This window comes from Castanea sativa, chromosome 11, assembly GCF_040712315.1.
Source record: "Castanea sativa cultivar Marrone di Chiusa Pesio chromosome 11, ASM4071231v1".
Taxonomy (NCBI): Eukaryota; Viridiplantae; Streptophyta; class Magnoliopsida; order Fagales; family Fagaceae; genus Castanea; species Castanea sativa.
Genome location: NC_134023.1, coordinates 52,872,957 through 52,939,861, shown reverse-complemented (window position 1 = coordinate 52,939,861; position 66,905 = coordinate 52,872,957). Strand labels below are relative to the sequence as shown.

General features: G+C 35.9%; 2 protein-coding genes and 1 pseudogene across 2 annotated transcripts; 2 read left to right on the top strand and 1 right to left on the bottom strand.

Annotated features, from left to right (window-relative positions):
* The first annotated feature begins 10,816 nt into the window (after positions 1–10,816).
* LOC142615235 (UDP-glycosyltransferase 87A1-like) lies at positions 10,817–14,732 on the top strand. Its single transcript, XM_075787951.1, has 2 exons — positions 10,817–11,683; positions 13,703–14,732. The coding sequence occupies exons 1-2, from the start codon at positions 11,182–11,184 to the stop codon at positions 14,587–14,589; spliced, it is 1,389 nt and encodes a 462-aa protein (XP_075644066.1). The 5' UTR covers positions 10,817–11,181; the 3' UTR covers positions 14,590–14,732.
* Positions 14,733–32,902: 18,170 nt separating this feature from the next.
* LOC142614738 (melianol synthase CYP71BQ5-like) lies at positions 32,903–35,293 on the bottom strand. Its single transcript, XM_075787291.1, has 2 exons — positions 34,210–35,293; positions 32,903–33,629 (listed from the first exon to the last, which is right to left on the bottom strand). Exons 1-2 carry the CDS (start codon positions 35,119–35,121, stop codon positions 33,015–33,017), a joined length of 1,527 nt encoding a protein of 508 aa, XP_075643406.1. The 5' UTR covers positions 35,122–35,293; the 3' UTR covers positions 32,903–33,014.
* An 11,125-nt stretch (positions 35,294–46,418) lies between these two features.
* On the top strand, positions 46,419–57,950 carry LOC142617778 (UDP-glycosyltransferase 87A2-like; annotated as a pseudogene).
* The last annotated feature ends 8,955 nt before the right edge of the window (positions 57,951–66,905 follow it).

Sequence of the window (66,905 nt, the reverse complement as noted above, 5' to 3'; positions counted from 1 at the left end):
GACATGGACGTGGTAGAGGGAGAGGATCTGGAGGAAGAAATGGTCAAAACTCTCCCAATTATGAAGAGAGGGGTCAAAGTTCAAAATCCACAAGAGATCATGGAAGAGGAAGTTTCTCAAGACCATATAAAAGAAGGTATGATAAGTCTAATATCAAATGTTATAATTGTCAAAAGTATGGGCATTATGCTTCTGAATGTAAAAATGCCGCTAACACTATTGAGGAGAAAGCTAACTATGTTGAAGATAAGAATGAAGAAGTGGAGCCGACTTTGTTGTTGGCATACAAAGGAGAAGGCAAAGAAGAAAATGGTGCGTGGTATCTTGACTCTGGTGCTAGCAACCATATGTGTGGGAATAAAATGATGTTTATGGAGATTGATGAATCGGTGGTCGGGAATGTTACCTTTGGTGACTCGTCCAAAGTTTCAGTGAAGGGGATAGGTAAAATTCTTATCCGTTTAAAGAATGGAGATCATCAATTTATTTCTGATGTATATTATGTGCCAAGCATGAAAACTAATATTTTGAGCTTGGGACAACTTCTTGAGAAAAACTATGATATCCAGTTGAAAGATCGTAGTTGCTTAATAAGGGATCATCGAAATAATGTGATAGCTAATGTGCCTATGACAAGAAATAGAATGTTCTTGTTAAATATTCAAACTGATGCTATTAGATGTCTGAAGGCTTGTTTTAAAGATTCTTCTTGGCTTTGGCATCTAAGATTTGGGCATTTAAACTTTGGAGGACTACAGGCTGTTGACAAAGATGAAGATGGTGAGAGGATTGCCTTCCATTGAGCATCCTAATGCTTTTGTGAAGGATGTCTCCTTGGCAAGCAATCAAGGAAAAGCTTTCCAAAAGAAGCTAGTACAAGATCAACTAAGCCATTGCAACTTGTTCATACTGATGTGTGTGGACCTATCAAGCCATTATCACTTGGTAAAAGTAACTACTTTCTTCTCTTTATTGATGATTTTAGTAGAAAAACATGGGTTTATTTTTTGAAGCAGAAATCTGAAGCATTTGGTGCATTTAAGAAATTTAAGGCATTTGTAGAAAAGCAGAGTGGTCATGAAATTAAGGCCTTAAGATCTGATAGAGGAGGCGAATTCACATCAAATGAATTCAAAGAATTTTGTGAAGCAAATGGGATTCGCCGCCCTCTAACAGTTCCAAGGTCACCACAACAGAATGGTGTAGTAGAAAGAAAGAATCGTTCAATTCTTAATATGACCAGAAGCATGTTGAAGAGCAAGAAAATGCCTAAAGAATTTTGGGCTGAAGCTATAGATTGTGCAATCTATTTGTCCAATCGTTGCCCCACAAGAATTGTACAAGGAAAAACCCCACAACAAGCTTGGAGTAGGAAGAAGCCTACAGTTTTCCATCTTCGTGTGTTTGAGAGCATTTCATATGCATATGTACCAGATCAAGAGAGATCCAAGCTAGATGATAAAAGCAAGAAGTATGTGTTCATTGGCTATGATCCAAGCTCTAAGGGCTATAAGCTCTATAATCCGAGTACTGGAAAAGTCATTGTTAGTCGAGATGTGGAATTCGACGAAAAAGGCACATGGGATTGGAGTACCCAAGAAGAGGAGAAGTATGATTTCTTTCCTCTATCTGAAGAGGAAGATCAAGGGAATGAAGTTCGGGAAGAGCCTACCACTCTACCACCATCACCAAGGAACGGCATCATCTCCCATTCATGAAAGTCCATCATCATCATCTTTACTAGAAGGAAGTTCTAGTGAAAGACCAAGAAAAATGAGAAGTATCCAGGATCTTTATGATTCAAGAGAGATTACTGAATGATGTAACACTTTTTTGTCTGTTGCCAATTGTGAACCTACAGGATTTGAAGAAGCAGTGCGAGACAAAAAATGGAGAAATGCTATGGATGAAGAGATAAAGGCAATAAAGAAGAATGATACATGGGAGCTTGCAACTTTTCCAACTGGAAAGAAGACAATTGGTATAAAATGGTTGTACAAGTTGAAAAAGAATGCAAAAGGAGAGGTAGAGAGATACAAAGCAAGATTGGTGGTGAAAGGGTATAGTCAACAGCAAGGTGTTGATTATGATGAGGTATTTGCCCCAGTTGCTCGTTTGGAAACTATACGATTGCTAATTTCTTTAGCAGCTCAAAATCAATGGAGAATTTTCCAAATGAATGTAAAATCCGCATTTTTGAATGGCTACCTTGAGGAAGAACTTTATGTTGAGCAGCCTATAGGCTATGTTGTAAAGGGGCAGGAAGATAAAGTTTTGAAGTTAAAGAAAGCTCTATATGGCCTAAAACAGGCACCAAGAGCTTGGAATAGTAGAATTGACAAATACTTCCAGGTTAATGGGTTTTCTAAATGCTCACATGAACATGCGCTTTATTATAAGGTGCATACAAATGGAGATATCTTAATTGTTTGTCTGTATGTAGATGATTTGATTTTTACAGGCAACAATCCAAGTATGTTTGAAGACTTCAAGAAAGCAATGACTAAGGAGTTTGAAATGACAGATATTGGACTTATGGCCTATTATTTTGGCATTGAAGTGAAGCAAATGGAGGATGGGATTTTTATTTCCCAAGAAGGTTATGCAAAGGATATTCTCGAGAAGTTTGAGATGTTAAATTCCAATCCAGTTAGCACCCCTGTAAAATGTGGAGTGAAGTTGTCAAATCATGTTGATGAAGAGAAGGTTAATCCAACATTCTTCAAAAGTTTGATCGGAAGTCTGAGGTATCTAACATGCACAAGACCAGACATTCTTTTTAGCGTTGGACTAGTTAGTCGTTACATGGAAGCACCGAAGATGACTCATTTGAAGACTGCCAAGAGAATTCTTCGCTATTTAAAAGGTACACTGGATTATGGACTGTTGTATTCACCCTCTAAAGATTTTAAACTTGTTGGCTACAGTGATAGTGATTGGGCCGAAGATACGGATGATAGAAAGAGTACTACTGGTTTTGTATTCTATATGGGTAATACTGCATTTACATGGACGTCCAAAAAGCAGCCAATCGTGACGCTTTCCACTTGTGAAGCTGAGTACGTTGCTGCTACCTCCAGTGTTTGTCATGCAAAGTGGCTTAGAAGTTTATTGAAAGAGTTGCAAATGTTTCAAGAAGAAGCTACGAAGATATTTATGGACAATAGGTCTGCACTAGCATTTGCAAAGAACCCAGTCTTTCATGACCGAAGCAAGCACATCGACACAAGGTATCATTTTATTCGAGAATGTATTGCAAGAAAAGAAGTTCATCTTGAGTTCGTGAAGTCACATGATCAGGTTGCAGATATACTCACTAAACCACTCAAGTATGACACATTCAACAAGCTGCGAGCCTTACTTGGAGTAATCAAGAAAACAAGTTTAAGGGGGGATGTTAGAAGTTAAACTTGTTTGTAATTAATCCTTCATAAATAAGTGAGTTTCATAAGTTAATGTAGTGGGAAGTTTATTGAAGTTATGTGTGAGATTTATGAATGTAAGAGTTAGAAAATAAATGTAGTGAGAGTTAAAGGTTGGATGGTGTACTATATAAACCCATTCATCCGTCAAATTCTATGCAAGAGTTGAGAAATACAAAACCTTAAAGAGTTCTAACTCTTCCCTCTCCACTCTCTCTTTCTTTATTTAATTTGTGAGTGTGAGTCTTTTCTACACACTAAGTAGTGTGTGGATATTTGTGAGAGTAACTGAGGAATGGCCCATCAGTATTTTGTTTTATTTCCAACAGTACCAGTGCTTATTTCCCCTATATTTTGGGATCAAGTCCCAATCAGTAAACACATTGTGGAGGATTGGAAGATTGGATGGAAGGTTAAGAAAGATGTTGGAGTTGTTACAAGAGGTGAAATTTCAGAGCTTGTGAAAAGGTTTGTGGATAACAAAAGCGATGAGATGAACGCGATGAGGCAAAGAGCAAAAGAACTTCAGAAGTCAAGTCGACGAGCAATTGCAAAAGGTGGGTCATCTGATGCAAATCTTGATGCTTTTATTAGAAATATTTCAGAAGGCCACATTCATTAAGCATAGTTGTAATTTACGGTATTCATTGGTCAATTGATATGCAGAATTTGATTGTAATTTCATTAAGATCGTGTGGTTTTAGACACTTTATCCTTCGACAACTTCTTTTAAAATAAAATTGAAACTGTAACACAAGATGTACCAGATTATTCGCATGCAGTGAAATCAAAGCCTTGTAACTTTTACTAGTTTAATTATTTTGTTAGATGAGTTTGATTTGAATTTAAAAAGTGTGGTGATATGTGAAAATTGAATTTCAATTGTTGTGAAAAAACTAAAGTGCTATGATGTCATTTTTATGCTCTCTCTCTCTCATAGAGGTTCGTTTTGTTTTGTTTTTTTTTTTTTTTTTTGGTATTTATAAGTTATTCTTATAAAATTCCATTCTTGCTTTTAGTATAAAACTCACTGAGTCAACTTGTGCAGTGACAGCTGTTTGTCCAAAGTAGAAGTTGTATCATTTGCGTGGTGTTACTAAAGTTGTGGGTTTGAAGAGGGTGTTTCTTAGTTGCAATGGGAGACCAGTTAAGAAATTAGAAGGGGTGCAAACTAATTTTCATTCCTATATTCATTTTCTAGCCTTGCATTTTTTATGAACCTTCACAATCACCTCAGCAAAGGCTTCATGTTTCTTAGTGCCTATTTTCAAAGGGAGCCCTAAATAATTCACTTAATTAGGAACGCCTTGTTGAAGACCCATGACATGAGATAGACGAGTTCTATCTCGGGTTGTTGTATTTCTAGCTTTTTACTTAAAAACATGTTGGATTTATCACCACTTTTCCAGATCACCTCATATATCTGTCGAGACATTCTTTAAGACAAATAAGAGCATCCTCATGAAGGATCTCAAAAAATTTAGCATTTAGTATCTCAAAAACCTACTTTATTTATTTTAATAACTTGCTTTACAATATACTCAACATCAAAAGTTTTATATTTTTCACCACTTCATTAATTAAAAATAGTGAAAGAGAGAAGAAGAGATAGTGAGAGAAAGTCCAGTCATGAGAAGAAAAAAGGAATAGTGAGAGAAAGAAAAGATAATTTAATTAAAATAGTATTAAAATATTATTATATTTATTAGATTTGAGCTACAATGGACTGTCATAGATAGCGGTCCACTATAGCTCACATGCTAAAAATTTTAACACTAACACCTTTGTTGTAGTATACTTTTTTGGAATGAGACGCTAAAAAATAGCATTTTAGCTTTTGGGAGCTTTAATGGGAATGCTCTAGGGAGGTTATCTACAAATTGCAAATGAGAGAAATCACATGCCCACTTGCTGCAAGTACACCCCATCAGCTTGAACTCCTACACAGTCAACCTATTGTCTCTTTCGGCTCCACCACGCAGCATGGACCTCTACTCCCTAATTGTCTCCAACCACTCAATACTCATTCTATACAAACCTGTGGGAAGCTTTAGGCCGGTTTGCTCCATTATCATGTTAATCCTTTAATTCCTCTAGAACCGAAATCACGAAAATCTTCCTTGAAAACATCCTAGTTTTTTTTTTTTTTTTTGGAGTGAGGGTGTATGCGTGAAGAACTTCAAGCCCTCCATGCTAAACATACTTGGACTCTTGTCCCTCGTGATCCCACCATGTACATAATTGGGTGCAAATGGGTCCTCATAATCAAATTCAAAGTTTGTTAGGGTCATACAGGGCTGGCCCTAGACATTTTAGAACCTAAGGTGAGAACTAAAATAGGGCATTTTTTATACTTATGTATTAATTAAACTAATATTTATTTAATATTTTTATATTATACTATATTTCATTTAAAATCTATTGTTTTATTTTTCCAATTTTAGAACTAATATTTTTTCAATCTCGAGTCCTTTCATTACATAGTTGGCCAGTACGTTTAGACTCAAACAACTTGCAACAAAAAAAATACTTAGTCCATATCTTTGAATACACTACCCATTTTTTATCATGCTTCTCCCCATTTGATAATATTCGAGTGTTATGAATAGTAGAAAATGTCTAGTGTCATCACCTTTAGAAAAAAATTATATTATTGTCTCTAATTGGACCTCTTTCTACTAATAAATCTCTTAATTTTGTGTCAATATTTTTCCAATTACCTAGATTGTAAATATTTGAAGGAATATAATTCAACATGTCATTATTATTTTCATTTTCTTCTAGTTGAACATCATTATGGTGAACTTGTTCATTTGTGACATTTTCATCAATATTTTCATTTTATTCTAAATTCTTTTGAAGTTCATTATCAAGATTTGTTGTATTACAAAATTGAACATCATTGTTATCTTGCAATTGTATCATTTCATTATCTTCTAACTCTTTTGGGTGAATTTCTTACTCATTTGTGATATTTTCATCTAAATTTTGTGTTATATTTTGTTTATTACTAATAACAAATTTATCCATTGATCCTTTTTGGGACTCAATTAATTTTTCTTCTTTTTTTCTTTTTTTAAGTTTTTCATATCTAGATGCATATTTTCTAGTAGATATTTCTAATCAAACAATATATTTATAAATACTAAAATAAAAAATAACTTTCAAGTGTAGAACAAATGAGAAATAGAACCTGATTTATATAAAAAGTATTATTGTAGTTTCACTGAATAATAACAAGTTTTTAGCAATCTTAACCTGCATAAATAAATATTTATTCATTATATTACCAATAACTAAAATATATATATATATATATATAAACACAAAATTAAAATAAAAAAAATTAAGCATAGCCCAGCCCAGCCCAGCCAAGAAGATGCCAAGATGGTCACACAAGTCTTATTAATAAGACCCACCCACAAAAAAAACATAAAACAAATCCTATTACACCTATAACCAAAACCAAATTAAAAAAAAAAAAATTAAGCATAGCCCAACCCAGCCCAGCTAAGAAGATGCCAAGATGGCCACACAAGTCTTATTAATAAGACCCACCCACAAAAAAAACATAAAACAAATCCTATTACACCTATAACCAAAACCAAAAAAAAAAAAAAAAAAACCACAGGCTTAACAAAAAAAAAAAACTTGAAGGCCCAAACGTGAAACGTCCAACCATAACTCAATATATACAGCCTAGTCTTAACAAATCTAAACTAGAGAAAGCCAAGCCTTATAAGTTATATCACAAAAGTCAAAACCCATTCTACAGAATCAAAATGCATGAAGCAACAAAAAAATAAAAAGGCAGTCGGCTCGGCAGTCCTCACTCCTCAAAGTTTTCAGATTAGATGCGATCAAAGGATTTAGATCGGAGGAATCTTCAGCCAGGCAACCAGCAACAGTGGAGAGAAAGAATGAGAGGCAGAGAGCAAGAGTTGAGAGAAAAAAGAAGAGCAATAATGAGAAAGTGAAACGGTAAAAATTTTAGGGATTTGTAGTTTTTTATTTGTTTTGATTGTTTTGTGGTTAATTTTTTAGACCGGATTTGTAATTTATCTTGTTGAATTTTGGTTTGTCTAGAAGGTAATGATGTTATTTTTGGGACAATTAATTATATTTAGGCCAATATTTTTTTTTGTGCTACCAATGTTTAACCAGGTATAACAGAAATTTTGTTTTTTGGTCAATAGGATGTGCCGGATTTTTTAGATTCATCTGAAATCAAAATTTTTTCCCTACTATCCCTTCTTATCTAAAATTTTGGGGCCTCCCTTCCACTTGAGGGCCTTAGGCAATTGCCTAATTGGCCTAGTGGAAGGGCCAGCCCTGGGGTCATATTTTCTATGTCTTGGCTTATCTTTTAATAAAATACATTTTACTTGTAATTGAATAGATCTAATATGAGTTTAAGATATTAAGAAGTGTGTTAAACAAATATCACAAGTGTTATCATTATATACATGAAGATTGAACCACGAAACAAGTGAAAAAAAGAGTTGAAATAGTGAACCTCGACACTAGTCTCGACACAAGCTCAACACTAGTATCTATTGAGACTTAATGAGTAATTCTCGACACTAAGCTCAACACCTCTCAATCTATCGAGCTTCGCGAATTCATAATTCTCATATTAGAATTTTGGCCTCTGATGACTTGGATTGCTAGGGTTTCATTCACTAGACCTCTAGACCATATAAAACCTTTATTTTAAAGTCATCATAAACACAAAGACTCAATTTAGAGAATATACACTCTGTGAGAAGCTACCATATTCTTGTGCACCTTAAGATTTTGTAACCAAGTACTTCAAAATCCTCAACGTGCTTCAAAATCCTCAACGTGCTTTAAAGTGAAGAACTTTGCATCCAACAACAATCAATCAGTTGCTAGGAAGTCTAACATGTATTGGAATTCGTGCATACAAGAAGAAATCTCTACAAGATCAAGTCCAATTGGGTATTGGAGTGAAGGTTTAACTGTAAATTGGTATTTTGGGATAGTCCAAGGTAGTGGTAAAATTCCTTATACTTGTAAACGCTTGATTCTTGATTAGTAGATTCTTAGGAGTGGTGACTTAAAATTCACTCGATGGGGTTTTTGCAAGAGGCTTTCTCCATTCATCAACAAATCACCGTGTCAATTTAATTTCCATTGCAATTGGTTTATTTGGTGATTTTTTTGTGCCTCCACGATTTGCATGTAATTTGATATAATTAATCAGCTTAGGTAATTGAATTAATTAATCGGAGTCAATCCATAACCCAACAAAGTTGATAGGAGCCTTTAACAATTGAAAGCATGACTAAGTGCTAAAGGCTTTAATTAGCGTAAAGATGTTGACTATGAACAAAAAGTTTTAGCCTTTCACTGTTGTAAGAGAGGAATGAGAGAATTGTGGGAGGCACAAAGCCTACCAATTGATATTGAAAGAAGGATAGATTTTGGCTCCAAGCATGTTTACAACCTTAGGCTTCAACCTATAATAAGAAGATCATATAAGTTTACAACCTTAGGCTTCAACCTATAATAAGAAGATGATATAAGTCCTTGTCATTTGAAATGTATATGATTCAATTGATTACATGATAGGTATACATATCTATCTTATTATTGTGCATTGAAGCCTAAGGCTTCATATACATTTAGAGCTAAAGTTAGTTATTTCAATAGAAACATGTAGTGTTCAAATTAATTCCTCTTTCCTCGACTATCCAATAGTCCAAAAAGATAAAAAATCAAAACTATAATAGAGGCAATACCGTCATTTAGGTGATATTATATATCACATATATCTTGGAATCTTGATATTCCCTTGCCAAAGTTACTAGTTTCTCACATTATCAGAAGATCTTGAAGAAAGAAGCACAAATCTTCAGTTCAGCTACAAGTTCAAGGCTGTGCACGCGCTACACACGTTGAATTAAAGCTGTGTATATTTCAGTTATAAAAGGAATACAGAAAATATTTTACATCATGGGGAGTTCTTGGATTGGTTGGAAAATTTAGCTAAATGGAAAATGATTTCCATTGACCGTAAAATAACAACCCCCTGAAGTGTAAAATAGTCTACACTTCTATTTTACCTTCAAACCACTTACACCCATTTTCAGCCTACTTGAGAGAGAGAGAGAGAGAGAGAGAGAGAGAGAGAGAGAGAGAGAGAGAGAGAGAGAGAGAGAGAGAGAGAGAGAGAGAGAGAGAGAGAGAGAGAGAGAGAGAGAGAGACTTTAGATCTCGCCGTCAATCTTACTGTCTTTGCCTCTCTCTCTCTCTCTCTCTCTCATGATCTAGTGGTGAATTTGTGGAATTGAGATTTTTTTTTTGTTTTGTTGTTTTTTATTTTTTTTGTTTCTTTGGGTTTATATATTGGGATTTTTATTATAATATGTGTTTGGAAGTTGAGAAAATGTGAGAAATGGGTAAAAAAATGTGTTTTCGAGAGCATTTTCAAGAACAAAAATAAACACATGAAAATATTTTCCAATAGATTTTTTGAAATGCAACCAAACATTTAAAAATATTTTTCTTTCCCAAAAACCATTTTTAGCTGAAATTATTTTACACTCTGAAAATATTTTACATTGAACCAAACACAGCCTAATTAAGTACTTGTTGTATTTCCTTTATATAAATAGTTAGTTTGTAACATGTGTGTTTACTAATCCAACTGTACTACACGTGTGTTTTCTAATCCAACTATAACGAGGGTTATAGTTTATCTAATTGTTTGGGGAACCAACTAATTCGGTTAGATAAGAGTTTTCCTTTGCTTGCTCTATCTATTTACTGTTGAAAATTCTGCTAAATAGCATAATATTAGGAATAATTTGCTAAATAGTATCTGACCAAACTTATTTAAATTCTATTTAGAAACAAATTATTTAGCTGAAACTAAATTTTTGCTAAAAGTATTGTAGATAAAGCTAAAAGGTAGCTAAAACAGTACATTAGAACCCATGAATAGTACCAAAAAATGCAATGAGACCCATGAATATATAGTAGCAAGAATAAACTAAATAGTAAATAAATAAATAAATAAATAAATAAAAATGGCTTTCTAAGCCAATGCCAAACACAACCTTAGTTATGTAGCATATTTTTGGAACTCGAGTTTATCAAACTTGAATTCTAAGTAAAACTTGAGTTTACTAAACTCGAGTTCCAATAATAATCAAATTACTATAATGCTTGAAACTTGAGTCTCACTTGAAGCCCGAGTTTGACTTGAAACTCGAGTTTAATAAACTTAACTTCTAAAAAACATGCTACATAACTAAATAAGTTTTGACTAATCCTTTTTTTCTAAATATTTCAAAAAAAATCATGAAGTTTGGCCCCAAAAAAAAAAAAGAGGCCATTTATTGTGGGGACCGTATACACAGAGCCTTGATGTATTATTCAATTCATTGAGTAAAATGAGAAAATTTTATTTAGCATTTCTTTGAGAAGTGCGTTTTGCGTGTTTTTAGTAGATCTCGTATACTGTTTATGGAACTTACAAATATATGTTCTAGCAAAAATAATTTTAAAATTAAATTTTATAACACTATTTTCATATTTAAAAATTATTTTTTATATTATTTTTAGTTTTCAACTACAAACTATATCCAAACAAACGCTGAGTTATTTAGTTTTTCTTACACACATCACTGTATATAATCTATTCTCCACTTCAGTACTCCATCTTGCTCAGACCACTTTGTAGTAGTTTCGTTTGTATTACGTTTCCTCAATCTCATCAGCTTCCATCAAAATGGATCCTGAAAAAACAGAACAGCCTGAGCCAACCGTCTGCCACCTGGTGGCAATGCCGTATCCCGGTCGCAGCCACATCAACGCTATGATGAATTTGTGCAAGCTTCTGGCTTCAAAAACCGCCGATATTCTCATCAGCTTTGTCGTCACCGAAGAGTGGCTCGGATTCATCAGCTCAGAGCCAAAGCCACCGGCTCAGATACGCTTCGCCACCGTACCCAATTGCATACCTTCCGAGGTGGGTCGTGGGAAAGATTTTCCGGGCTTTGTGAAAGCCGTGAGTACGAAGATGGAAGTGCACTTTGAGGAGCTCCTGGACCGCCTTCAGCCGCCGGTGAAAGCCATCGTGGCTGATACTCATGTATTTTGGGCTATCGGCTTGGGGAACCGAAGGAATATTCCGGTGGCCTCATTTTATCCTATACCGGCGATGGTGTTCTCAGTGTTGCATCATTTTGAACTGCTCGTGCAGAACCAGCATTTCCCGGTTGATTTGTCAGGTGCGTCTCAAAACCTTATCTTTACGGTATCTATATTATATTATTATCTTAAGAGTTGGTTTTTGGTTTAATCAAAAGAAAGAGTTGGTTTTTGTAATTTATTCCTCGAAAGGCGTAAACTAAACAACAAATGTACATAAAATTTTTTGGACTCACGTGGTCTGTTGGGATTCTGGGAATGATGCATAAGAAAACTTAAAAAAGCGACTTTCTATTAAAAAAAACAGAAAGAAAAAGTAAATAATTTTTTTGTCTGCCTTTTGTTTTTATTTTTTTTAATTTTTAATAAAAATAGTACCAAATCATCTATAAAATGGTTTATAATAAAGAAAGATGCTAACAGATGCTCTTATGACAATTGTTAATTATCCATTTAAAGATAGTTTTTATGGAAAAAAAAAATTAATGTTTTGACAGTTTTTTTTTATATACAGGATATAATTTCTACTCTAGTCTAATCTAAGTGTAAATGTGTATGAATCTCCCTCTTGAAGACTTGAACCCAGACCTTTACCCCTCACACTCCACAAGCATTTATACTTGTGGAGTGACTATCGCACCAAGGTGTGCGGTGGTGACAGTTTTTTTATTTCTCATAAAAGTGATTTCAAACTTTCTTAAAATGAATTTTTAATCATTAACTTAAGGACACTCATTAGCATGACCTATTAATAAATACTTTAAAGGAACTTGTTACCTGGACCCAATAATAAAACTAGGAAAGACCCCCTAAAGATATCTTTTAGCCAAAAATGCAATTTACATTTGATGATTTTATTTAAAAATAATTTTAGTTCTATAAGTTTGTTGGTTATTTTAGTCTGATAATTTTATTAAAAAAAAAGATTTTAATCCGAAAATTTTGTCCAAAGATTATTTTGTTTAGTAATAATTTAATGTTGCTAGAGGGACAAACTTCAAATTAAATGACTAAAATGGTTTTCAGACAAAGATACCAGACTAAATTAATAACTTCAAACTTAAAGAAATGAAATAATTTTTAGGTAGAGTTAATGGGTGTATTGCATTATTATTTTAACGTAAAGTAATTTTTAAAAAATTGATTATGGAAATCTATTCGTTCATTTGTATATCTATATTTCAAATTAACTAACTATTTTTTTTTTTTAGAACGTGAACCAGCTATTACTTGGTTGAAGTAGTGACTTAATGGTTGCACCAAATCATTATATCAGATTAATAAACATCAGTAATTGACATTAATTTTTTTTATTCCATGTTCGTTACAATTTTGATAATAAGGACCATTGTGTACTTTAACATTATATATTAAATATTTTTTTATAGATAAAGTTTAGCTTCAAACATGTTCGGAATCTTAAGCTCTAATTACCAATAAAAAAATAATATGTGTCTCATCAATTACATGACAAAGACTAATTCATCTTTTTATTAGTGTTTGAAACCAAACATTTTCCTCTCCTATGCTGCAAAAATTTTAAATAAATAAATAAATATATATATATATATATATATATTCTATATTCTTGAATTGATTAGAAAAATTTAATTGAGCTAGGTAATTAGGACCAAACAGTTAGAAGTCGCAAACTCGTATAAATAAGGTGGTTGCCAATTAATATCAGTTGGGAAAAAGGATTTTTTTTTTGTTTTTTTTTTGTTTTTTTTTGTTTTTTGCTGAATAGTTGGGAAAAAGTTGTTACTCTTACACACAATTAACTCGTTTATATAAGGTGGTCATCAAATCAAAGTCCAAACAGTCAACCAATATGGTACATGACCCAGAAACAGCTTTTTTTCCCTATCAAAGTTTTGTATATTTGCAATGATAGATATTCCATATCACGGGCAGTGATTATCAAAAAAATATCTTCAACTGCGTTAAAAGATTGGCCCAAAAAATGCCACTAAAGAAGCTTAAGCTTCGCATTGTATCCCTTTTTTGTTTTTGTTTTTGTTTTTTAGCTTCATGTTCTAAGGCAGTTTTTAGTATTTAGGCTTTTCACTTACACTACTTTCTATATGTGTTTAATTAAGAACGGGGTGATGAGCTTGTGGACTACATCCCTGGAGTTTCTACTATCCGTATTGCTGATCTTCCCACCTTTACATATGGAGATGGTCGACTAGTCTTGCCTGGAGTCCTGGAAGGTATTTCAAGCGTGTCCAAGAAAGCGCAGTATCTTCTATTCACCACCTTTCACGAACTTGAAGCTGAAGCCATTGACACTTTAAAAGCCAACTTTCCTATCCCTGTCTACCCTATTGGTCCTGCCATACCTTACTTAGAACTTGAAGAAAGTGCTTCTATAGCTAAAGCTAACAATGGTGTCGACTATCTCCAGTGGCTTGATTCTCAACCTCCATGTTCGGTGTTGTACATCTCAATGGGAAGTTTCCTTTCGGTTTCAAATGCCCAAATGGATGAAATTATTGGTGGTATAAGGGACAGTGGTGTTCGGTGCTTGTGGGTGTCACGTGGAGAAACTGCGCAGTTCAAGGATTTTAGTGGTGATATGAGCCTAGTGGTACCTTGGTGTGACCAATTGAAGGTGTTGTGCCACTCCTCAATAGGAGGGTTTTGGACACATTGTGGCTGGAATTCCACTCTTGAGGCTGTTTTTGCTGGTGTGCCAATGCTTACTTTTCCTATATTTTGGGATCAAGTCCCAATCAGTAAACACATTGTGGAGGATTGGAAGATTGGATGGAAGGTTAAGAAAGATGTTGGAGTTGTGACAGGAGGTGAAATTTCAGAGCTTGTGAAAAGGTTTATGGATAACGAAAGCGATGAGATGAAGGCGATGAGGCAGAGAGCAAAAGAATTTCAGAAGGCAAGTCGACGAGCAATTGCGAACGGTGGGTCATCTGATGCAAATCTTGATGCTTTTATTAGAAATATTTCAGAAGGCCACGGTCATTAAGCAAATTCTATTGTATTGTGTTCATTAATCAGTTGATTTGTAGGAGTTGACTGTAATTTCATTTAAGATCGTGCAGTTTCAGACACTTTATTGTTCAACAATTTCCTAAAAAATAAAATTGAAGCTGTCACCCAAGATGCACCAGGAATTATAAAGGGAAAAGATTCTAACCAACTTTACCTTTCTCTCACTTACAATAACGCGTGCTCAAAAACTTTTCTTTTTTTGGTTTAATGTCAAAACTTTCCCTTTATCCTATGGTATTTATGCATTTCCCAATGCGGCTAGTATATAAATTAATGTCTTACATGTGCATTTTTGCCTAAAGTTTACTTCAATTTTATTCTAAAACTAAACAATATATATAAATTAATGTCGTACTTGTGCAAAGAGAATTTTATCATATAGGCCTCATCGTACACACTATGCGCTTGCTTAGAAGCTTTTCAGTGCTTTTGTTTGGCAAATCCTAAATTAGCACCAGTCTTAGGTCTATCAAGTTCACTTTATTTCTCATCATTTTCAATGCTTTCAATTGAAACACACACACACACATATATAGATATACAGGGGTATATGTTGTCCATTCTTGCTTTTCCCTAATTTGTTTCGTTGATTCTTTTTCTGTTGTAGGTGAAACACGTTTGCAGGGGTAAATGTTTATATATATATAATTTTTATTTCTTGGAATGAAGAAGGGGTCTTTAGTTGGACTCATTAACCCTACACCACGTAATAGTAAAGGTAATATCATGTGTACTACCAGAGCTTAATAAGCTATCAATGTGAGCATCATTGAAGTGCCACTTCTCAAACCAATTTAACTCCTACCAAGAATTATATGAACTTATGAAGCAATATGAGAATTCTTACCACCAAGTCATATCTCACAGTGGTTGCAAGTGTAAATAGTTTGTGGATATGTGTTTTGTCTCTTAATTCTTTTTCCATTACAGGTGTAAGTGTGTAACACGCTTGTAGGGGTAAAAGGTTTTTCCATTAGTGAGCATATATATATATATATATCTCGCACGACATGGTCAAAACCAAAATTCCCTTTATTTTAGAGGAAATAAACCCTTAAAATTTTGGTTTAAGTGTTCATTTGAATTTTTTTTTTCTCATGAACAGATAGTCACGGTTTATTAGCAAATGAACTTTTGGATTAAAAAAAAAAAAAAAGTAAAGAAAATAATGAAAAGGTGTATTCAAAAGAATGAGCAAAACATTCTTTTAAGAAAAAAAAAAGAAATAAGATTTAAATGAGATAAAGAGAAAAAAAAATCAGTGGGAAAGTGTATTTCAAAAAGTAATTAAAAAAATGAAAATGAAACTTTTATTCTCCAACTTGGGTGAGAAAATGCCTACACTAATGGAGATTATAAGAATCTTTCATCTATCCATTTAAATATTTGAGAGAGTGCAAAGAGATAGAAATGAATGAAATGAAAAGAATATTTCAAGATAATTTTTTTCATTTTCTTGTTTGAAAATTTAAGTAGGAGAAATAAGAAATACTATTTCCTTGTTTGAGATTTTGAGTAAGACAAAATATAATAGGTAGAAGGGAATATTTATTTCTCTATTTCCGTCAAAAACTCAAATTTTCATTTTCTCAAAATTAGGTGGAGTTTGAGAGAATAAAATTAAGTTTAATGATGTAAGTTTTATATTTATAGGTTGGAAACCATGAACAAAAGTAACAACTTAGAACCTAGCTAGTTTATCTAGTTTATTGGCATTGAATTAATCTTTGGATCTAGACAAATGAAGGTCTGAATAGTTTAAGACTCAAGAATGCAAAAAATAGACTGCTAGAAGGCTGCATTTCAACTGCAACACAACAAGTCGAAATCCACTTATCTTGACCAGTCGAACTGCACATCTCAACCGATCAAGATTCATGCATATTTTACAAACAACTTATTTTCTTAGCCGTTTGATTTATGGTTTTGGTGCAACTCAAGTACATATAAACACAAACCCTAGAGCAAGTTTTTACATACACATGAGGACAGTATTTCTGTACATAGATCTAGAATTTTCCAAGTCCTCTTGAAGCATCAATCGAAGCAGACCTTCGTATATACAAAAGGTCTGGTGATCAGGTGAAGATGCTGCAACTTGTTGACTGCAATTATTGGCTAAATCTTTGAGAGCAGGTCTTAGAGCCATGAAGTGGAATTTCATGTGCAACAAATTAGAATAGAAGAGTTTGTGAACATCAGAACTACGTGTGGTCATGTCAATAAGTATTACATGAAATAACATTGGATTTAGGTTTGAATCTTTGTATAAACTTTCATTCTATTTTAGTGGATTTGTTACCATGAGAATTGTTTAGGTTAAAGCCCCTTGGTTTTTTTTAGTAAAACTGTTTGTTTCGTTAATTTTCCTAAGTTAATAATTCATGTTTGTGTGAAGTTATTCAATTTAGATCTAAAGCTTAATTAATCTAATTAATTACTTGGTTAAGAATTGATTAATTTTGTGACAAATGCGGCCTAAAACTTGAACAAATTAAATTTAAATTGAAATGGCCTTAATATTATAATACTCTTTTGTACTATATAAATTTTCTATAATACCCTTCTCTTATTATTTGCCTCACTCTACCGAACAAAATAGTGCCGGCATCAATTGCTATTGCCTAACGCCCCAAGTAAAAAATCGTCCCCAAATTTTAACTAATAGGGTTATTTCTTTCATTGTAATAGGATTAATTAAACCAAAGTATTAAACAATAAATAAAATACTTTTTTTATCAAATGAAAAAAAATGAAAAAAAAAACCGAGAGAGAAATGCAACATCCACAACCTTTTCTACTATACTTTTACAACAAATCTTAAGCAGTAGGTTGTTACAAACTGTTATTGATAACAAAAAAAAACAAAAAAAAATTGTGGTGGATTCAAATAGAAACCAAGAAACAACTTAACACCAAAGATTTGTTATGAAAAATGTTATAAATATAGCACTTCTCAAAAATGAAAAAGAAAAAAGAGTAATATACAAAAAAATTCACAACATTTTTCATAATAATTGAGTTAGAAAATTTGTAATAGTTTTCATCTAGGTCCACTACTAACATAATTCTTTTACTTACCACTATCAATCTATCACATCAACAAGTGTAAAAAGTTTTGTCAAATTTTTTGGGTTTATAAACATTTTATAAAACAAAAACGAAAAAAGAAAATAAAATTTACGATGTTCATGTTAATTAGTAATAATTTTGCATATAAAACAAGATAATCAGTTTTCACCTACAGCTCCTAAATATATCAAACCTCTCCTGCAAAAAAGTCTCTCTTTCGAAATTCTGAAATAAGATAAAGAAATAATTATTAAAACCAATATATATATATATATATATATATATATATATATATATATATTGTTATGAAGTATTCATTTTCATTACTTCTCACAGGAGAAGTTCAAATAATATTACTTACATTAATTCATTTTAGTATTATTGTTTTAACATCTAAACAAGATAACTAATTAATGGTCCGTTTGGATTGAAGAAGAATGAGAGGGTGAGAGAGAGGGAATAGAGTAGAGTAGAGTAAAGTAGATTAGATTTAGCACAAAATTAATTTATTTTTAGCCAATTCTACTCTACTCCTCTTCACTCTCCGTCTTTCTTCTCTCTATCCAAACAAGCCATAAGAGTAATGATATAATACGATGGACACCAAAATAAATCACCGACTTCACTTTCTCACATCTTACTCGTTTATTTTTGACTGAACCAACCAACACTAAAATAGAGGGAATGAAAACTCTCTGTATCTACAATTAATCATTGGATTCTCCGTTCCATTCACTCTTCTCGCGAAAAATCTTTCCAGCAGACAAAAAATCTTTGTGTCACTTAAAAGCAAGATCATGTTTCAAATAGCTCGTATGTCCGATAGAATGTGATTCCCTATCAACAATTTTACTCCACAAAACCGAATTGATTATTGAGTATCTTGTCAGCTAAAGCATTTTCTCATACTGTCACTGATTTTTGCATCAATCTGCAGTCTTCTACATGGCAAAATTCTGCAAAAAGGCACAGGCACTTGGGGAGATGGGATTGTTGAGACAAAAAACAGCTAAGCAGGCTTCTACAGTGTGGGCCACAGCATTTATGGCCTGTTTGGAAAAAAAAGAAAAAAGAGAGAGGAGTAGAGTAAAGGAAGTAATTTAATTACCTTGTTTGGAGGTTTTTATAGAAATGAGTGAGAGAAGTTTGAAAGGGTTTGGAGGGATTTCAACTACCTCTAACCCCTCATTTTTAATTCTCCCAAATTGAAGAGATTTAGAAGGAGAGTAGAGTGCATAAATTATTGACCAAATAAATTACCTAATTTACCCTTATTATATAAACAAAATTACAATGTTTTGTACTGTTAAAAAAAAAAAAAAAAAGCTGTAACCCACAAATTTCTCTCAAGCTCTTTCAACTCTGTTCAAAATTTTGTTGTTTTGTTTTTGTTTGTTTTAGCTGAAACAACCAGAAATCGTTGCTCCACTTGAAATTGGAAAAAAATTGAGTTTTTTTTTTTCTCAGTATTTTCTCAGTAACCAATCAGTGCGTTAGTATTATCTTTGTCCGAATTTGTTTGTTGTCTTTGTATTTTCCTTCAACATTGTCTGGTTGCTGTGTACGGAGAAGACAAAAGTGAATTGAGTTTGATTGCATGATTTCCCTGCCCTTTCCCATTGTTTGGGTAGTGAGAAAACCAAGGAATTAATTTGAATTGATGGAAGTTATTGTTTTGGTTTGATGTGAAGTGGTATATGTTTTCTGCAACAACTAAATTCTATATTTTGTTGATTTTTTCAATAAACAAACAAACTAAACATTTTTTTTTCTTATTTTAATCATTATCAATTAAGGATGGATTTTTTTTTAGTATAATAAAAAAGCATAAAAAACAATTTAATCATAGATCAATGTTGATTATTTAATTCACATAAAAAAATATTAAAAAAAAATATTGCATACTATAGTCATAATTATTTAATCTAACAAATTAATCATAGACTAATGTTGCAAATCTATTTTCAAATAGGGGTAAATTTGTCTATTTAAATCATTTCTTCTTATTTCCATCCTTATATTTAAAACATCCAAACAAGAGGAAGAGTTAATTACTCACTTTCCTCTTACTAATTTTAAAAACTTCCAAATAAGGTGGAGGATAACCATTCCCCTCTACTCTCCTCCTTTTCTAAACTTCCAAACAGACCATTAATCCTCTACCAACATGACAAAATTGAAAACGATTCAAGGGAATCATTGATGTCTATGATTACGGATTTCAAATTCACACGAATTTCTTCTTTAATGGCTAGGAGGGGCTGCTTTTGATTCAGCCCATTTGGAGTTCCCCAGGGTCTCTGAGGCAAGTCATTAGTTTTCATAATATTATAGACCTTCAACTCTTTTCACAAAAATTGTTCATACTTTTTGTAAATCTTCTGTAAATAATGAATGACACTTTCTCTACATGTATCAACCACTTCTGTTTTTGTTACCATTTTCAAAGACTATTTCAACAATTGTGAAAATATTGTATGAAAAGTTATGCATGTAATACATCTGTTGGTCACCCATTCGTAACAAATGATTGAAATGATATCCCAAAAGCTATTTCATAATTTACCAATACTGCATGTCTTCCCATTTTTTAGAGTTTTTTTATGCCTAGCAAAAAAAAAAAAAAAAAAAAAGCAACGCTCTTTGTTAATGTATGTATAAATGACTTTGTGTGTGTTTATATATATATATATTTATGATTTAACAATTAAAGTCTCAATGTTACACGTGGTATTACCCAAATCATTTAGCAATAATCATGCAATATCTATAAAAGGTCTCTTAGACTCTTTTTTCAACGCACAAAGATGTAAGATTAAATTTATTCAATCATATGTTAGCTTTATTCCATGCTAAATTTGTTTGTAATTTTGCAATTAGATACCCTATATTTAAGTGGGAATTATGTAAGGATAGTGTGTGAGAGAGTGTGAAGAAACCTCAAATGTGTGCATTCAAGAAGAGCCTCATGATCGGATCTTGCAACTGGCGAGTCGCCAAAGGTGGCACACATGTGGAGCACGCAAGGGAGCTGAAGGGTCGTGACAGCTGGAACACTACAAGACAAAACTTCTAGTCTGGCCAGGCAGTTAGCTCGTGACTCAAACTCGCGACTCTTTCCAGTCGCGAGGTCGAGTCGCGAGAATGCCCTGTTTGGATAAAACCTGATGTTTCACATTCCTTGTACACCCTACTATAAATACCCTTATACCCACGAAATATAAAGAGCTTCTAGAGAAAATTTTGAGAGAGAAGTCCTAGAGAAAAACAAGATTGACTCATCTACAATCTTCATCCTTTGATTCTCCAAATTCCTCTACTCTCACTCTCTCCATTGTCATATCCTTGAGAAGTACATTTAGCCAAATCCTTATCTCACCATACTCATATCAGTAAGGAGGTATTTTGGTGCTTGAAAAACAGTTCAGAAGGGACCAATTTATTTGGTTGATGCAATGGGCTTATTGCAGGATTCGGTAAACTAGAGAAGACAAGGTTCGGCGTAACCCTGTTGGAGTAAGAAGTTTGGAGGGCTTAGGTGCACTTGCTAGATTAGGCTTGGAGGGTCTTTTGCTATTCATGTATTCCAACTTTATTTTCTAGTGGATTATTAACCGCTTGGAGGGCAATAGAGAGGTTTTTCGCCGAGTTTTTCGGTTTCCTCTTCGATAACACATTGGCATATTATCTTTGTTTTTGCATCTCTCTTCCCTTTCTCTTTACCTTTTAATTATTTCTGTGTTTGTGATTAAATATGGTTTAGAATGTGTTACCAATTTGGTCATAGCTTATATTTCATTTTTCGCACATATATTGTTTGATTATAAGCTTGCATTGGTAATTTTGATTTGGGGGTCTAAATGTTCATAGGTGTTTTACACACTAATTCAACTTTCAATTAGTATCAGAGCAAGTGCACTTGTTGTGGTTTAATTACCTAAGTGCGATCCTAGACCCCTTTTGAGATGGGTCGGTCTCAATCTCTTAATGCTCCTCCATATTTTGATGAAAGCAACTATGCATTTTGGAAAGTCCGTATGAGGGCATTCCTATGTTCTATTGACGAGAGTATTTGGGATGTTGTAGATATTGGATGGACTAGGCCGGAGGTTTCCAAATCCACATGGGATAAGGTAGCTCTTGTGGTAGCTAATGCTAATAGCAAGGCTTTAAATGCTATTTTCTATGGTGTTTCTCCAGATGAATTTCATAAGATTTCTCATGTTACAATTGCCAAGGATGGGTGGCAAATTTTGGAAACAACATATGAGGGAACCAAAAAGGTGAAGGACACCAAGCTCCAAATGCTTACCACATGTTTTGAAGATCTGAAGATGAATAAAGACGAGTCATTCAACTCATTTTATGGGAAGCTCAATGAGGTGGTAATTGGGAAATTTAACTTGGGGGAAAAGATGGATGACTCCAAGATTGTAAAAAAAATACTACGATCACTACCGGAGAGCTTCCGTGCAAAGGTTACTGTCATTGAAGAGAGCAAGGACCTTGATGAGATCAAAGTTCAAGAACTTATTAGCTCACTTCAAACCTATGAGTTGTTCCTACCATCACAACAAAAGAGCAAATCTCTTACTCTAAAGACAATCAATGAGAGAGTGGAAGCTCAAGACTCATCCGATGAGGATGAAGTCGAAAAATATGTGGCGTATCTTGTTAAGAACTTTCGAAAGTTCTTGAAGTTCAAAAAGAATGGAAAGTTTTCTGACAAGGGAAAATTCCTAAATTCCTGGAAGGACAAGAAGGATTTCAAAAAGAAAGATGAGAAGGATTCTCAATCCTCTCAAGAAATCACGTGCTATGAATGCAATGGTCATGGACATCTCAAGGAGTGTCCAAACTATTTGAGAGGGAAGGGTAAAGTGTATGCCACTAATCTTAGTGACTCAGACTCCTCTAATTCAGACTCAGAAGAAAGCTGTGATGGAGAAGGAAACTACTCCGCATTTATGACCATTGCACATGTGGAATCTTAGGATTATGTTAGTGGAAGAGTTTGGTGAGCACAAAGAAGCGGAGTCGATGGGGATAGTAAAGGAATCTAATGATGAGGAAGTTGGAAGAATAATGGGGTTACAAGAAACTTATAATGCTCTCCTTGAGAAGACCGGTGAATATGCAAAAGTGGCTAAAGCAGCCATTATGAAAATGAAGAGAGCAGAGCAAGATTATAGAAGTCTTCTAGTATGGTACAAGGAAACGAAATGTGAAGGTGAGACACTGAAAGGAGAGCTAGCCGAAGCCTGCTCAAAGGTCAAGTTTTTTGAACTTGAAGTGATTCAAGCTAATGCTAAAGTAGAGTGGGTCTCCTCCAAAAATTTTGATGAAGTTCTTGCACATCAAAAACCCTTTTTTGACAAGAGCGGTTTGAGATACGTCAAAGAGAGCAGTTCGAGTGCAAATATGTCCAAGGACATAAAGTTTGCGAAAGCAAAGGAATTGATGGTAGCAACTTCAGCTATTGAGAAAGTGAAGTTTGAGAAGAAGTGGAATGTGACTGACCAACGGTTTTTGACAAAGCCTCCTACCCAATCAGCGGTTAAACCTAAGGCTAAAAGGAAATCACTTCCAAAGTCACAAAGAGGTCCAAAAACTCAACATTACTATCATCATTGCGGAATTCAAGGACATACCAAACCTAATTGCCATAAGCTACAAGCATTAAAGAATGCAAGTTCTCAAAGGTCAAGAGGACCAAGGAATGGCAAAGGGAATTGGACTGCTCTTCTTGCACTTATATCTTTGTGGGAAAAATCTTGACATCTATGTGAGTGTTGTAAATAGATCTTCAAACTTGTCATGAATGATTAGTTAATGGTTTTGATGATCTTCAAACTTGTGCTTATACATCTTCCCATCCTTTTATATTTTTTGCTTAAAGAGCTTAACAAATGTAAATCTCAAAATGAAAAGAGATAATGAGCTGTAAAAGCTGTTGTACATACTAGTATTTGACTAGAAAAAAGGGAAAACAACTTTAATGAAAATGTATGGTGCCCAAAAGCCAAAGGCTTATTCATCAAATTAAAATATTAAAAAATTCAGGCATCAATCTCAAAAAGAGATGTAAAGATCAAAATGATCAAATGTTATGAATTGTAAAGAAGCCAAATGAAAAGCTTCAAAGTTATATAATCAAGTTCTGTGGGAGGTCATATATGCATATTTCTATAATGGAGATTGGTCACTCTTCCTAGTACTAATTATGTATGTTTTGGTTGAATTGATCATTGAAACTTCACATTAGACTAAGGACTATCTCATATTTGATGTCCACACACATCACACTTGTCTATGTTCAATGAATACCTTATTCATTTGTGTGATTGTACTTAATTAAATGTGTTGTACATGCTCAATCATATGTTGATCAAACACAAAAAGATTTTTGAGTGTTTAATTTTTTTTTAGAAAGTGTTCTTGTTTTGAAAATTTTCAAAAATTTCAAAAACTGTGCAACTCTGTTTTGGCGACTCTGTCTCGCAAGTGAAGCCAGTCGCTCGCCCCTAGTCGCGAGCTTATTCAGAAGCTTTTGCGACTCTCTGGTGGGTCAAGTCCTTTAGTCATGAAAAAGACTTAGAAAATTTTCAAAATTTTTGAGTTTTTGTCATCTTCGCGACTCACTTTGGCGACTGGTTCGAGAGTGGAAGCTCCAGTCGCGAGTTTACTTAGAATGATTCATGACTTCCTTCGCGACTTACTCGCGAGTGGACCTTTCAGTCGCGAAAAACACTTACACAAATTTTCAAAAATTTGTCACACGAGTTTTTGGCGACTTGTTCGTGACTTATTCCAGTCGCAAAAAATGCAAGTTTTGCACTTTAAGGGCCATTTTCAGGACAGTTTTTATAAACTTTTCATTTTTCCCTCGCACATTGCGACTGTTCATTGTCTTGTCCGTTCCTCTCCCTCACAAACTCACCGTGTTCTTTCAAAAATCCTCCATTTTCTTCATCATCTCTTCACCAATCTTCAAGAAAAGGTATGGGTTTTTTTATTTCTCTCAAAGTATTTCATGTTTCTAGCCCTTGTTTTCTTGGATTTTGAGTTCTTGTTGAGTTTTGAAAAATATGATGTTCGAATATGGTTTGGGTATATTTTGTTGAGTTTGTTATATGGGTTTTGATAATGTGACGCTTATTACACATGTTTTCATGTTTGTTTCTCATCCTTGAGTAGTATACCTTGTTTGTGTTGTGTTGTACATATCATACCCATGGGTGAATCCCTCAACAACATCTTCTTGTAAATTTGAGGATTTCATGGGAGACAGTGTTTGTAGGTTGCCCATGGAATACAATGCATCTCTAACTATATGCTTTGCAATATGCCCTAGGTTTACATGGTGTTATTTGCACACACATACATTCTTTGAGATGTTTGAGGATTTAATGCCTAAACTCTGTTGTTCCCTGATGATATGTGTTCTCTCATATCTAGTTTGTTATTGAACTATGCTTTAGTTTAAATCTTTGGCCTAATTCTAAGTCCATTTTATGGCTACTAACTAGTTACTAATTTTTGGTGATACCTTATGTTGTGGTCTGTGTTTCGGTCTTTGATGCTATGTTTTTGCAAATGACTCCAAAGAAGAAGACTACTGCACATCGTGCTAACAAGAGGAAACAAATGGAAAATACTTGGTTCCAATCTACTAAACACTTTGAGAAATACAATCAATTCTATGAGAAGGCTCCAATCATCCAAGAGAGATTTGTGGACTTGGTTGATTTGAAGGATTATTTTATCCCAGGATGTTTTCAAAACAGAGGTTCAAACAAGCTCCTTCGTGATCTCCCTAGGGTATGTAAACCTTTGATCCATGAATTTTATGCCAATGCCATTTTAAGGGGGGATGAAATCAATTGTTGGATTAGAGGCCATGAGTTCAACATTGACTTGGAGGATATTGATGAAGTTCTTGGCTTTAAGGATTTAGAGCATGATTTCACTCACTACAAGGACAAAATGCTCTCCAGAGAGACGGTTCAATCTCATATCGGTGGTGTTCAAGAAGGAAGATGTCTTAACACAACTACTTTCCCACCAGACCTTAGATGTCTCACATACATTATGATGTTCAACTTGTACCTAGTGAAGAAGTTGACCATTATTAGTACTGCTAGAGCTATCTTTCTCATGGAGCTTTGGGAGAAAAATTACATTGATATTAGTGCTCATGCCTACTGCATCATTGCTAATGAAACAAGGAAAACTTCAAGGGCAAAACTGATTCTCCGTAGTCTACTTACGAGGCTATTTCGAGCAAAAGGTGTGGAAATTCCCCAAGATATTAGTCTCATGCCTACTCCTCTAGTTATCAATGCTTAAACGATTGCACAGATCAAAGTTTGTCTTCCGGGTGATGAAGAGGAGGGTGATCAAGCACAAGGAGAACCTATGGACACTGAAACAGAAGCAAAAGTCAACCCTCAAGCTCATGAAGCTATGGTAAAAGGAGCCAAGCTGCATCCTCTTTTGCAGTACCTCCAGATGCATTTCAGATCATCCTTGAGAGGAATGACAGGCTATGAGATGTCCAAAATGAGCAATCTAACAGGCTGACTTCAATCTAAGACTAGCTGAGTTTGCTTTCAGCAAAGTTTGACAGCTTCACTACACAACAGTAGCCCTTTGGCCATTTTGGTCAAAAAGAGGGAGATCTAGAGTAGGAGTAGCTCTTGAGGGAGAGTATTATTTTGAGGGGGAGAATCTTAAAGCATTTTTAGTTTATGTTGTTTATGTTTGGATTCAGTGTTAATATGGGTTTTTCACAGTACTTTGTTAAATACTTTGGCTTCAACTCGATGTTATGTATTTGTCTATGCATACTTTGGCTTTGTACATTTGCTTTGTAACTTAGTACTTTTAGTTAATGTTATGCATTTTCTTTAGTACTTCACTCTTAAGCCCTTGTTGGATTTTATATCCTTGATGCAACTACCTTGTGTTTTTGTATCGGTTGAGTATTGGACATGCAAATGATTCTTTGCATTGAGCTTATTAGCTTGCATGTTCGGATGTTCATTCCTTGTGTGAATGTTTATTGTGATTACTGTTTATAGTGATTGTTCATGTTTGGTCAAGTCATGCTTTGTTGCTTTAATGTTTTTTACTTGATCGCATTGTTCTTGCTCGATATGCATTTCAAGATTTTCGCTTACAATAATCATCTTATGTTATTGTTTTCAGGAAAAAACTTGTTCGTATGATTCAAGAGCTTCATAGTTTCTAGAGTTAGGTGTGAGTGAGTTTTGGCAACTGTTCCCAACTCATATGTTCAGTCCAGAGTTTGTTTTAGGGTTTTATCACGGAATAGCCAAAGGGGGAAATTGTAAGGTTAAATTTATTCAATTATGTGCTAGCTTTATTTCGTGTCAAATTTGCTTATAATTTAGCAATTAGATACCTTGTATTTAGCTGAAAATTATGTAAGGGTAGTATGTGAGAGAGTGTGAAGAAACCTTAAATGTGTGCACTCAAGAAGAGCCTCGTGACTAGATCTCACGACTAGTGAGTCGCCAAAGGTGGCACACGTGTGTAGCATGTAAGGGAGTTGAAGAGTCATGACAACTAGAGCACTACAGAACAAAATTTCTAGTCTAGCCAGGCAATTAGCTCACAACTCAAACTCGAGACTCGTTCCATTCGTGAGGTCGAGTCACCAGAATGCCCTGCTTGGATAAAACCTAACGTTTCACATTCCTCATACACCCTACTATAAATACCCTTATACCCACGAAATGTAGAGAGTTTTTGGAGAGAATTCTGAGAGAGAAACCCTAGAGAAAAATAAGATTGACTCATCTACAATCTTCATCCTCTGATTCTTCAAATTCCTCTACTCTTACCTTCTCCATTGTCATATCCTTGAGAGGTACATTTAGCCAAATCCTTATCTTCCCATACCCATATAAATGATGAGGTATTTTGGTGTTTAGGAAGCAGTTCAGAAGGGACCAGTTCATTTGGTTGATACAATGGGCTTATTGCGGGATTTGGTAAGCTAGAGAAAACAAAATTCGGCGTAACCCTGTTGGAGCAAGAAGCTTAGAGGGCTTAAGTGCACTGGGTATATTAGACTTGGAGGGTCTTGTGTTATTTATGTATCCCAACTTTATTCTCTAGTAGATTATTGACTGCTTGGAGGGCAGCGGAAAGCTTTTTCACTGAGTTTTTCGGTTTCCTCTTCGATAACACATCGGTGTGTTATTTTTGTGTTTGCATCTCTCTTCCCTTTCTCTTTATCTTTTAATTATGGTTGTGTTTGTGATTAAATATGGTTTAGAGTGTGTTACCAATTTGGTCATAGCTCATATTTCATCTCATATTTCATTTTCTACACATATATTGTTTGATTATAAGCTTGTGTTGGTAATTATGATTTGGGGGTCTAAACATTTATAGGTGTTTTACACACTAATTCAACTTTCAAAAGAAATCAACTTGAAAATAGTAATTCAGGAAGAAGTTTTTCTTTTAAAATACATTCCAAATAAAAGATTCTTTTGGTTGGTACCATTTTTGGCGCGTGGTAATCTATCGTTTTTTTAATCTTTGAAAAACAAAGTCCTAGCAGATAAATGCATTTCTCAATCATTTCCTTTCCATATATAAATGTAAGGTCCATATTGGTCCCTTTTAATCATCGGGCCCGTTTCAATTATTGCAGACGTACCACGGTATCAATCAACTTATATAACTTTAACATACAAAGTCTTGAAGGAATTTGGTTATAAATAAGAACGAAAAATAGTGTTATTATAAATAAAATAAATGATTTTTTTTTTTTTTTTGAGTTGAGAAGGTATAAATCACTTGAGTTCAATGAACATATGACTCGAATGCAACATATGTTTAAAATTAACTATATTTCAACATCATATTAACTCTAGAAAATCTTAATCGTAAGAGGAAGGAAAAAATTAATTTATGAGATGGTTTTATAAAATATTTCTCTCTCAATATATATTGTAAGAGAGATATCTCCTCAAGAGGAGGGCTTGCCACATAAGGATCTGGTAAATTGTAAAATGTGCAAGTCTGAGGTGTCATCTACTCAATAATTTGCATTGTAAAAGTTGGGGTAAGGATTTATATTTATAATTATTATTACTACCATTTGTAAGTCAAGGAAGCACTAGAATCATGTCTCACATCTCTAAGTAATGATTTGAAGTGAAATCATGATTTCAAGTGCTGATTTCATTGGAGTCACGATTTCCACTATCCTTTAAATCATAACTAATTTCCAAATTGGGACAAATTATTAATGGTTCAATATTCTTACTCGAAGTCTTAACATATGAGAGAGAGAGAGAGAGAGAGAGAGAGAGAGAGAGAGATCAAACATATTTATGATCTAAGCGCATCAAATAAGATCATATTTCAACATCATATTAACTCTAGAAAATCTTAATCGTAAGAGAAAGGAAAAAATTAATTTATGAGATAAGGTATTTACACCCTAGACGTTTGTATCAAATACACCAAAACGTGTCAATTGAACTACAAAACTCTTGGAATTCAAAACCTTGGGTTTTTTTTTGTATAACCATTTCTCTCTTTTTTTTAATAAATATTAAGTAGTGGAATTTATTAAATAAATTAGACCATTTTACTTATAGAAACTGTTCCAAAAGTACAAGCAGGAATATAAGAAGTATTAAAGGAACAAAATTCATACACAAAGAGTAAATTTTAGGTACAATTTTGTAGGATTGAGATTAGGTACAATAAAAATTACAAATTAATATGATATTTTTACCTTTTTCCAAAACAAAAATTCCTGAATCTATCCCTAGACTCCCTACCCAAGACATATTGTTGCCTCAAACCAAACTAATCTTCATCTTTGGAGGATTGAGAATACTTGATGCAATTGAAATGAATGGTTGAGACTTGAGATTGAAAATTGCTTTTTTGCAATTTTCAATCTCAACCATTAAATAAAAAAATATTAAAAAGAAGTAAGAAGTTTAAAAAAAAAAATTGTGAAGGAAATGGGGGTAATTGCATGGTGCAATTGCATTTGATCTCAATCCGTCTCTGGACCTCTCCTTTCATAGTCAACAATCTTCATCTTGTTCTCTTTGTGGCCACCTCTGAGGCGCCACCACAGATCTGCCAACAACAGTGCCATAGCAGAAAGGTTTCAAATCTGTGGCCGCAACACCAAGGTTTAAAACTCATTACCATGAAACGACAGCGGCATACATCACTTGTTGGCACTGAGTTAACTCAGCTGTGAAATATACGCCATCAACTCGCAAGACTTGATGACTCAATTGTTTTATTCATACAGGGGTTTGCTATATGGCTGATGTACCTGGTCAGAAAACTAGCTATTTGCAAACATTGGTGTCTCCACATAATTCATGCAAATGTGGAGGATGCGTTCAGATGTCATGTAGCATATGTGGTTCACAAATGTGGCAAGCGAGTTAACATATATGGAGGGAAATTGGTAACTTAAAAAAGATTATATAAAAAGAAAAGAAAAAAGAAACAAAACAAATTGTCATCAAAAGATGTGGTCATGTCAGCCCTCGTCATATAGCTTGTCATATCTATAAAGTTTTAGGCCTCTAGAAAATGTAGTTTGTTTAACCGAATTTATTGGTCAAGTTCTTACTTAGGTTAATTCTCTAGATCTAAGTTAAACATTCATCACAAATATCATGTAAAGTGAAAACCTAAATAACATAAGATGTAATGACCTAAGAAAACTAATTGAACAACTCATTTCAAGGTAAAAAACCTAGAGGGAATGATCCTAAGAGAATAGTTTCTACTATATCAAATTGAGATTTACTATAAAAAAAAAATACCAATTCATAGTAAATCTTACAATAGTAACCAAACTAAGCTCTGAATCTCTCAAATTTCTTTGATGTGAATTTGCTCTCACATGAACCTTTAGTTCACACTTTAGCTCTTCCACATAGACCTCCAGTATAGATCTTAAACATAGACCACCCTTGAAGGTTTAGATCCAGCACCTTTGATAGTTGGTATGCAGCAACTTCAGATTTACCAATTATAATAACGTGTAGATAGAATTCTGGTAGTGACTTTGAAAGGAGAAGACACAAAACCTTTTAGATCTCAAAAGAGAAACTCTAGTCTCTTCAAAACATGCCTTAGGGTTTTCTTTGAATACTATATGAATTAGATCTAAAACCTAATCACTTACTAGACTCACAGTTTGCCAGTTGTTCTAAACTTTTAGAACTTAACAATATTAGTGCTGTGATTTTATGCAAGATATTGATACAAGATCTTATGTACCAATGTAGCTTTGGCATGGCAGCCAGATGACTAGCTTCATCATCAGTGTCATGTCAGTAGTACAAGATTTTTCCATGTTAGGCGGATTGCATGGATGTCACACTAAGCTATACATTCAAGACATTCCAAACTCAAGATTTTTACCTTTAGTTTAGGGGTGTTAGATATATTTATTGTAACCCAAACCAATTGTAAGCCCATATATTTGTAGAAGAAATAACTTAATAATGGGTTAGTCTATGGTTAATCTAGGTTTAGTAAAGTATTCTCTAGTATATAAATTCTATAAGCAATCAAGAAAATTCGAAGTTAGAAATATTTAAAGAAATAAAAGATAAAGAAATATTCTTGTTTGAAAAACCTCTTGTGACTATTCTTTTCGACTCTGGGTTCATAGCAAACTAAAGTGCTTAATAGAATAAGTAGTTGTCAACAACTTTCACATCATGAACATAGGACATCATACCAAACCACGTAAACTTTCATGTGTGTTTTCTCTTTTATGCTTTTGCTCACCATTCAATCATCACACACAGTCACACAATTTTAACAAAATTAAAGGTGAAAACCATAAGAACTTATTGCTTGATTTATTTTTTTGAATAAAAGGAGAAATTAAAAAAAAAGGAAAAAAACAATAAAAGAAATGTTGATGATAAATTGCTAGATTTCTTTCTTTCTTTTATATGAGAGTGACATCTTTGATGTGATTACTTGTGACATTAAATTCAAGCTTTCTTGTTTCCTAAAGTTTCAGAAGCACATCAATCATATCGTTAGGTTAAAATGGACAAATACTACTGTTGGCTGAAATTTTTAGCAATCTATCACATTTTTAAAACTCTAGTTTGTGAAACTTGAGTTTTCTGTGTAACTTGAATTTCAGAAACTCAAGTTCTATAAAAATAGTTACCGTGGCACCCGCTGAAGTAGATTTTTTTAATTAAAAAGGCCACGTGGAATAGGTGCCACCACATCACATTTCTTAGGCACTCGATTTTTTGGAACTTGAGTTGCATGTAAAATTCAAATTTCATGAACTCAAGTTACAAAATAGTGGTAAGTTACTAAATATTTCGCAAACAGTAATAAGTTGCTAAATAGTGCTATATGGCCATTTTGGTCCATATCATCATGATCACTTTCTTTACATTTTCTGGCTGAAGTGTCACTTCTTTTCTTCTTGTGATTGCTGATTATATCATTGAGAATTTTTGTCTGTTGTTCTGGGCATTTTCATTATCACGTATAGCACACATATTTTGAGAGAACAATAGCATATACTTTTATTGCTAAAATAATAAATTACAGGTAATATATATATATATAGACACACACATATAGATACAAAAGAACGGTATATTCTTGGGATAAATTAATCCTCACCGAAAATTCTGCAAACTAAATCTATTCAAAGAAATCAGGGAGAGACAATAATACACATGAGAAAAAAAAATTAATATTCAATTAGTTTCTCCTAAAACTAAATATCCAATTGCTCTCCAAATATCCTCCTCAAAGCCATTATAGACAATCAGGGGAAACTCTAGATCTTGAAGAAAAACGCTGGTGCTCAAAAGCCAAGAGTAGGAGCAAAACAACTGATTCAGGTTAGGGTTTTTGTTAATTAAAATCAGATTTACATTAATTAATGTATAATATTTTTTTAATGAAGATGCCCAATCATATTATATAATTGCAAGGTTCAAGTGGGTTTTGCAATCATGTCTTAGCTTCTTAAGAGCTCAACTTTGCCCTGTTTCTTTTAGAGTGGAGCAAAAGGCCCAATCCTGTTTATAGAATCACGGAGTCAGGACGGAAGCCAGGTCCTAATTGGCACAAGAGAACTACAGTGTTTCCAATGCCAAAGAACAAGCACAATCATACTCTCAAACTAAAATACTATATATCCAAACCTAATTTTATTCCCACAAGAAAGAGAATTGGTACCTTATAAATACATCCAATCATTTGTAACAAGGGGTATTACACATTTACATCCCTATTATTCACTGTCTTTCAATTAAAAGAAGCCCAAGGAGTGGCAATTACAAACAAATCGTTCCTTCTCCTATAGGTAAATCCCAAACACTCGGACATATCAAGCTCTTCAAGTTTGATGTCATTGGGGAGTTTCCAATTGAAGTGAAATAGTAATTGAGAAAGAACAAGTTCAACAATTGCAAGAGCAAATGACATGCCAGGACACATCCTCCTACCACCTCCAAATGGAATGAATTCACAGTTGGTCCCTTTAAAATCAATAGAAGAACCATGGAATCTCTCTGGCCAAAAGCAATCAGCATCAATCCAATATTCAGGATCTCTCCCTATAGCCCATATATTTATGATTACTTTTGTGTTGCTTGGTATCTCGTACCCATTAATTTCACATTTTTCTCTTGATTCTCTTGAAACCAAGGCACCAGGAGGATGTAATCGTAGTGTTTCTTTCACAACTAATTTCAAGTAATCTAGTTTATGAACGTATGTCTCATCCAGATTCCTTCTCCCTTGTAGAACTTGTCGCACTTCGGTTTGTGCCTTCTCCATCACTCTAGGATTTCTCAATAATTCCGACATTGCCCATTCTATTGTGGAAGCTGAAGTCTCATTTGCTGCAGAGAAGATGTCCTGAAAAGTAACTCTATTTACAATTAGATAGTGTATGCATTTTTAATATTAAACAGAATAATCTAGCTTGATACTTAGAGAATGTTTTTCATAGTATCTTACACATTTTTCTTCCAAATTCTTAAAGATGTTAATTTCTTTTTGTGCACATGAAATTAATGTCGAGAGATAAATTGTTTATGACACAAAATCCTCCATTGTATTTGTTTCAAATAGTCCGCTCTAAAAACCATTTTCTTGTGTGTGTGTATATATATATATATATAATTTTTGGCTGTCAAAGCTATGGGCCAAGCTATTAAGTAGAAGTGTAGTTGTATTGTCTAACAATTTCACTTTAAAATATTGTAAATAAGCATATAAACTAAATTAACTAAAAAGAAAAATCAAAGAAAACAAGAACATGTCTTAGTCTATATGTAGTAAAACAATAAGTCTGATAACCCTTATATGATGGTTTTTTTTTTTTTTTTCTTTTGCCTAAAGAATTTTTGTATAACGTTGCTCATTTAATAACTAAGAAGAAGAAAAAAAAACAAGCAGAAAAGAGAAAATAAATTGATGAATCTTGTTTGCATACCTCAGTAACAGCTTTGATGTGGTTGCTTGTGACACGAAATTCAAGCTCACCCATCTCCTGAAGTTTGATAAGCACATCAACTAAGTCATCATCTTCGTCATCATCACCTGGTTCATGTTTATTGCTTGAAGTGGCACTTCTTTTCATCTTATGCTCGTTCACTATTTCATCAAGAATCCTATCTAACTGTTTTTGTATTTTCTCCAGGGCAGACTTCATTCCAGTAAGGAAGCCAAGGAACTTCAGTGAAGGGAACAAATCAGGTAAGTCGAAGCCTCCACCTAGAGTAAACATTTCCTTGATTAATGATATGAATTCTTTTTCGTATTTGCACTTCTTCCCAATGACTGCCCTGGAAGCCATACAATTTGTTGAGGAGAAGATCTTCTCACTGAGATTGATTGGAACTCCCTCTGACAATGAAATGGATTTAACAAGATTATTTACCTCTTCTTCTCTAATTCTGCTAAATGACTGGACTCGCTTGGCACTCAGGAGCTTTGTGACACAAATCTTTCGCATTTGTCTCCAATAATCACCATAGGGAGCAAAGACAATACCTGAATTATGATAGGACATAACTTCAACAGCAAGAATAATTGGCCGATTTGCCAAAGCAGTATCATGCGTCTTCAGCACTTCTTCAACTACTTTTGGAGATGAAATGATTATAGCCAAGACCTCACCCAGTTGTAGTTGCATAATAGGTCCATATTTCTGGGCTAAGTCTCTTAAAGATCGATGTGGAAGGGAGAAAACTAGCTGGTGCAAATTTCCTATAAGAGGTAGTTTCCATGGCCCTGGTGGCAACTTATGCCCTTGGCTTTTGGCTTTAGATCTCTTCCAGTAAATAACCAGTATAAACAAGAAGAAGAGCCAAGTAAAATGTGGAAAGGAGAAAACTTGGAGCATTGGGGACGAGTACCGAAAATCTTATTGTAAGGCAAAGGTTTTGTATTCATGGATCAAAAAGACGCAAGGAACAATATATTGCACCTAGCTCGGTTTTTGCATTTACGGAGGCTAAACACGCTAGTGGTTTTAGGCTTTTAGCTTTATAATTAACAGTAGGTGGATTCTGTATTTGAATATGTTTTGATCTAAATTATTGGTGCAAGAGGCCAAACTAAACATCTATTGTTTGCTACAGTGATAAATAACCCAATAACGTGTCCTTATTTATTATTTTTTTTATGGTTAAACAGACGGTTTGAACTTATGATCCCACACCACATAATAGTAATTAGTAATATTATGTGTATTATTGATACCTTAATGAAGTTATTATTGTGGAGACAACACATTTATTGAAATACTACTACTCGAATTACTTAATTTTTGCCAAAATTTCATATGAAGTGATACGAGAACTTCTTCCACCAAACCATACCCCGCAGTGATACGTAATAGAGTGTTTTTAGTGCTTTGTTTGTTAAAGAGTTTGTGTTACATTGATTGTATTGGAATGTATTCCTAAAATGATAATCTCATCTAACTAAATAAGATCTCAATTATTAGCTATGAAATTCTACAATTAAAACCATGACCTGTCTAATCTGTTTCTAATGCTAAGACCATAATTATTTATATAATTTTTATTATAACTTAACACATGACAAATTGTAAGTGATAAAAATGTGAGCCCACATAATCACATTATTTTTTCACCATCCCTCATAACTCACTTGAGTTGTGAATTTTATGATCATACCAGCATTTTTGGTTACCTATCTCAAAAGTCACTTGTTTCAGCGAAGGCTTTTGCGCGTGTAGAGAATCGCTTATAACTGTGACATAGTGGGCTACCGTCTTAATTACAAGGCAATTTATTTCACAAATTCAGACTTAATTGTGCTCTTGTAGTACATCAATCAAATAGGAAAATGGTTGGATGTGACCACCATGAGGGTTGGTCTGTCATTGACATTGTGCCAAAATCTCTTTTGCGTTGGGTTGTAGTGGCCTTTTCTTTTCTTTTCTTTTTTCTTTTTTTTCTTTTTTTGGTTCTTTTTGCAGCGGCGGCTCTGACTAGCATGTGACAACTAAGACAGGGTAGCTGTGTAGATGACCAATTATCAAATTTTTCATCCTCCTACGTTAGGTAAGCGCAGATATTTTTGAATTTTGAGATAACATCAAACGTTTTTATTCTTCTAAGCTTGCCAAATTTGACCCTCAAACACTGCTGCCTATTTAGTTTACGATCTTAAACTCACATTTTTACATTTTAAATAATTTTACACATATTTTTATATATTTTTTTATCAACATAAATTTCAAAAAACTACTAAAATTTCATCTCAAACTATTCTACTAAACACACCTTATCTGTTTTCATATTTCTTGAAATTTGTATTCTTTTTTCTTCACATGCAGCTTGGTGGTAGCATTCAATGGCTTGCCTACCCTCTTTTTTTATTTTTCTTGTTTATTATCTTAGTAAAAGTTCTCTATATATAGGCATGCTATTGCCTACTTTTTTTTTTTTTTTTTTGGTATTGGGTTGCTTTGGCTTTTTTGTTCTTTTTGTGGCGGCGGCTCTAACTAGCATGTGACAATTTAGGTAGGGCGGCTGACAATTCAGGTAGATGACCAATTACCAAAATTTTCATCATTCCAACCATTGATTGGCGGATGCAGACATTTTTGAATTTTAAGATAAGAGAAAATATTTTTATTCTTCTGAGCTTGCCAAATTTTACTCTTAAATGCTATTTGTTTTCACATTTTTTGTAACCCACAATCTCTGTAACTCATAGTTTGGATGATTCTGCTATGAATGGTTTTCGTATTTGAGGTTGAAATTCTTGAAGTTTTTAGAGGCTTTAGGGCTTGATTTTGGTTGTAGTGTCTTCCAAGATGTCTTGGTGTCTAAAAATGCCTTAGGAAGGTTTCTATTTATATGAGTTTGGAGGTAGATGAGTAACAAGTGGCGGAGTCTAATTGGTGACACATGTCACAGCCTAATTGGAGGAGCTTTAAACTTTTTCTCCAATACACATGGCATCGTTTGATTGGCTGAAATGTCTTACTTTTCAAGATGACATGTGTTAGCAATCGATTGGATTGCTTATGTCATTACTTACAGGCATCGACATGTGGCCTATGTCATTGCTTACAGGCATCGACATGTGGCCTATGTCATTGCTTACGTACACGTGCTGACGTGTGATTGTTTTTTGAATATTTTTTATGCTTTTATTTCAATATCACTTGGCAAATCTATGTTAGTTTTTGAATGGCGATAGTGGAAACTTGTAGCAATACACGGCGCTTTGTAATTGGCTGTACTTTGTGAACTTGGTAATATAATGTGTCAACTTGTAATAGGTTGAGAATTTTTCCTCTCTATAGACATATTATGGCACAAGTGACCCATACCAATTGTAGGTCAATATACTTGTAGAACAAACATATTAACCTTAGAGTAGTTTATGGTTAGCCTAGAGTTAGTCAAGTATTCTCTAGTATATAAACCTTATATTAGGTTCATTGTAACACAAGTGTGCTTAATATATTTTGTAGTTGTCAATGGCTTTCTTATTGTGGACATAGGCCGTTAAGCTGAACTACTTAAACCTTTGTGTGTACTCTTTTTTTTCATGTTTCCGCTCATCATTCAATCATCATACATAATCACACAACAACTTTCACAGATATCAAGAAAATCATGCAGGCAGGCCTTTGCTGTTTGAGCTACATTTTCACGACTCTTCAGAAAATTCAGACACCTCGCGTTCATAATTGACAAGGGAAGAACGGACTGCACGTACATTTTCACGTAGACACCATTATATGCTGGGGTAGGTCCAAAGTCAGATGCGTGTTCTTGGTATAGATCACTATATGTTGGAGTTGATCCAAATTATAACAACTTTTTTTGCTGAAGAGACAAAATTAATAATAACATATATAAGGATAGACAACGACATAACTGAGAAAATAGATATCCAGTACCTTCCAAAAATCCACCTCAAAGCCATCCAGAAAAAAAATAAAATTTTGACTTCTATTAAAAATTTGGGACCTGTGAGAAAAGGAGGAGACATCACTTTGGGTCATAATGCACCAAAATATGGTGATCTAATAGTCGCCAAAGTTAAAAATTATTGTATTTTTCAATATCGATCCTCTGTTCTAATTTTTTTTTTCCATTTTTTATATTTTTCAAATGTAAATTTCACTTTCAAATTCCAATTCTATTCATGATTATTATATACTATATATTCAATTTCTTATATGTTTGGTATTAGGTCTTATTTAATGTCATGCAATTATGTATAATTTAGTTTAGAGAATTAAAGTTAATGATCTCCCGTTGTTTTAATTTGTAAAGTGTGATTTACAAGTATGTTTTTGTTAGCTTTTATTTTGTGTCAAATTTTATTGTATTTTTATTCAATCGTTTCCCTGTATTTTTGTGGGATTTAATGTTAGGGTTGAGAGTGAGAGTTTGGTGAAGAGACACTCAAGACAGTGAAGTTCGCGACTGGTTCACCACTAGCTCCCGAGTGTACAACCTGTGAATGGTCATGTGAGAAGCACATGCTAGAAGCTTAAAGGACTTGTACCAAGTTGCATTTCGCGAGTCACTTCGCAACTCAGGCCTACTCATGAGTGACCAGCGAAACTCTCTGCTTGAAGATTTTTTTGAAATGTGTTTTTCTCATTCATTTGCCAACACCCAAGGCCGAGTGGGATAAGGCCTTTATTGCTTTGGCAAGTGCCAATAGCAAAGCTATTAATGTAATTTTTTGTGGTGTTTCAACTAACGAATTCCACAGGATCTCTCACATGAAGACAACCCAAGAAGCGTGGAAAATTCTTGAGACCACCTATGAGGGAACGAAGAAGGTAAAGGGCACCAAATTGCAAATGCTCACTACTTGATTTGAGGAAGTGAAGATGAGCAAAGATAAGTGGTTCGACTCATTCTATGGTAGGCTTAATGTGATTGTCATTGTCAAGCTTAATCTCGAAGAAAAGATAGAAGATAACAAGGTTGTAAGAAAGGTCCTAATATCTTTGCCCGAAAGCTTCCAAGCCAAAGTCACCGCCATTGATGAGAGCAAATACTTGGATGAGATTAAGATTCAAGAGCTTGTTGGTTCTCTTCAAACCTATGAGGTTGGCTTGCCTTATCACAAGTCTAGCAAATCTCTTGCTCTCAAAACTATAGATGAGAGAGCCGGGGAATTCTCAAATGAGGATGATGTAGAGAAAGAGGTGGCTTAACTTGCAAAGAACTTCCATAAATTTCTGAAGATGAAGAATAATGGGAAGTCGTTTGGCAAAGAAAAATTTTCATCCTTCAAGAATGGCAAGAAAGATCTCAAGAAGAAGGATGCTAACAAGTCATCCCCATCTCAAGGGATTGTCTGCTATGAATGCAATGGTCGTAGGCATTTGAAGAAGGAGTGCCCCAACTACTTGAGAGGGAAGGGTAAGGTGCTAACAACCACCCTTAGTGATTCTGAAAGCTCAAGTTTAGATTCGGAAGATAGTTGTGATGGTGATGGAAATTATTTTGCCTTTATGGCAATTACCTCAATGGCCTCGAAAGAAGAATTAGAAGGATTGAAAGAGGAACTCGATGAGCACACCTATGTTGAAGAAGATGAAGCTACGAATGCTGAGGAAGAACTCCTTGTTGAAGGTGATAAGAAGCTTCAAGTCATGTATGATGCATTCCTTGAGGATTGTGGCAAGCATGTCAAAGTAGAAAAAAGTGCAGTCAAGAAGATGAAGAGAATCAAAGAAGATCATAAAGCCACTCTTGCACAACTTATAGATGCAAAATGTGAAGTCGAGAATTTGAAAGAGGAGCTACTGAATGCTTATTCAAAGATTGGATTTTTTGAGCTTAAGGTGATTCAAGAAAATGCAAAAGTAGAGTGCATCACCACCAAGAAGCTTGACAACGTAATCTCACCTTTTTAGACAAAGCTAGATTGGGTTACACCGGTGAAGGAAGTTCAAGCAATGAACCAAAAAGGGGGATGAAGTTTGTATCAGCAAAGGTTGTGGAGAAGCTCAAGGTTGAGACTCCTATCGTTGAGAAGAAGGCTAATGTGGAAAATTCTAAGGCAAAAGGAAAGTCATTGCCTAAGAATCAAAGGGATCTCAAGTGAAGCATTTTTGCTATCATTGTGGCATTCGTGGGCAAACAAGACCAAATTACTTTAGGCTTCATGCACTCAAAAGAGCCGATCTTCAACGCGCTCAAGAAAATGAAAGAGGAATTCCAAGAGGAAAGCAAGCTAAGGAAGACAATGATGGACAACTCATTGGAGATGTTGTGAAAATGCTTAATAACATCGCATCATGCCTTGCTAACTTTACCCTGAGGTTTGAGCATTATGTTGCACATACCCTTCTTCTAAGGACCTCACCCAAAACACCCGTGCGGTGTGGATGAAAAAGGGTACTCATGCATGATTCTTCTACCATGTCCATGCATTAATACTTCCAATATTTTAAGGATATAGTTTCATGCATCATAGCATGTGCATTCTTCTTGCTATCATGCACCTCTCTAGCATGTTTCTTTGTATTGTTTTGTTTTTAAAAGCTTGTTTGTTTTTTATCTTACTTTATTGCTTTTGTTTTGTGTGTGTAAAAAATCCAAAACCACATAAAAAGTGAAAAATCTAAAACGTTTGATCACTTGTGTTGTGTCATACCATATGTGGAGTTTGGCCTAGTACCTTCATACTAATGGTATAGTGTCTTTATGAGCTTAGCTAGTTATTTATGCACATATTGAATATGAGTGAATTCTAGAAATATAAGTTTGAATGTTGTAAATAGATCTTTAAGCTTGTCATGAATGTCTAGCCAATAGTCTTGATTGATCTTGATATATGCGTTGACTTGCTCTTATATATCTATAAAAAGAGAAAGAACTAAAAAAAGTCTTGCTTTGAGAACTAGTTAGACAAGGAAACGGTGGAGCAAAATGTATTAAAAATGTATGATGCCAAAAGCCAAAGGCTTATCCTTCAAAGAAATATAAAAAATTTCATGACATTGATGATCAAAAAGTATGACAAATGGAAGCCAAATGAAATGCTTTCAATCAAGTAAATACTTTTGCGATGATTCATATGCATTCATTTCTATAAATAAGATAGGTCTCTTGACTTTGTGTTATTTGTGTATGACTTGATTGAATTGATCATTGAAGTTTCATGCTAGACTATGGACTAGCTCATACTTGATACTCACACACAACACATAAGTCTAATATTCAATGAATATCTATTTCATTTGTGTGATTGTACGTTTTTAAATGTAATATGTGTATGCTTAATTGCTCAACCCAAAAATACTTTTGAGTTTTTTATTTGTTTTTGGAAGTGATTTTTGTCACTTTAGTTTTAAAAGATTTTCTTAAAATGCCAAATTTTTGTGTTGAAAATTTTTCAATATCTTCACAAATTCAGGTAGAGAGTTTCGCAACTCATCCGCGAGTTTTGTAGAATTTAATAAAAGCCCACCAGCCTATTAAGCCCATTAAGTGATTAGGGTTTCAAATCTATTTCACATAATATTTAAAGGAAACCCTAAGGTACGTTTTGTTAAGACTTTAGAGGCGCTCTTATGAGATCTATAAGGTACTGTGCCTTCTCCTTTCAAGGTCACTACCTGAAATCATTCTCATACTATCAGTCAATCCAAGATAGAAGAATCTGTGGAGTGAGAGTTACACGTGGTCATGTTAGTAAGTTCTACTTGAGGTAGCTTTAAATTTAGAGTTTAAATCTATTGTAATCTTTCATTCTATCATAGTGGATTCGTTTATCCCAAGTTTTTACCTTAAAACGATTGGTTTCATTGGTTTTCCTAGGTCATCATATAACCCTCTTTTGTACTTTTCCGCACCAAGTAATATGCTTGCACATGTTTAACCTAGATCTCATAATTAACCTTAGTAAATACTTCTCTAATTCATTAGGTTAAACTAATCTGTTTTTGAGGGGTCTAAACAAACGGACTTGGATTGTTAGGATTTCATTCACTAAACCTCTAGACCATATAAAAGTTTTATTTTAAGGACATCATAGACACAAAGACTCTATTTAGAGAACATATACACTCTGTGAGAAACTAATGCATTCTTATGCACCTTAGGGTTTTGTAACCAAGTGCCTCTAGATCTTCAACGTGCTTTGAAGTGAAGAACTTTGCATCCAACAACAATCAATCAGATGTTGGACAGTCTGACATGTACTGGGATCCGTGGATAGAGGAAGAAGTCTCTACAAGATCAAGTCCAATTGTGGATTGAAGTGAAGGTTCAACTGTAGGTTGGTATTTTAGGATAGTTCGGAGTAGTGGTAAGATACCTTATACTTGTAACCACTTGATTCTTGATTAGTGGTTTCTTGGGAGTGGTCACCTAACATTCACCCGGTGGGGTTTTTGACTTTTTGCCTTGCAAGAGGTTTTCTCGATTTATCAACAAATCACCATATCAATTTAATTTCCACTACAATTAGTTTATTTGGTAATTTGTTCATGTCTCTATGATTTGCATGTAATTTGACCTAATTAATCAACTTAAGTAATTGAATTAATTAACTAGAGTCAATCTATAACCCAACAAAGTTGATGGGAGCCTTGAACAATTGAAAGCATGACCAAGCGCTAAAGGCTTTAACTAGCATAAAGATGTTGACTATGAAAAAAATTTAAACCCTTCACTGTTGTAAGAGAGGATTGACAGAATTGTGGGAGAAATGGGTTTGTCTTGTCTTAGATAGAAAATGTAGAAGAGTAAAGTATTGTAGAAGATACAAAGCCTACCAATTGATATTGAAAGAAGGATAAATTTTGGCTCCAAACATGTTTGGAACCTTAGGCTTCAACCTAAAATAAAAAGATGGTATGAGTCCTTATCATTTGAAATGTATACGATTTACTTGATCGCTTGATAGGTATACATATCATCTTATTATTGTGCATTGATGCCTATGTGGGTCCTTTTGGGAAGTGTTGGGCTGGGCCGCCTGCCGCTACAATAGGCCCAAAGATTTCTAGATCGAGGAGTTGGGACCGGCCCAAGAGCAATCCTTCTTGGTCCGGCTTGTGCGCAAACAATGCCCCTATTAATCAGGCTTTACTCACATGCCTATGGCAGGCAGGACTGTTACGTTAACTACGACAGACATATATAATAAAGATAATAATAATAAATTCCTTTATGATTCAGTCGGAAGCAAAGTAATGGGCTTTAACAAGGGACACCCGTTTTATGTATACAACAACAATAAAAATAGATATCGAAATGAATAAAAGTGAACTCAAAGGAAATGAATGTCAGTTTGCTGCATCAAGTTGTGTTGCCAAGCCTGAGTCAAGAAGGGGAATCACCTCTTCAATGCGACTAACCTCTCCGTAGGAGAAATTAACTGCTTTGAAGGGGCGAACCTGAATGACTGGTGTTTAAAGAGTTCTTTTTCCATTACCAGAGAGCATGGGTTGGAGAGGGAGAGGGAGATTGGCTCATTCGTTGCATGCCTACCACTTTGTTCTCTCTGTTTTCTTTTACTTCTTCCCTCTATTCCCTAATTCTTTCCTTTCTCTCTTTTCATTTTTTACTCTCTTTTTATTTTCTCTGGTTCTCTGTCTTTTCTTCTCGTTTTCTTACTCTCACTGTTCTTGTGATTCTAGCGATTATAACCTAGAGATTGTTGTCCCCCCTTGCCGCGCACAGCAAAGGTCCCTTATATAGGGCCAGCCGTGATAGGTTTTCTCCATTTTGGCCCTTAACCATTTTTGTTTGGTGTGGGTGTTCTTGCCAACCATTACTGACTGGTCAGTCACCCAGCCAGCGCCACTTACCTACACTAGCCATGCCATTTTGCTTCACTAGACAAAGAAAGGCCCTTTTGTTTGCTTGCTCACCGTGGCACTCTTGCCTGCCACAGTGTAAGTACTCTCCTTCTCTCCGTCCCTCATGACATGCACCTAGTGGTTCCAACTCAGTTTTGCCTCTTTTGGGTGGTATGTCATCCCAGTAGGACATTGCCTCCAAAAGGACTTGAGTAGGAAACACGAGAATGGGTTTTTTCCCCTCCCCAAGGCTAGACCATACCCCTTTACCTCTGACCCATGACCTCACCCTTTTCCTATATTGGCTAGGTACAGGCTGGTGGTGCCTAGGCCTTGCGCGTGCCTTGCCTTATGCTCATCCAAGTTCTGCCCGCTGCTTATGTGTTTGCTGCGGTCTAAAAGTCAACTTGCTCTGTCTGCCGTTCATCCTTGGCTGCTTATGGCGTGGGTTGCTTTCCTTGGCTTTACATTTATGGTTTGCTTTTCTCAGGGGCCGGGCCTTGCCCGATCGTGAGCTGTCCCTATGCTTCCAGCCCTTATTACTTGTTTTCTGCCGCATTATTCTACTATGTCTGCCGTGAAGTTTGCCTGACCCAAGTCTACTGGGTCTCTCCAGGCTTTTCTATTCATTCTTTCTTTGAAGGCCCAATAAACTCATTGGGCCCTTTACCATCTGCAGGCTCCCTTGTCCCACCTTCTTTCCTTAGGGCATCCTTGGCCCATTTACTTTCTTAGGGCATTTTTGGCCCTTTCCAATTCTATGTTTCCCATGGAGCCTTTACTAACTCCTTGGGCTTCCTTGGCTCAAGTATTTCTTACATTTTCCTTGGGGCTTATGTGTTCTCCATTGCCCCTTACTTTCTTTACTTACATTGCTTCAGGCCTGCTGAGACAGCCGTGGCCCATTCTAACTTTTCTACATCTATACAGCCCATGAGTTTGTTATTTCTTTCTTCCGGACCCTTTTAGGCCCACTTACTCCTTTAGGGTCCATTTATTTGCTTTAAAGACCCATTATCCATTATTTCTGCCACTTAGCTTAATGGCATTTCCATACCACTCTCTTCTGCCCATGACTTTGGGTCTTTCCTCCTGCTGGGCTTTCACAAAAAATGAGCATCTACAATGCCTAAGCCTCCAAATACATTCAGAGCTAAACTTTATTCTTGAAAGATTTTTTTTTTTTTTTTTAAGAAGAAATATCCAATTGATTTATGGAAACTCATGTACTATATAAGACACATAACCATCAAAAGCTTTTGTTTTTTGTCTCACTTAATAAATAAATAACTTTTAGTTTTTTTTTTAATTTAAAAAAATAGTTTTTACTTTTTCTCACACATTTAGCATAAAATCTATCAGCAACTATATGTTTGAAAGACACTATGCAAATAAATTACTGAAAATTATAAGATACCCAAATGAATATTATATTAACATATTAGTTTGTAATTTCTAATTGTTTGTGAGAATAAACCCAAATAATCAAATATTTTATAATATTTATTTATTTAATTTTAATATTTTATTCCTTTATATTTAACATTAACTGAGTTTATAAATGGATTTTTGAACTTCTTGTATATTACCATAATAAATTTTTTTTTAGGTTTGATGCTTTGACTAATTTATTTGTTTTTAAATTAATTATAACAGTAAATACATTTTGGCCTTTAGTTGAATCTCAAATTGTTCTTAAATCTTAGTGATTTCAATAGGAACATGTAATGTTCAAAGTAATCCCTCTTTCCTCAACTATCCAATTATCCAAAAAATCAAAATTATAGTAGAGGCAATGTCGTCATTTGGGTGATATTATATATATATATATATATATGTGTGTGTGTGTGTGTCACATATGTATTGGAATCTTAATATATTCCCTTGCCAAAGTTACTAGTATCTCACATTATCAGAAGATCTTGAAGAAAGAAGCACAAATCATCAGTTCTGCTCCAAGTTTAAGGCTGTGCACGTGCTACACGCGTGCAATTAAGTACTTGTCGGATAGATAAGAGTCTTCTTTGGCTTGCTCAGTATACTAGAGAAATAAATGTTAATAACGTAACATTTTACACAATATATGTTACAATTTTATCATATAATGAGTTATAAATGGTGAAAAAAAAAAAAAGTCTACATCTTCACTAATTACAACTTACCACATAGCAAGTTGTGACAAAAATATTAAAATCTAATTTATTAAGTATTTACTGTTGGGTCCGTAAAAACAGAGCCTTGATGTATATTCAATTCATTGAATAAGATGACCAAGTTTTATTTAGTTCTGTAGTTTTTCACATACACATCACTACATATAATTTATTCTCTCTCACGTCAGTCCATCTTGCTCGGACTACTTTGTAGTAGTTTCGTTTGTATTATCTTTCCTCAATCTCATCAGTTTCCACCAAAATGGATCCTGCAAAAACAGAGCAGCCTGAGCCAACCGTCTGCCATGTGGTGGCTATGCCGTATCCCGGTCGCAGCCACATCAACGCTATGATGAATCTGTGCAAGCTTATGGCTTCAAAAACCGCCGATATTCTCATCGGCTTCGTCGTCACCGAAGAGTGGCTCGGATTCATCAGCTCAGAGCCAAAGCCACCAGCTAAGATACACTTCGCCACCGTACCCAATTGCATACCTTCCGAGGTGGGTCGTGGGAAAGATTTTCCGGGCTTTGTGAAAGCCGTGAATACGAAGATGGAAGTGCACTTTGAGGAGCTCCTGGACCGCCTTCAGCCGCCGGTGAAAGCCATCGTGGCTGATACTCATGTATTTTGGGCTATCGGCTTGGGGAACCGAAGGAATATTCCGGTGGCCTCACTTTATCCTATGCCGGCGATGGTGTTCTCAGTGTTGCATCATTTTGAACTGCTCGTGCAGAACCAACATTTCCCGGTTGATTTGTCAGGTGAGTCAAAACCATATCCTTAGGTTATCTATATTATCTTATATTATAGTATATCGTGAGACTTGGTTTGTAATTTATCCCTTAAAAGGCATAAACTAAAAAATAAGGTTCCCTTTTGTTGAAGAATTGGAAGTATAGAAAAATTTTAATTTTGTTTTCTTTTTGTTTGGTTGAGAGTGGAAAAGTAGGAGGATAGAAAAAATATGTTTGTATAAATTTACTCATATATCTTTATTAAAAAATAATGTCTAATTAAAACAAAAAAAGTGACAAAAAACCCAAAAAAAAAAAGCTATAACCTAAATTTATTATAAAAAAAACCACATCTAAAAAAAAAAAAACAGAACAAAATAAAAAAACACAAAAAAAAAAACGAAAACATACACGGGATGCCTGCGAAGTAAATCAAAAGAAAAAAACCAAGTAAAGAAGTAATGTTCATAAAAAAAAAATTAAAAAAAAAAAGGTGGCAACCTAGAACAAGGAAAAAATAAATAAATAAATGTAAGCTCATGTACAAGTCCATATAGCCATTTTCATCCATTAAGCAGCTCTATTTTTTCCCATTAGTTTTATCTCTATTTTGGAGAGAAAATTTTTTGGCAAGCTAGAGGAGAAAACACAGACCCACCATTTATTTTCTTACCTCTCCATCCAACCAAACACATTTCAAAAAAATTTCTTTCCTTTTTTTTTTTTTTCTTCAAAGACAAACACACTCTAAACGTGCATGAAAAACTTTTGGACTCACGTGCTCTGTTAATATTTTGGGACAGATGCATAAGAAAACTTAGAAAAGTGACTTTATATAGAAAAGAGAAAAAAAAAAAAAAAGTAAATAATTTTCTTGTCAGCTAATTTTTTTTCTTAATTTTTAATAAAAATAATACCCAATCATCTCTAAAATGATCCATTAATAAATACTTCAAAGACACTTGTTAACTAAACCCAATAATAAACTAAGAAAGACCTATTAAAGGTATCTTTTAGCCAAAAATGCAATTTACATTTGTTGATTTTATTTTAAAATAATTTTCGTTCTAAAAGTTTGTTGGTTACTTTAGTATGGTAATTTTATCAAAAAATGATTTTAATCCTCTAAATTTGAAAGTGATGATTTTAATTTGATAACTTTGCCCAAAAATTATTTTATTTAGTAATAATTTAATGTCTAGACTAAAGTGACAAACTTCAAATTAAATGACAAACGATTTTCAAGCAAAGTTACCGAGCTAAAATGACTAACTTCAAACTTCAAGAAATAAAATAATTCTTAGGTAGAGTTAATGGGCCTAAATTGCATTATTATTTTAACATAAATTACATTTAAAAAAAATTGATTATGGATATATATATATATATATATATATATATATATATAAATTAGAGAGAGTTTCAACTTATGGGATTCGCTCTTGATGATAATAGAGCTTTTTATCATCAAAACAAGACATAAATCAGTTTTTGGTATAGGTGAAAATTGAATTCTAAATCTCTTATTCAACCTCAGAGACTTTATCAGTTGAGTTAACTGAAACTTACTATGTATATCTATATTTCAAATTAACTAACTATTAAGGTGGTCATCAAATCAAAGTCCAAACAGTCAACCAATATGGTACATGACCCACAAACTGCTTTTTTTTGCTATCAAAGTTTTGTATAGTTGCAATGTTAGATATTCCACATCACGGGAAGTGATTATCAAAAAAAATATCTTCTACTCATGCGTTAAAAGATCGACCCAAAAAAATGCTACTAAAGAAGCTAAAGCTTCGCATTATATCCCTTTTTTTTTGGCTTCATGTTCTAAGGCAGTTTCTAGTATTTAGGCTTTTCACTTATATTACTTTCTATATGTGTTTTATTAAGAACGGGGTGATGAGCTTGTGGACTACATCCCTGGAGTTTCTACTATCCGTATTGCTGATCTTCCCACCTTTACGTATGGAGATGGTAGACTAGTCTTGCCTGGAGTCCTGGAAGGTATTTCAAGCGTGTCCAAGAGAGCGCAGTATCTTCTATTCACCACCTTTCACGAACTTGAAGCTGAAGCCATTGACGCTATAAAAGCCAACTTACCTATCCCTGTCTACCCTATTGGACCTGCCATACCTTACTTAGAACTTGAAGAAAAGAATGCTTCTATAGCTAATTCTATCAATGGTGTCAACTATCTCCAGTGGCTTGATTCTCAATGATGATGCCGAAAAAATCACCAATAAGTTGTAAGCACTCTCCAACTCGAGTCAACACCTGCAAAGAGAAAACAAAGAGACCTTAACAGAGAGCACCGGTGTGGTGCCGGCCAAAAACCCTCCGAAAGTCAAGTTAGTATTTCTTCGCAACCCTAGAGTGTCAGAGTTGAGTCAATTGTGCGTACCTTGATATCTAGGGTTTCTGGGGTATTTATATTGGCGTAGATTTGCCTTTCCTTTTAGGATACAACATCCTTCTTGAGTTCTTTTCCATATAGGAGTCTTCTCAAGCGTGTGGTGCAAGAAATTTAAGTATACACGCTTGCGTGGAGATAAAGCAAAAGTTGACTCAAATATATCAGGTGACATACAACCTAGAATCTACAACTAATGCATATATGACGGATACTCAATAAAATCCAACCGTCCTATTCCTCTCCGTCTCTTCAAGTTCAATGGAGATATCCGTCTACTATTTTTATCCCCTTCAGTTGCCCCTTTCAGGCCTTGGATCCGTCTTTGAAACCTGACGGATTCATGGAATGACTTATAAAACAATATATTGAGATAGGACGGTATTAGCGTACCATGATGAAGGACACGTGGCCTGTATTTCTGGCGAAGGACACGTGGTCCTTATGGATTGGTTGTTTCCCAAAAACAAGGCGTCGCTTTGTATTCCGTGCCCTTCGCTCTATAAAAGCCTGCCATTTCTCCCTTCATTTTCTCTTCCTATCGAAAATTTGAGAGCAGAGCGCCACCGTCATTACTACCGTGAATTCTTGTCGTCCAACTAATCTTTCCGTCGTCTCGCATCGGAAGCCATCTCGATCCGGTATGTGCTCCAAACCCTTCTCCCGTCTTTTTCTTTATTTTATTGTTAATTTATGCACTTCAGACCCGTCAGCGTCTTAGGTTATACCGTCATAAATGTAGGTTATGTCTAGTGCGTCAAGTAATCAGTCGTTTGTCCGCGACGGGGCGGGCTACGATGAAAGATTCTCGTCAGGTCCAAGAGAACCTGACACTTCAAGTGAAGAAAGCAATCCGTCCAGTACCTCTTCTTCCCTAGATGAAGGTCTGGAGACAAATAGTTCAGAGTCGTCAAGTAGTGACCTAGACGGTGTGGATCCCCCCGTTCAATCTACGATTGGACCGGACGGTCTCAGAGAGTTCGTCATGCTACGCCTCTGGACGGTAAACGATTTTAGGTCCACAATCACCGAATCCCACCTCCGAACACTTAGGACCAAGTATCAAATACCAGATAACATCCGTCTACGTCTTCCCGAAAAATCTGAAAAATGTTACTACGGGGGGGTCGACGGTGTTGGGATCTATGAGCAAGCCTTAAAGGCGGGGCTCAGATTTCCTTTAAGTTCTCTCCACCCTCATCTTCTTCAGTACCTTGGCCTATCCGTCACCCAAATCTCCCCAAACGCCTGGAGAGTATTCATTAGGGTAGAAGTTTTGTATGGGGCAATGTCTGACGGTGCTCGAAGGTTGACGGTGGAAGAATTCTTCCACTGTTATCGTCCAACAGAGATCGTCAAGTCAAAGGGGATGTACAGTTTTGTTGCTAGAAGCCCATTGTTGAGGCTCGTCAGTGATACACCGGACTCAAATAGAGACTGGAAGAGTCGTTATTTCTTTTTGGAAGGGGATGAATGGATGTGTCATCCGGGGGATAGAACTTACATGCCCGTCGACACTATATGGGGCATAATGCCTCCGTCGGGTATGCCATTGCTTTAGTTTCCGTCCAGTTGATCTTTGAACGTTGGTTTATTCTTTAAGGTCTAACCGTCTTCTGTTGCAGCTCGGGACCGTCCACAAGTTGACTTAGAGCAGTGGAGTTTTCTGGAGAAAAGTTTTAACAAGACGAAACTACAAGAGAGGACGTGGGCTCAACTCGTCACCCTCGATACTCTACACTGGTATTGTGACGGACCCGAACCTTCATCCACCGCCAGTCGTTACGATAACAGAGTTCGAAAACGTAAGTTCATCGTAACTCTATCCGTCTTCTTTAAGTGAGTATTTTTACCCTTGCCTTTCACATCCGTCTTTGATTTACAGAGATGGATGCCGCCAAGAGGAGAGCCTTCATTAAACAACAGGCAGCAAAGAAAAAGCAGGAGGTGGGTCAAACAAAGGGGACGGCTCCACCTGTACCGTCAAAACGAAATCAACAAGAAAAAGCGGACCGTACTCTAAAGAAGCAAAAGACCACGCCAGAGCCCGTCGTGGCATTGGAAGCCGAGAAAACGCCCGTCAAGCATGGAAAGGGCAAAGGCTTGATGAAGGGTCCAGTACCCATTGGGGAGAAACCACCCGTTCTCTTTCGGGAAGATTCAAGTTATGCCCTTGAAAAGCTATCGTCTATCCTGATGGCTGATGATTACGAGGACCTCGGCAACCATGCAACGGAGGCGATGGGAGAGACGGGCCTCTTCACCATTGCACAGGTAATTTTAAATTCGTCTTCTAGTTCTGTTAAGTTCTTTTTCACCCGTCATTAACATCGCGTTTGTATTTTGTTCCCAGGCCATGCTGATGATGAAAGGGTTATTTGGCCGTTGTCTTAATCATGAGACGACCATGGACCGTCTGAGGAAGAAGAACAAGACGATGGAGGATGAGCTTCACGACCTGAAGACCCATAAGATCAACATGGACAGAAAGCTCAAATGCTCAGAGCAGGTCAAGGGTGAGGTTGAAAAGGAGAATGAGCAATTGCGCAAAATTTTGAAGGACAAAGAGAAGGAACTGACGGACACAAAGGCTAAACTCCATAATGCAAAAGAGATAGCTGTCCAGGAATATCGCGACTCCGACCTCCTTCTGACAGAGCTTGGGAGCTCCTTTGCTGACGGATTCGACGACGCCATCCGTCAGGTGAAGTCGTCGTATCCTAATCTGGATGTATCCCACATCTCAATTGAAGCTCAGGGGCAAACAATTGCACAATCCGTCCGTTCAGAAAGCACAGACGAAGTGTTTGCCGTCACCGCTCCAGCTGACGAAGGTCAAGCTCTTCCTCCAAGTCAACCAAATGACGGTCAGATGATTGAGAACTCCTCGCCGAAGAATGAGTAGTAATACTTTTTTTTTCTTTTTTTTTTTGTAAAAATCCTTGCCGTTGTAAGCAAACTGGTTGAATCGTCGTTTGTAATCATACTATTTAACTTATCGAATCTTTTAATGCCTATTTGCTTGTTTATTATCTGTCGTACATTAAATGCACGTTTATCCCGTTTAAATAATCCCGTCTACTGTGAGGGACTTTGGATGTCTGTCCTTTATTTGGGCGGGATTTTCATGATTTTTTTAGACTCGTCCACTTTGTGGATCTTGGATAATTCGTTCCCTTTTGTGGACTTGGTTGGACATCACCTTTTAGGATGGTCCGTCCACTTTGTGAACTTTGTAGAATTTTCATCCTTTGGATGATCCGTCCACTTTGTGGACTAGAATTATCATCCACAAAGGGCATATGGCCAGACGAACTACCAAGTGTTCTATGGGCGTACAGGACAACGGTAAGAACGCCAACAGGAGAAACACCGTTTCGATTGGCATATGGTACTGAGGCCCTCATACCGGCAGAAGTGGGACTAACGAGCTACCGCGTGGAAAGCTATGACGAGAGCAAGAATAATGAAGCATTACGTCTAGAACTTGACCTTGTAGATGAGGTCAGGGCAGCAGTAGCACAATTGACTCAACTCTGGCACTCTAGGGTTGCGAAGAAATACTAACTTGACCTTCGGAGGGTTTTTGGTCGGCACCACACCGGTGCTCTCTGTTAAGGTCTCTTTGTTTTCTCTTTGCAGGTGTTGACTCGAGTTGGAGAGTGCTTGCAACTTATTGGTGATTTTTTCGATATCATCAGTTGGCGCCGTCTGTGGGAAATCGAGGGTGTAGGGAAGACTATTTAGCCTTTGCTCTATTCCTAAGACAAAAAGTTGCATGGTACTCACCAGATCGATGGCGACAATCAACAATCAAGGCGAAGAACCGCATGCTATAGCGCTAGAAAGGCAAGTCCAAACGCTTGCTGCGGTTGTTGAGCGCTTCACTAAACAGAATCATGATTTAGAAGAGCAACTGCGACAAAGAAATGCACATCAAAGTGCACCAGAGGAAGACCAGGAAGTCGCGAGCCCGGAAGGGAGGAACGCTGTCGGGCCTGAAGGTAGCACTGCACCGACTAGACCAGATCAGCCGGAGACAAACCCGCCGTCCGTCTCGGACTCCCTACCACCTCACATCGCAGCTGAGATGCAGCAGATGAGGAAACGTATGGACGTGATGATGAGTGCCTTGAGGGGACGAATATCTAGCGACTTGGACGACCTAGTCCACAGAACAGATTCGCCATTCACAACGCCCGTGACTTCGTGCCCCCTTCCTCCAAAATTTCACATGCCAAACATCGAGAACTATGACGGATCCAAAGGATGAAAATTCTACGAGCCCACAAAGTGGACGGATCATCCAAAGGATGAAAATTCTACGAGCCCACAAAGTGGACGGATCATCCAAAGGATGAAAATTTTGCGAGTCCACAAAGTGGACGGATCATCCAAAGGATGAAAATTCTACAAAGTTCACAAAGTGGACAGATCATCCAAAGGATGAAAATTCTGGGAGTCCACAAAGTGGACGTATCATCCAAAGGATGAAAATTCTACAAAGTTCACAAAGTGGACGGACCATCCTAAAAGGTGATGTCCAACCAAGTCCACAAAAGGGAACAAATTATCCAAGATCCACAAAGTGGACGGGTCTCAAAAAAACATGAAAATCCCGCCCGAATAAAGGACGGACATCCAAAGTCCCTCACAGTAGACGGGATTATTTAAACGGGATAAACGTGCATTTAATGTACGACGGATAATAAACGAGCAAATAAGCATTAAAAGATTCGATAAGTTAAATAGTATGATTATAAACGACGGTTCAACCAGTTTGCTTACAACGGCAAGAATTTTTACCAAAAAAAAAAAAAAGTATTACTACTTATTCTTCGGCGAGGAGTTCTCAATCATCTGACCGTCATTTGGTTGACTTGGAGGAAGAGCTTGACCTTCGTCAACTGGAGCGGCGACGGCAAACACTTCATCCGTGCTTTCTGAACGGACGGATTGTGCAAGTGTTTGCCCCTGAGCTTCAATTGAGATGTGGAATACATCTAGATCAGGATACGACGATTTCACCTGACGGATGGCGTCGTCGAATCCGTCAGCAAAGGAGCTCCCAAGCTCTGTCAGAAGGAGGTCGGAGTCGCGATATTCCTGGACGGCTATCTCCTTTGCATTATGGAGTTTAGCCTTTGTGTCCTTTAGTTCCTTCTCCTTGTCCTTCAAAATTTTGCGCAATTGCTCATTCTCCTTTTCAACCTCACCCCTGACCTGCTCCGAGCATTTGAGCTTTCTGTCCATGTTGATTTTATGGGTCTTCAGGTCGTGAAGCTCATCCTCCATCGTCTTGTTCTTCTTCCTTAGACGGTCCATGGTCATCTCGTGATTGAGACAACGGCTAAATAACCCTTTCATCATCAGCATGGCCTGGGCACAAAATACAAACGCGATGTTAATGACGGGTGAAAAAGAACTTAACAGAACTAGAAGACGAATTTAAAATTACCTATGCAATGGTGAAGAGGCTCGTCTCTCCCATCGCCTCCCTCGCATGGTTGCCGAGGTCCTCGTAATCATCAGCCGTCAGGATAGACGATAGCTTTTCAAGGGCATAACTTGAATCTTCCCGAAAGAGAACAGGTGGTTTCTCCCCAATGGGTACTGGACCCTTCATCAAGCCTTTGCCCTTTCCATGCTTGACGGGTGTTTTCTCGGCTTCCAATGCCACGACGGGCTCTGGCGTGGTCTTTTGCTTCTTTGGAGGACGGTCCGCTTTTTCTTGTTGATTTCGTTTTGACGGTACAGGTGGAGCCATCCCCCTTGTTTGACCCACCTCCTGCTTTTTCTTTGCTGCCTGTTGTTTAATGAAGCCTCTCCTCTTAGCAGCATCCATCTCTGTAAATCAAAGACGGATGTGAAAGGCAAGGGTAAAAATACTCACTTAAAGAAGACGGATAGAGTTACGATGAACTTACGTTTTCGAACGCTGTTATCGTAACGACGGGCGGTGGATTAAGGTTCGGGTCCGTCACAATACCAGTGTAGAGTATCGAGGGTGACGAGTTGAGCCCACGTCCTCTCTTGCAGTTTCCTCTTGTTAAAAATTTTCTCCAGAAAACTCCACTGCTCTAAGTCAACTTGTGGACGGTCCCGAGCTGCAACAAAAGATGGTTAGACCTTAAAGAATAAACCAACGTTCAAAGATCAACTGGACGGAAACTAAAGCAATGGCATACCCGACGGAGGCATTATGCCCCATGTAGTGTCGACGGGCATGTAAGTTCTATCCCCTAGATGACACATCCATTCGTCCCCTTCCAAAAAGAAATAACGACTCTTCCAGTCTCTATTTGAATCCGATGTATCAATGACGAGCCTCAACAATGGGCTTCTAGCAACAAAACTGTACATCCCCTTTGACTTGACGATCTCTGTTGGACGATAACAGTGGAAGAATTCTTCCACCGTCAACCTTCGAGCACCGTCAGACATTGCCCCATACAAAACTTCTACCCCAATGAATACTCTCCAGGCGTTTGGGGAGATTTTGGTGATGGATAGGCCAAGGTACTGAAGAAGATGAAGGTGGAGAGAACTTAAAGGAAATCTGAGCCCCGCCTTTAAGGCTTGCTCATAGATCCCAACACCGTCGACCCCCCTGTAGTAACATTTTTCAGATTTTTCGGGAAGACGTAGACGGATGTTATCTGGTATTTGATACTTGGTCCTAAGTGTTCGGAGGTGGGATTCGGTGATTGTGGACCTAAAATCGTTTACCGTCCAGAGGGGTAGCATGACGAACTCTCTGAGACCGTCCAGTCCAATCGTAGATTGAACGGGGGGATCCACACCGTCTAGGTCACTACTTGACGACTCTGAACTATCTGTCTCCAGACCTTCATCTAGGGAAGAAGAGGTACTGGACGGATTCCTTTCTTCACTTGAAGTGTCAGGTTCTCTTGGACCTGACAGGTATCTTTCATCGTAGCCCGCCCCGTCGCAGACAAACGACTGATTACTTGACACACTAAACATAACCTACATTTATGAAGGTATAACCTAAGAGGCTGACGGGTCTGAAGTGCATAAATTAATAATAAAATAAAGAAAAAGACGGGAGAAGGGTTTGGAGCACATACCGGATTGAGATGGCTTTTGATGCGAGACGACGGAAAGATTAGCTGGACGACAAGAATTCATGGTAGTAATGACGGTGGCGCTCTGCTCTCAAATTTTCAATAGGAAGAGAAAATGAAGGGAGAAATGGTAGGCTTTTATAGAGCGAAGGGCGCGGAATACGAAGCGACGCCTTGTTTTTGGGAAACAGCCAATCCATAAGGACCACGTGTCCTTCGCCAGAAATACAAGCCACGTGTCCTCCGTCATGGTACGCTAATACCATCCTATCTCAATATGTTGCTTTATAAGTCATTCCATGAATCCGTCAGGTTTCAAAGACGGATCCAAGGACTGAAGGGGGCAATTGAAGGGGATAAAAATAGTAGACGGATATCTCCATTGAACTTGAAGGGACGGAGAGGAATAGGACGGTTGGATTTTATTGAGTATCCGTCATATATGCATTAGTTGTAGATTCTAGGTTGTATGTCACCTGATATATTTGAGTCAACTTTTGCTTTATCTCCACGCAAGCATGTACACTTAAATTTCTTGCACCACGCGCTTGAGAAGACTCCTATATGGAAAAGAACTCAAGAAGGAAGTTGTATCCTAAAAGGAAAGGAAAATCTACGCCAATATAAATACCCCAGAAACCCTAGATATCAAGGTACGCACAATTGACTCAACTCTGGCACTCTAGGGTTGCGAAGAAATACTAACTTGACCTTCGAAGGGTTTTTGGCCGGCACCACACCGGTGCTCTCTGTTAAGGTCTCTTTGTTTTCTCTTTGCAGGTGTTGACTCGAGTTGGAGAGTGCTTGCAACTTATTGGTGATTTTTTCGGCATCATCACTCAACCTCCATGTTCAGTGTTGTACATCTCAATGGGAAGTTTTTCTTTCGGTTTCAAATGCCCAAATGGATGAAATTATTGGTGGTATAAGGGACAGTGGTGTTCGGAGCTTGTGGGTGTCACGTGGAGAAACTGGTTGGTTCAATGATTGTAGTGGTGATATGAGCCTAGTGGTGCCTTGGTGTAACCAATTGAAGGTGTTGTGCCACTCCTCAATAGGAGGGTTTTGGACACATTGTGGCTGGAATTCCACTCTTGAGGCTGTTTTCGCTGGTGTACCAATGCTTACTTATCCTATATTTTGGGATCAAGACCCAATCAGTAAACACATCGTGGAGGATTGGAAGATTGGATGGAAGGTTAAGAAAGATGTTGGAGTTCTGACAAGACGTGAAATTTCAGAGCTTGTGAAAAGGTTTGTGGATAACAAAAGCGATGAGATGAATGCGATGAGGCAAAGAGCAAAAGAACTTCAGAAGTCAAGTCGACGAGCAATTGCAAAAGGTGGGTCATCTGATGCAAATCTTGATGTTTTTATTAGAAATATTTCAGAAGGCCATGGTCATTAAGCAAATTCTATTGTATTGTGTTCATTAATCAGTTGATTTGTAGGAGTTGACTGTAATTTCATTTAAGATCGTGCAGTTTCAGACACTTTATTGTTCAACAATTTCCTATAAAATAAAATTGAAGCTGTCACCCAAGATGCACTCTCACTTACAAAAAGGACTCCCATTGTCCAACAGAATGAGGTTGAGAGTTCAAATGTCTCTTTTTACAACATAGAATTTCCAATCAAATATATTATTACAAATTAAAGGTAGGAAATATGATCCATGATGAGGATGCCTGCCAATGAGAGTTACTATTTGGATCTACATATGGCAACAAGATCAATTTCGCATCTCCTTCAAAGATAACCCTAGAGAAGCCCATCTTAATTCCATTATCTATGGCAAAAAGCTTGCCATTGCCTCTTCCCAGACTGAATTATCTTCGTATGTGATTTGTGCCCAAATAGGGGAGGCACTGTCATCTGCTTTTCTACAGATTGAAGCCAAATATGTATGTTAAAGACATATTTTATGTAACTGGCTAATTTTTTGACAAAATGCACTTTATTTGTAATTGGGTAGATCTAGGATTGGTTTAGTACTTCAAGAAACAAGAGTTCAAGTCAAGTGTTAAAGTCATGAAGATCTGACCAAAAAACAAGTGAAGAAAGAGTTATTTACTAAAACTCGGCAGAAGTCTCGACAGAATTTTTTCTATCGAGATTTAATGTTAAAGCTCGATACAAGTTGATCTGTCAAGACTTACGGAATCAGAATTTTCAAATATGATTTCGGCCCAAGCTGATGTGTATGTGTTAGGTTTATTTTCTCACAATCCTAGACATATATAAGGCTTATTTTAAAGGTCATCACACATGCATTGAGTAACCTATTGCCTTATTTTCTCTGAAAGAAGCTACTGTGTTTTTACGCCAAAGGGTTTTGTAACCAAGAGCTTCTTGATCTTCATTGTGCATGAAGTGAAGAAATTTGCAACCAACAACCTTCTTCAAGTTGCTGGAGTTAGTCGCGTACTAGCATTCGTGCATTAAATGGAAAGAGTATTACTACAAGATCAAGTCCAATTGGGTATTGAAGTGAAGATTCAATTGTAGGTTGGTAATTTGGGATAGGCCAAGGGTAGTTGGTAAGATTCCTTTTATTTGTAATCGTTTGATTATTGATTAGTCTATTCTTAAAAGTGATGACCTTAAAATCATCCGGTGAGGTTTTTGCTTTAGTGGTTTTCCCCATTCATAAACAAATCATCGTGTCAAATATAATTTTCGCTGCATTTAGTTTAGTTAGTGATTTTTTTTGTTCTACCACGCCATTGCATGTAATTAAACCTAATTAATTAACTTTGGTAATTAATTAATTTGCAATAGGTCAATACATTTTTGCCCTATCAAGTGGTATCAGCACAGACACACTCTGATTAGGTTTTAATCATTGTTGTATGATCCATTAACCCCTATTATCATGGATAAAGGACAGTCTTTAATTATTCCACCTTTATTTGATGACACTAACTGTGCATACTAGAAAGTACGCAAGAGAGCTTTCTTGCAGTCTTTAAACGAGAAAGTGTGGCAAGCTGTGAAGATTAGTTGATCTAAGCCAAAAAAAATGTCGGCTAATTGGGATGATGCAAAGATCAAAGCAGCAAACTTCAACAACAGAGCATGGAAAGCCATTTTCAGTGTAGTCACGAATGAGAAATTTAAGAAAATATCCTCGACTGAAACTGCAAAGAAAGAATGGACTATTCTCCAAACGACCTATGAAGGAACTAAGGCCATTAAAAATGAGATCAAGATGGAGGAGGATAAGTCATTCGATGAGTTCTATTCCAAACTCAAGGACATAGTCAACTTAGCCTTTAATCTTGGGGAAACTATTCCTAAACCCAAGGTTGTGAGAAAGGTGCTAAGGTCTCTGCCTAAAAGATTCTATTCCAAGATCATTGTCATTAAGGAATCAAAGGATATTGAATCTATTCCTTTGATAGAGTAGTTTGGAAACTTGCAAACCTATGAACTAGGGTTGACAAGACTAGGGAAAGCAAGCAAAGGAAAGAATTTGGCACTGAAGACCAAAAGTAATGAGAAGGATGAATCCTTTGAAGATGAAAATTCAAAGATGGAATTCTACATCACTAGGTAATTCAAGAAGTTCATCAAGAATGCCAATGTGAAAGGATTAGATAAGGACCAATGGCAAGGAAATACGTCTTAGTCCAAGGGACAGAACAAAGGGAAGAAAGACTCTAAAGATGGTGGTCAATACACCATTCCTTCTAGTCCTAAGTGTTTTGGCTGTCATGGTTTTGGACATATGAAACAGGAATGCCCAACATATCTCAAGGCTACTAAAAAAGGTAAGGCACTTGCTGCAACCTTGAGTGACACTGAAGCTGAAACTAAGTCCAATGACAGATGATGAGGGAATTTTAAATGCTTTCACTGCTACAGTCGATCCTCCTAAAGGGATTATGGAAGTTGCTGATGAAGAAGAAGACTTAGTGGAGCCAAAATTTGAAAAGATAGATGAGCAGGATGACATCCATACAGCCTATGCAAAATTATACAAGGTTTCAAAAAAGCATGAGAAACTGTATAGGTTGGCCACCAAGAAGCTGAGCAATGGGGAACTTGATCGAGAAGAGCTATCCACAAAGTTTAATGAAGCAAATCAGACCATTGGAGCTTTGCGGTTCGAGAACAACTTCCTTGCTAAAAGGACAAAGAAGCTTGAAGCGGAGCTGTTCCAAGTCAGAGTTCAACTAGAGAGGACTTCTAGTGCAAAGCTAGACAAGATGCTGAGCTTTCAGAAATCTACTTCTGACAAGACTAGATTGGGGTATGAATTCTCTATATCTCCTAATATTGCCTCTTCTAGTAACATTGTGTTTGCCTCACCTGCTAATGATGATATTTCTAAGAATGTTAACACTAAAACTGAAATAGCTAGTGAGAACATAGTCAAAGGCAAATCTATTTTAAGAGCACCCTTAAGGTTGAAAAGAAAGAGACTAGGAACCCTAGGACTAAGAAAGACAATAATAAAAAGTCTCAAAAAAGGAAGCTGCATAACTGTCATCACTGCAGAGCTTCAGGGCACACTCGTCCAAATTGCAATAAGTGGTTAGCCACTCAAGAAAGCAATAGTATGCTCTCGTCTGGAAACCAGAATCAGTTTCCATCCTCTCTTGCTCCTCTAGGAGATCTTCTTAAGGCCATTATGTTCCTTTCGTACCTTAATAGATTCAATTCTTCCCCCTCATTTCAGGATCAAAGGTTTGCAAAAAGGAAAGGTCCTTCCTCCAATTCCAAAGTGTGGAAAGAAAAAGGCTTCAAGTGATTAAGTCACTTCCTCTCTCTTTTGTTCTTGCATGTCCTGTTTTTTTGTTTTTAAGCTTTTGAGTCGGTCTAGTTTTATACTTTGTGTGTTTTCTTTCATGTTTTTGTTTTGGTTGTTTTCAGTTTTGTTTTTTTTTTTCATAAAAATAATAAAAAAATTGAAAAATACAAAAACAGTGTGTGTTGTGTATATTGGTACTTGTATACCTTAGATGGCCTTCGAAACAAAGTTTCTTAACTTTGTATCTCTTGTAGCTTAGATGAGCATCTCAATGCACAACTAAGCAAGTGAGCTTTATGGCTTGTGTTAGTGATGAGTACGATTAAGATGATCTCTTATATCTCATGTTCATATCACTCTTTTTGACGGGAATAACTAGAAAATCCTAAGAGAAAGGCATAAATAACCACCTCACCACTAAAACCCGCCAATCATGAATAATATTTGTGTGCTTATGCACAACAATATTAGGATGTTTTAGCTTACATAGATGGGTATTTCTTCTCTCCCTTATATGCCAATGCATGTTATTCTTAAAAGAAAAAAAAAATTGCAAAGAAAAAAAAATAAAAGCAAAAACATTAAAATGCTTTTAATATGATTGCTAGCGTGTTTCTAGGAGATGTGGGAGTTATAGGATATACCTCAAAGGTGATAGTCCCCATCAACTAGTTATGATTATGTGTGAGTGTATTTGATTTTCTCATGTCTCAAACCTTCATAATATGAGACACTTATGCACTCTTGCTATGTTTCACACACAACACGCAAATTCTTTGTTATTCTTGATACATGTGCAGGTACAATATGATTTGGCCATCACAAGAAATACATGTATTGATAAATGCTCACTAAACTGTCTTAACTTTTATTGAAATATAAAATTAGTTAGACTTGTGTGTTTGTGTGCATGTGTGTTGGATGTATGAATGCCTTGCATATATGCTGAGAGATGTTTTGAGAGCTTAACATGTTGATTGGATCTTTGGTTGAGTTGCGTGCTTATTGCTTTTATCTCCTTGTGTTTTTCCTCCCTAAAAAACTCATTTTCTTCAAACTCGACAGCTTCACGACAAATGCTCAACAGATTCCATTTCTATCAAGCTTCTTTCTTTAGCCTTGATAGAAACCTCGACAAATCTTCGATCCATCGAGGATTTTTTCCTATGCTTTCTACCTTCTCAATAGAATCTTGACAGATCTTTGATTCATCGAGATTTCTAGGTCTCTTCTGTTAGGGTTTGTGCCCTAAAATTCAATTTATTGGCATGTCATAAATAATTAAATTATTAATTATATAAGACTATTTGCAAATGAACTAATGGGACATTATCATAGTCCATGAGATACATTGTATGTGATTTAGTCACAGAAAATATAAATCACGAGTTCTTTGTAAACTCAAAACGTAGTTCGTAGTCGGTGATGAAATTGAGTGTTTCATCTGCAAAAACTATAACACATCAACTAAGATGGTTTGTCTTGATCATGAAAGTGGAGACTTCTAGTTGATGTGTTGATGTGTCTTAAGTGTTAAGACATATTGAACTGGACTGCTATGAGATTAATTATTCAATCAACAACTGTCACCTAAATGATTAATCTCACGACTTCTAATTTAATAGACTCTCAATCCTAAGAAGATAGTGAACTCGATCATGAAATGTAGGTTACTTTGATATATCAAGAGTGAGATCTAATATTAACAGTCAAAACCCCAGTATGTTGGGTAACCATACGTAGTGTTGAGAGAACACATATTCTCAAGATGGAATCCACAATCTCTTTTGTAGAGACACGAAATATCCCCTTGAGATAAGTTTAATGAAAACTGATTATTTAAGTTGCCCACTTTAGTAAGGAGTTACTAAAGTTTATATTTATTGAAATCGGATTTCAATAAATATGAATAACTAAAAGATTAAATCGGATACTCAAGGATAAAATAGTTGTTTACAAAGTGACAATTCATTATGACTTTGTTCACTATGGATATTTCATAGAGGGATCAAATGATATCATTAGAGTCTTGAGATATAATTTATCAATAAGGCCTAGAATGCAATTATATTTATATAGTGATATTAAATATAATTATTGGTAATTTTGGACTTGTCAAGAGTTGACAGATAAGTCCAAGGCCTATTGGAGCTAAAGTCTTATTTGTTCCTCTTGGTCTCATCTCAAGCCACAAACTAAAACCCAATTGGGCAGGCCCAAAAGGCTAACCCAATTAGATAATCAGTTTTTATTTAATAAGAATTATTAAATAGAGTAACTACCAATAGTAGTTAGAATGTACGTATGATTGAAAGAAGAGAAAATAGTTTTTCTCTATAGATTTTTAGGAATACGCTTTTCCAAAGGAAAATCAACGTACACAAGAACTGATTGAGAGACCACTCATCTTGGGCACCTGGTGGAATTGGGATGAAGATTGAAGGTATTCTTAAGTCTTGTTTTTTAATTTCACTGCATCAAGGTACGCTTTTTATTCTTTGTTCTAGAATTCAAGGATACATGTTATTTCTCATGAATGAAATAGATCCGTATTTGTTGCTTTCGCTGTGTGTTTTGTATGAAATGCAAAACCAGATTTTCCAATAGCTTCTTGATAGAAATTCAACAGTTTCTCGATCTAACAAGAATTCTGGGTTTCATCTCAACAAAAGCTCGACAGCTTCCTCGATCCATCAAGCCAAATTTCTTTGCTCTCTATCTGCTTGATAGATTCTCGACAGATTCTTGATCCATCGAGACCTTTCTTTTGTCGTCGACGGATCCTCTATAGCACCTCGACAGATTCACTTCTGTCAAGGTTTAAACCTCAATAGATCCTTAATAGAAACTTCAATCTGAGCTGCGATTTTTATTTAAAGGCAAGGCACGATTCAGAATTCATTTTTCACTATCTTTCTAGATAGAAATCTCTCTCTCTCAACCCAAACTCTTCACTCTAACTCAAATCTTCACACTCAAGTGTTTTTCGGCCTAGATCTTGCTTCAAACACTTGGTAAGTGTTCTAATCCTCTTTCTTTTCATGCATTTCATGCATTTAGACCTAGGTTTTGGGGTTTTCAAAACTTTTGGGGTTTTTGAGTTTCTCTTGACATTTTTGGGGTTGGGTGTTATGATGTTGTTGCTATATGATCATGCACTACATTCCATTAGCATTATAATAATGTTTCATGCATTTGTTAGATGTGTGCTTGATTATTGATGTGAGTGTTGTTAGGTTTAGATCGGGTTTTACTCATGATACTCTTAAATTTTCATGTCACATGTTCATGCACTTTTCATGCATTTGTACTTCTCTTTTTCTCTTTTTATGGTCTGAGATTGTGTTTCTATTCTCTCTCTCTCTCTCTCTCTCTCTCTCTCTCTCTCTCTCTCTCATAGAACCTCTCTATGTCACCTAAACAGAGAAAATCCATTTTAACTTAGAACCCTCTTCAAGGTTCCGGGTCATCCTCTTCATCTCTTCCTTCTGTTCCATCTCACATCCAGTTTTGTGATGAGAAGGCCAAAACGGAATTCTTTGAGAACTTCCAAGCCCTTGGCGTTCATCCGGAACGCCAAGTTACTGTCAGATGTTTCCGACACTACACTACCCGATGTCATTCGGACTCGGGGATGGGAATCTCTATGTGAGAAACCCGTGCGTTGTCCTGTCATGTTTATACAGGAGTTCTACTCCAACATACACGACATCAATACCTTTGTGCCTCAGTTTGCTATGCAATTATGAGGTATGCGTATAGTAGTTACCCCGGATCTTGTTGTTGAGGTACTACGAGTCCCTAAGGTAGCACATCATGACTACCCTGGTTGTGATCATCTCCGGACCGTGTCTAGAGACGAACTCATCTCCCATTTTAGTGGGACTCCTTCCATATGGGGTGGTAGGCTAAACACTCCATGCTCGGGCTTTGCAAAAGGCCTGAGATTCCTTAACATGGTAATGACATTCACTCTCACACCATTGTCTCACTATAACTGTTAGGATTAGTGTTCTTAAATCCTATTGTATGATGCTATATATGTTATTATGTATGACATTATGTATGACTTAATGTTGTATTTAATAAAGTTGTTTTATTTTTATCTAAAATAATGGTAACATGAATATAGGGACATTATCATATAGTCCATGAGATGCGTAGTATGTGATTTATGTGAAAAGTCACAGAAAATATAAATCACAAGTTCTTTGTAAACTCAGAATTGTAGTTCGTAGTCGGTGATAAAATTGGGTTTTTCATCTGTAAAGACTATAACATATCAACTAAGATGATTTATCTTGATCATGGAAATAGAGATTTTTAGTTAGTATGTTGATATGTTTTAAGTGTTAAAACATATTGAACTGGACTGATGTGAGATTTATTATTCTCATAACGACTGTCAAATGAATAATAAACTCACGACTTATATTTGCATGAACTCTTAATCCTAAGAGAATAATGAACGTAATCATGAAGTGTGGGTTGCTTTAATATATCAGGGGTGAGGTCTAAAAAAACGATTAAAATCTCAGTATGTTGGACAACCACATTTAGTGTTGATGGAACATATATTTTCAAGATGGAATTCATAGTCTCTTAATGAAGATACAAAATATTCCCTTGAGATAAGTTTAATGGTTTTGTTATTCAAAATGTTAGGCCTAACTACTTTAGTAAATTGATGCTAGAGTATATATTTATGAAATTGGATTTCATAAATATATGATGAATAACTTAAAGGATTAAACCGGGTACTCAAGGATAAGATGTAGTAATTTACAAAGTGGCAGTCTACATTCATTACTTTGTATTACTACGAATATTTTATGAAGGAGTTGCATGTACAATAAAGTCTTGGGATATAATTTATAGATAAGGCCTAGAGTGCAACTATATTTATATAGTGGTATTAAATATAGTTAATGGTAACTTTGGACTTGTCAAGAGCTGACAGCAAAGTCCAAGGCCCATTGGAGCTAGTGTCTTATTGGTCCCTTTTGGTCCCACTCCAAGCCATATACTAAAGCCCAATTAGAAAGGCTCAAAAGGTCAGTTCAATTAAATAATCAGTTAGATACAAAAGGAGAAACATACAAAAATTTTCTGTAGAGAATTGAAAAAACACTTTTGCCAAGTGGTGTAAGATGTGTTAGACACTTTGACATTCTCCCTTTAAAACTGATTGAGAGACCACACATCTTGGTCGTTAGTGGAATTGGAGTGAAGATCAAAAGTATTTCCAAGTGCTTCCAATCTTTGTTTTGAAATTCAACACACCAAGGTACGCTCTCTTGTTCTTGAATTCTGAAACTTACATAGTGCATGTTATCAATTGTGAATGAAGTAGATCCGTTAAATTCTCACTGCGTATGTTTTGTATGAGATACAAACCATGTTTAATCCTATAATCCTACAATAACTTCATCACTAAGCCTCGTGTTCATTTTCTTCTTTCTTTGATAGAGGATCTTACCATTGAATTTCCCTCTCATTTCATCACATTTATTATTGATGTCTATCAAGATATCGCTACTCGTGATAAGCTCATCTTTCCTTTGACTATAACACGGACCCTTCAGCACTTCTCCATTTCCATTCCTCCCTCTCCTCTCTTCACTGTCATAGTTGCCATCAGCGTTTGTTCTGTCCGGCGAAGTGAGGCTCAATTTTAGTCGACGTGGTCATGCATTGAGACAACTG

Bases quoted from the DNA above. Each gene is read 5' to 3' on its own strand.
- LOC142615235 (XM_075787951.1), top strand. From the start codon at position 11,182: ATGGATCCTGAAAAAACAGAACAGCCTGAGCCAACCGTCTGCCACCTG. The intron at 11,684-13,702 runs GTGCGTCTCAAA...TGTTTAATTAAG, and splicing joins TTTCCCGGTTGATTTGTCAG to AACGGGGTGATGAGCTTGTG.
- LOC142614738 (XM_075787291.1), bottom strand. From the start codon at position 35,121: ATGCTCCAAGTTTTCTCCTTTCCACATTTTACTTGGCTCTTCTTCTTG. The intron at 33,630-34,209 runs GTATGCAAACAA...GTTACTTTTCAG, and splicing joins ACATCAAAGCTGTTACTGAG to GACATCTTCTCTGCAGCAAA.